Raw genomic sequence first — 72,089 nt, forward strand, 5'->3', positions numbered from 1 at the left:
TAAATGGAAAAAATAGTTCATAGTCTATGAACTATATAGAAATTCCAATGTAATACTGAAAAGTTCTTTGAATGATTTACATATGTTCTAAACATGTCATGGACAAAGAAGTATTATCCTGCAAAGGCTTAAACAAACTATCAAATACTTGTAAAAATGTCTATCAACTCTTTATAAACTGGTGAAAGAACCTGCTTAAGAGCAAGTAGTTCAAGTAACAAATAACAACATTGCCTACACCAACTGGTCAACTCCTTTCTCAGGTTTCAAGACATTTGGATTTTCCTGAAATATTTCAGACTATGATTTTTCAAATGCTCTTGTGTTTTCTGAAAGTTCTAGCAAAAGAGCAATCAGTATCTAGAAGCAGTGATGGATCACTGACAGTGATTTATCTTGTTAGAGATAATGAAAATTTTTCTTGAGTTTATAGTGCCATATGTACTCAGTCTGAAAAGAGTAAGTAATTGGCAACAAAGCACAGGACACTGCCAAAATTTTCTGTACTAAAATTGTCTTCACATTTTTCTCTTCTTGAGATACAGGAGCTAGTTATGTACCCAGAAGACAACTTTTCTATGGTTATCAAAACACATAGATCTTAAGACTAAGTGAAGATCTGCAGATTAAATACTAGTTTAGCATCATTTAATTAACTATTTTCATTAATATGTAAGTCTGAAGATTTGAAAGCAATAATCAGTATTCCCTTAATTTTTTCCTCATATTTCCAAATTTTCCAAACCTTTTAATAGGTTCATTTAAACACATCCAGCATATTTTCAATATCTCTGTTGGAAAATGCAGAGAAAGTTTCCTCATGCAATATACCACAATCTTTAATATAGAGGCAATTAAAAAAATCATAATTCTCTTTCTTGATCTTCTTTAACTCTCCAGTTCCACAAACAACTAAAAACCAGACCATCAGATCCAACATCTTGCTAGAACAAAGAAGTCAGAATCTATCATCATTATATTACAAAGGTTCCATACTATTGTTTCCTTATTGCAAGGGTTTCGCACCTCCTTGATGCTGCTCGTAGGCAGCTCCTCTAAGCGCTAACTCTTTCTTCTTCTCACAGCAGCCAACTGACTCCAGTTGCCCTTCAACCAACCAACCCACTCTTTTATAGCACTCTTCTTCTTCTTATCGGCTACAGCTGTGGCCTGGTAAAGTCAGGCCTGTTTCTAATCTCTAATAATTGGCTCAGCTGCAACTCCTTAGGGGTAAGATTACCTTCTATACTACCTTTATTTTCTTATATTCTATCCCCCTACAAGAATTTGAATCCAGACACAAGGATTATTTACTGACTGCTATTGTAGCAGACCTCTCTTATTTACAGTGAGACAACTCTGGTCTCCACTAGTGGATACACTGCAAGGTGATAATTCTTAACTTCTCTTAGGGTCTTGTGAGCTAACAGCAAAATAAGGATTCCAAGTGCACGTGGAACAAAGGAGAATTTCTACTTGGCACTCAGGTCCTCTGTGGTCTCAGAAATGGTTTTGTGCTGTGTTGATTTTGGCTTCTGAGGAACCATGGCGCTTACATCACACAGCAGAGGGTAGCATATAAACCTGAGGTTTGAGTTCGGGCCTTTTTAGCAGCAAAAGCTTTTGTTGAAATGTTTTATATAAGCACCTACAATTTTGTTTTAGCTGATAAATGGGAGACAAAAGAAAGTGACACAGAGTGTTTCCCTTCACAAAGAATTGAAAACAGAGAGTAAGTAGATTAAACAGCATGAAAAAATACTACTTACACTTAAATATCCTTTTATGGATGGCAGCCTATTACCAGGTCTAGAAAAATGTTCACATCGAGGTTCAAACTCTCAACAATGAAGCATATTACTGTAACATATTGGACCAGCTTGAGAACTATTAAAATTGCCAATGTTTGCACTTCAGATATATGTGTGATCCATTTTTGCAGGCATATCATAATCTGAGCTATCAGAAGGCACTGTTTTTCCTATAGTTATGCAGACTGGCTAGTTTTGGCCAAAGTTCCTTGGTACTGTGTTATTTGTGAGGATAGAAACAAGGAATTCTTTTACAGCAACCAGTGCTTGAACTGATGCATAAATCATCACAAAAAGATATGCTTTTTGACTGTGATGCTTGTGAGAGACTCCCACACACACTGCACAAGAGGAGTTTGGGCCTGGATGATAGGGATTTGGAGGTGGTGTGCTCATTTTATCTTCCACACTGGGGCAGACTTCAAGATAAGGAGTGGAAACTCCCAAAACAATTTGACATTTGAATAGGAAGGGAGATAAAATTGTATCTTTTTTCTTGGAAACTCATGGTCACCAAAACAATTTGTACCAGCACACAAGTGATTGGATTAAATACAATACACATTTTCAGCAAAACAGTGCTTAGTTCACAATGGGCCTGCTCTCCTTGAGTTACAGCTGATCACAAATGCTTTCCAAGCACAGTAAAACTGGGCTGTTCTAGTTGGGTAGCATTTCACATTTGCTGCACAGTGAAAGGTTATGGTGAAAGGCTGTTGAGAACTAAGCCTACATGGTATCACAGGTCTTGGCTCATTGTACAGAGGATTTGTTAGGAAAGCAGCTACATTGGTGCAAATCCTCTGTATTGGCAGAGCAAACAACCACACACACTACACAGTGTTGCAATCTATCTGGGTTTCAAGTGGGGATTAAATTCTGCAACCCAGGCTAGACAGGGGAACTATATAGCCACAAACCCTTACCTTGCAGGAGCACACCCAAATGGAGGGACTGAGCCACTTCTTCTCTACAGCAAATTCATCCATGAGCTCTGCAGTCACATGTGTAGAAAAAGGAGGGGAGGGGATGGGGTAGGAATATTTTACTCTGTTCTTGTACTGCCTCAGTTTTACATCTGAACATAAGGATGGATAAGCTTCAGACAGTTCAACACTCTACATTAGTTCATGATCTCTTTTTTCTGGATCAATTTTGTGTAGTTATGAAGTCATGCAAGCTTTCCTTGATGAATTTTGTGCTTTACCAAAGACTCGTTCAGTGTGGCTAAACATATTCACTACATTTAATAAAACTGTGAAAATAAATCAGTGGAAAGGCTTGTCTTCCACTCTCCTTCCATGGCATTGCTGTTCTTTCCAGCGTTCTTTGGAGTGTACTCTTCAAAGGCTTGTCCAAGGTGGTTATAAGCGTTTTAATTTTAAAAGAATGAACTGTATTAAGACATGATTTTGAGCAATGCTGGATAAACAGGAACTGTCCATCAAACCAGAGTTAATAAATGTTTATTTCTTTGAACCACTAGAACTCAGGAGCTCTGCTGTCACTTCACTCCTGATATTTATGAGCACAAAGCAATAGGATATTCAGGTTTTCCAAAATCAGGAATGGATTCCCTCTGCATAACTTTTATAATACAGATTTGACATTTCCACAACTTATTTCTCCTCAGGATAAAATATTTCACTATTACATCAGTCTGCCAATGAAATCTTTTTTCTCTCACAGTTTCCAAGTCAGCATCTTTACCCAGATAAACCTCTGCCAGTCTTACGTAGGTTTGTCTAGTATGAACACAATGTGATTCATGGTGGTGATTGCTTCAGTGTTTATAAGATTATTTTTATAACACTCTATAAGGATGAGATAAACCTCCACCAGAAGGTTCTAGTGTACCGCCTGACGTTTTATTTGACTCTTGTTCTGCTCACAGCTCTCACTGAACTATTTATAATGTTTTAGGTTTGGACTTGCCAAATCCTCATAGGTAAGAACTAAAACCTCGCACTCCTCTGATTTGTTGTATTGAAGCTGTAATAAGGCCTTCTAAGAAAGGCTCTGAAAGCCCTCAGGAGGGCTCCTGACAGTGATTCTGAAGTCTCTTAGGACAAAAAAGCAGACTTCAAAGCCAGTACAATCTTTGCCACACAGATGTGGAGAACAGGAGCTCCACCTGCCCCAATACCAAATAACAGGGAATAGGAATGGAAGCCAGACTGGGGACTGTGGGCAGAGCAGGAGAATACTCAGCAAGAGGATGCCACTGTCTGAAGTCTGTTCCAGACCAATGTGGCAGTAAAGGGATACAGTAACTACAGTCATATACAGTCATATACAGTAACTACAGTCATTACCCTAAGACAATAGAGGATAAAACATTTAAAAACATCCCAACAAATTGTAGCTTAATGAGCCATTGGCTTCCAAACCTGTCTGGAAAGCCTGGGACTTGCTCATCCCGATGTCCCATATGACTTCCTGTGTCACCACAGTTCACGTGGCAGAACTGAACACATGAACACTCCCTGCTCCCCCATGGCACAAAGGTCTGTGCTCCATTCACTGCCAGTGACTCCTACTGCTCCAAGGCACTGGCTGGAGACAGCTGAGGGGGCTTCCAGAAAGCTCACAATCTACCTCCATCCTATGTAGTGAGTGCTGAAGAGTATAAATGCACTTTCTATCACAAAACAGATTTTGTTTCATTTTTCTGAAGAAAAAAATTACCTCTCCAAAATCTTTTACCCTTTAAGAACTCGGACATATAATGAAAGCCATGAGTCACCTGAGCTACTCTAGTCAGACTAATGTAACTGCAGCTTGATAATGGTGTGGCAATGAAAAGACTCACAATCATAAACATTTTTGTCACCTCAGTATCTCCTGTGAATGAGGAGAAATCACAGTCTTGACATTATGACTGGTATCAGTCTGTCTTATGTCTGGGTTCAAGAGATATTGTCATAAAAGTTACACAACTGTCAGCCAACAATTATTCTTAACAGCAAATTTCACAAATTGTTTTTCTTCCATTCCTGGAAGCCTAGAACTTACATAGCTTCTCCTCATCTATTCCATGTGCACTTTGAAGGATAATGGCACTCCATCTCTGCTTATAGATGCAACACCTGTAATTTTGCACAAAAACAGGCACAATATTAAAAGCATAAATTAATTTTTCAGAAATCAATAAGCACTATAAATGAAAGTTGGTGGAAAGAGAGCAAGTGTTCTGTGAAGATCATTAGCTTTCCATACTACTGCCTAATTAATTTAAGGCTGAAAGGGAATTATCATACCTTGAAGGGCAGGTGATTTACTAAATACTTGCTTTTTTTCCTTGAATGAAACATACGGTCTTAGTATCCAAGGTATAATTTTAATGTCATGAAAATATCCTACACCCAGTAACTATAGATCAGTGATAAAACAGGAAATCCTGGCTTTGCTGGCATGAGAAAGTAAATAAATGAGACTATCCTCAGACTAGTGAAGTTTCCTCTCTGATACAGCTGAGAAGCTGCCTTGTGTTGGACTCAGTCTGGGATTAAACACGAGAGTTCAATTTCTAAAATTGTCAGTCAAGAACCTTCCAAACAACCTAAATCCATTTTGAAGTGCTGAAGGAAATACATGAAACAGAATCAAGCCATTCAGTTTCCACAAAACAGCTGATTTAAAGCAAACTATATAACCTGTTGTGTGGGTGGACTTTTATCTCATGTTGGTTTAGTTAGCAAAGCTAAAAATATTAGCCAATACAAGGTTGGAGGCTGTCCTCTGAACAGATGCAGATGATAACCCTTGTGAGCTCAGCTGTCTGCTCCAATTGCCTTGCAAATGATAGTATGTTTCCAGCACAAATTACAGGAATTTAGTTTGTTTGTACAGAGTGAAATTGCACAACTGTACAATTCTGCACACAAATACTGTGGAAGCACAGTGGAGGCTTCCTCACTGGGGCTCTAAATATGAGTTACCAGGACTCTGTATAAATTCTTCCTAAATAAAACAATCCTTCCAATTCTGGGGAGTAACTATGGCCTAGCAATCTTTCTTTGTCCTTGGTACCACATATGCAACAAAGGTCATTATCTTTCAGTCATTTATTCTAAACTTTACATTTAGCCAAGTTGCTAACAGTTTCTGTCCACTTAATGAGGGCTTCAGAATTCCAGTGCCATTTATTTTAAAGGCTCAGCTCCTGAAGTCCTATGATCATTCTCCCACATTTCTTTTACAAATGTAAAACACAGAGTATGCTAGTGTTTGATAGTAGACTAAAGCTCATTTATGTGCTGAAAGCAGTCTGTCCATGGCATCACAAAGCTCTACACAGGCTAATTCCCCCTGCTGCACAGTTCAGCATCCTGATACAGCATGCATGTGTATTTCACTATTCATACAGAATACAGCAGGTATATATCAAGCCTTCATGACTCCACAGGGAAGCACATGAAATGAAAATCATCAAAAGAAGCGAGAAGATTTGATGAACCCTGCTTCTCTTATGGTTTTTGTGATATGGGGGCCAGGTTCATTAGTTCTGCACAGAATGCCTGATCTCTGCCATTGAGATAGGAGAGCAGCTTGGCTGCAAGCCCAGCCGGCCTCTCTACCTGCATTACTGCCGGCTCCTGCTGTCCTTAGGCCCTGTGTCTCAGCCCTTCCCCTTTCAGAGGGACTGTGCTGTCAGAAGCTCCCCATGACCACCACTAAACATCACCGACGTGAAGCACGGGCACAAGGGCCGAGCACCTGGCCCCCACAGTCCTCCCAAATCCTCCTCAACAGCGCAGGATGACCCAGGGTGGAAAATTGAGTCCAAGACCCTGAGTAAGCAGAAAATTCCTTTAACACCAGGCTACTGGGCCGTTCGTCAAATTTACCTAAGCATTTCAGCAATACGTTCTACAACCGTTTTAAATGCCTGACGGAGCCAGATTATTTACGGTGTCCCGCTATTGTTCTTTTTAAAGATTTCTCTTAGCGTATTATTGATAGAGAGGTCAGACACCCTGAGGGCAGTGTAAGGGAAAGCATCCTGAGCGGAAAACAAGCTTAACGTTTTTTTTTTATCTACGATTCAGCACGAAAGTTCTGTGTGGGCAAACAGAAGCGAGCAGTGCGCTGTGATTTACTCGTCAGCAATGTTAAACACAGGAGCTTTCACAGTTCAGGGAGGCGCGCACACACCTTGACGCACATCTCACCGTGCGGATGCTCACACGGAGCAGGGGGGAGGCGGCTGGGGACCCCACCCTCTCGCGCACGGAGGTGATGCCATTGCGGCCGCTCCCCGCACGGGGCCCCGCAGGATTTCCTGCCTCCGCAGCCCCTCAATTCCTGGAAGCTCTCTCTCCCGAGGGCAGGAAGGGCGAGCGCCGCTGCCGCCGCCGGCAGCCCCAGAGCCCCGTGAGGGGCGCGGCGGCCCCTGGCCCCTCAGAGCAGAGCGGGGCGGCGCGCGCCCCTTCCCCCGCCGCCGCGCGCGCCGCTGTAACGGCCGCGGCAGCAGCGCTGCGTGCCGGGGCGCGCTCACGTGACAGCGCTGGTTGGCTGGGACGCGCGCGCCCGCTCCGCGCTGGGCACGGCACAGAACGGAACGGCACAGCACAAAACAGAACGGCACGGCACGGCAACGGCACGGCACAGCGCGGCACGGCACGGCACAGCACAGCAGGGCGGGACGGCACCGCACCCGAGACACCGCACCGCCCTCCGCACCCCGGCGAGCGTCACTTGTGTCCTGTCCCCAGGCGGTCCCGCTCCGCCCTCAGGTGAGTGAGGCGCTGCGGCCCCGGGGCGGGCGCGGGACGGGCAGACGCCGCCGCCGGTCGCTGTGGGTGACCCAGCGCGGCCGGGCGCCGTGGGAGCTGCGGCGGAGGAAGGAACGGCGGGCGGCTGGGGCACCGCGGGGCTGGGACCGGCGGGCCGGGGGCGCTCCCCGTTCCGGGCCGGCTCCTGACAGGAGCAGCCCCCAGCTCTTGCTCCAGGACGGACTCCGCACGTGCCCGCCTCGCCCTGATGTCCCGTTCCCTTCCGCGGTAAGGTCAGAAATGCTGACGGCTCGCTCGGGTGTCAGGCGGTCCTGCTGCATCGCTCCTGAGCCGTTCCATACCGTTAGACGTGTTCGCTGATCCCCTGTTTTCTCACGGTGCAGGCAGGGCGCTGGGTATTTATCACTACACCTGGCATGACTTTTACGTGTTCTTGCAGAGGGCTTCTTTACAAAATTCATCTTGGCTAACTCCTGTTTGTGAAAACTAAATGGGCAAAACTAAATTCTGTTTGTATTTCGCTTTCTGGGTATGGGTTTGGCACATTTGCTGTAGAAATGAAACTTTCTTCTCGTGTAGAATCTCCAGGCACTTTCTGCATGCACTTTGTTTGAACAGCAATTTGCTGAATTAACGTAGCATGCCCAAAGATAACTTGAGTTGACATACTAGCAGCGTACCATCTATCTCGTGAGCAAAAATGAAGTATTCCTACCCTTAGGTTCCTTTTTAATCTTAAATTATTAATGGTCCTCTGCATAACAAGAATGAAATTTGTAATTGGTACAGAGTGCAAGTGCATGTAGAGAGCTGGATACAAGAGGACCTGGTTATAAAGAAGGACATGCCTGCCTAAAAGAGCTAGCAGGAGAATGACATTCAAGAGCTCTTTCTCCTCCTTACAGTTGTTGAGAACCTCCGGGAAGAAGCAGAAGGCCATACCTAGCCCAGGTCTTCTGCAGCTCTTGGAAGAAAGGAATAATAAAAGGGAAAACTTTTACCCTATTTGGGGAGCATAGGAAAGCAAAGCTTTAGAGTTACTTGCACTTTCATTTAGCAGTTGTTTAACTGAGTTGTTGAGGGTGCTCTTAAGATAGGGCTAGTGGCAGGCGTAATATCCCATCTTCTTTTAGAACCTGATTGTCAACTTCACGCCAAATGTTGTCATTTGTACTTAGTTAAATGGAAATATTTGTGTCACACTTCATCATGTTGTTGTCTGTGTAATCAATACAGGAAAAAGTTCCTGTGTCTCTTAGAGATCTCAGAAAAAAACATACTTACCCAAACTGAAATAGAAAGGTCAAAACACTTGCATTTGCTGTGTATCCAACAACATTTAGGGTTTGAATGTATGTTGAGAGGAAATGTTGGTTTCGGTATCAATGGGAAGTAACATTTCTACTGTCTGTTCAACCATGTAATGTAGAGCAAGTGAGGTGTGTCAGAGTGAAGATTACAACAGTGAACTAAGGTTCTGCTCTTTCTTCTACTTAAATTTCTCCCAGTATTTGAACTTTTAAAGGCTGAAGTTTGAAGTGAGACCATATTAAGCAAGTCAGAAACATAAGGCTTAAAAGCACTTTTCTTCCATGTAATCCCTCACGGTTTGTTGAAGAGACTTGGGGCAGATGTACTGTGAATTTGTGGTGTTACAGAAACTGAAACCAATGCACAGAGATGATGGGCCAGTTAAAGGAAGCTGGGAAAAAAAACTTGAGAGGATAAAATTCTGCAATATTGTTAGTTTGGTAATAATAGTAACAATGATAGAAATCCCCAACAAGCCAAACAAAACAGGAGTGGGGCGAAGACTGGATCAGCTAAGGCTTCTGAACAACACAAAGGTGAAGCTGAGGTGGATTTGAGGGAAATAATGGGCTGAGATTTCTTGAGTTTTCTGTAGTGTCTGTGTGTAAGAGCAGTGTCTTGTCCATCACATAAGAGGCTTCTAAACCAGATTAGACATGAATGTTGGCCACAAGGAGTCATCCAGGGAGCCCAGTGTTCCACCTGGCCTCCCTTGTGATCCTTCTGGGCCTGGTTTGCCCTGCAAATGTTTCACTTGCCAACCTGCAGCAGGTGTTCCTGTTCCTCACCTGCCTATTTCAAAGAAATCCCCCACTTTGGAGAATTACACCATGCAAGTACATCCCTCAGTGAATTACTGTGTGCTCCAGCAGGTTTTAGTTTCCCTCAGCCCACAGTGACCTTGCTGCATGTCCTGCACACATGGTGTGCTCGTTGCTGTGGGTGAGCACTAGCCTGGGTACTGCCTGCCTGGGTGCAGAGAGATGGGAGAGAGAGGGAAGTGCGCTGCCACTGCCAGAGCTGATGCTTTCTCTGTAGGCACACAGGGTGAGGGTCACAGCAAGGCTGCTCTCTTCTGGGCTGTGAGCTCCTCCAGACTCTGGGAAGGAAGGTGCATGTAAGGTTCAGCTGCTCTGTTCCTCTGAGTGCAGATCATCATCACAGAGAGAGATCTGCCTCATCTACCATGATATGAGAGCTGTTTGTATTTTGGAGTTGTAATAGGGTAGAACAATGCTAATTAAGAACTCAGCTATCTTCAAAACCAGAAAGTGGAAGACTGAGGGGCAGGGGGATGAAGGCCATAAACTTTTATCTGTGAAGTGGAACTTCTAGGCTTATGCTTTAGTAATGATGAAAATCAGGTTTAGCTACATTTCTGTCTGCTTACATTCTTCAAACAACTGGTCTCACTTTACAGAATAACAATTTAAAAATATCTCAGAAAGCAGGAGAGTCTTAATGTTGCCTTTAATAGGACAATAATGTAAATGATTAATGATTGATGAAAAAGAATTGTGAATGAACTTGTGAAAGGGCTTTACATGTATGTTTGAGAGTAAGAAGGATCTTGATATATCCTTGGATGTCATGTCTGTAGATTTTAATGAGGGTGAAGCAGAGAAAGTCTGTTAGAAGCAAATGAGATCTCAGTACAGTAAAAACATAGAAAGCTGTGGGTTTATGATCAGATAAACCAGATGCCCTTTTTTTAGTTTGGTTTTTTTGAAAAGAAAGAAGCTGAAGTTCTGAAAGAAGCTGCAAGTAACTTCTAATTTGCCATCAATACTCAAGAAACAAACGGTTACAAATGGTACAGTTACAAATGGTACAGTATCACATAAGGTATCTATTTAAATAGTTTTAGAGCCCTGAGTATGCTAATGTCACTAATTGATAATTTGGGGAGCTGTTTAATTGTGGGTTAAGGCTGTTATTTGTAGGACTTATGAAGGGAGCTGTGTGGGCCTGCCTTGGAGGAAGTAAGGGTGAGCACAGCAGAAAAGATGGTGAGAAGATTCTCCACAGTAGTAGCTGCATGAAACATGGAAGTTCAGGAAGACTGATATGTCTTTGCCACTAAAATGCTTATTGATAAGTAGCAAAGGTAAGGGCAGGACTCTTAGAGGACATAAACATCATGCCTCTAGCTCTAGTGTGAATTCTTGTGGCTTGTCTATTCCACAAAGGTGGAATAAAGTGTTACTTCCTTTTCTGTTTGCTCTCTCTCTTGTGTTGTGCTGGGTATCTACAGAAGGTTGTAATTTCTGTGAGAAATTAACTTCAGTCCTAAATTCAGTTCTTAAGTGAACCTGATAAGAAGGGAGAAGTGCCCAGTGGGCCACTGCTCTGTTCATTTGAAGACTCTGCATTTCACTGCTGCTGTTCAAGCTGGCCTGAACCTCTGAAACCTACTTATGCCCCTGAGCTTTGCTTTTAGGGCAGCATCTGAGGTGAAATCAATGTAATTCCCACGTTTGGTTCTTGGAAAACCCCCACCTTGCTCCTGGATGGGAACCAAGCCACAATAAAGTAGGCATTTGCCAAACCCAATGAAGGACTTTTATAGTTTATTTCATTTGTTACCAAAAGAGGGAAGCAGAATTCCCAGTTCATGTGTCATCAGGCTCTCAGCTCATATTTTAGAGTCTTGTCACCTTGAAGGTAGCCAAAAAATCCCTCCTCAGAGTCTGCTGCCTAAGAGAGAGGAGCTGGTTAACTGGGATACAGCAGTGTTAGCTTCTGACACCTAAGGTGGTTTGGGTTTTTTTTAATCTAAATCCATAAGGAAATTATTCACAAAAAAGCTTCATTTGACAGAGCTATGTCAATCTCCAATTATACCCAAAAGCTCATCAAGCTGCCCATGATTTCTTCACTGCATTGGAACAAAGAGTGTTTTAGTGAAGATTCACAGTTTACCTGTTTGAAACTTCAGAAGACTGTTTTGTTGACCAATCAGATGTTGTTGTTGTTGTTGCATGTGTTGTAATTTTAGGTTGAAAATAGTAAAGTTTATTCTTTTTTTTTTCCTTCTTTCCTCCTTAGGACTGCCACATTAAGAGAAAGACATGAAGTATTTTTAATAAAATTCTGCTTTTGATCAAGCTGCTAAAAATGGATGTGAACATTTTCTCCTGTGAGGTAAGTATTGACAGAGAAATAAAAAAAAGCCTGACTTGTTTTACTTAGTGTTGCTTGTCACCACTGCTCTTCTGACCAGCAGCTTTTGGTCAAGTATTTTAGAGTTATAACATCTGTGTCTTGGCAAACTTTGTATCAAAAGTCTTAACTGAAAAGTCCTACATATAATAGTTTGATTTACAGGATTAGCCAGCATTGTTCTGATATTCCAGCAGATAAAAACAAATGTTGGTGTTGCAGGGTTGGTAATGAGCAGCTTCTGCACAGAATAGCTTTTGACCCAATGTCAGGCTTTTTTCCAAGCATCAAAGAAACGGAAGCTGCAAAGTCTGATTTTCAAGAGTGAATACTCACACAGACTAACTGCAGGTGCAGGAAATGAGTGAGATCCTGGGATGAAGGAAGAGTTTGCACCACAAACATGTAGGTACTTTTCCATGCATCCAGGCAGCTTTCTCAGTTCCTGCTCTAGGCGGCCTAGGGAAAAGTGGGGCTTTTGCCAGCCTGAGTTACAGGTGTATATTTATATTGCTTTTGTCAAGCATCACAGCCAGATCTTCACAATTCCTGCAGTAAGTATGTAAGTTAGTCAAACCAAATACATGTCCTTAATTTAGGATCATGGGAAAATTCAGATTGTAAGGAACCTTTTGAGATCAGAGAGTCAAACCCTCTACTCACAATTTAGAGTAGTCAATGAAATTAGGTCATTTTCATCCACTGGCTTTCTCAGTCTGTTATATGTTCAGAAGTATTGACAAAAGATGGATTTACAGCTTTCCATATGTATTAAATTTACATTAGAATAGTGCAAATAGGGACGTAAAATGCTACTAAAATTTGTCAGAAGGGAGAATGTTTTAATTAAGACAGGATTGCACAGGAATGGTCAATTTCTCTAAACAAAGGAAACAATAAATCTCTGATGTGTTAATTTCTTGCAATTGCAAATGAAATCTCCACAGGTCAGCTAACACTGACCTAATGTCATGCTGCCAGTATTTTCAAGATGGGTTCCCTGCAAGAATTACCCCTTCCCAGGCATCTCTGGGGAATTGATTTATTTACTTCCTCTTGTAAGCAAAATTGCTTTCTCATCATAAAAGGAAGGAAAGTGAACATTGCTTATCCTGTCTGAAACATGTTACTGAAACATTTCCTCTGAAGTATAAATATTTGTTCATGGGAAAACATAGTGACAATGTGAATAAAAATAAACATCTTGTCAGGAAGCTTAGGGAGCAATCTCCCTTCCTGGGCTCTAAAAGTAAACACAAACCAAGCATCTCTCCTCCCCCCATCATTATGTACTACCAAGCAGAACATTCTGTGAGCCCTAGGAGTAGCTACTTCCACTGTTTTGGCCAAGGAGGATTATACAATGAAGGGGTTAATCTTGTCAGGAGAAAGACATTTTAGCATTCAGAGCCTCATAGGAGGCTCAATGAAGTGAAGAGACACTTGGTTTACTTTGGATTTATGCTTATCTCAATGTGCTTTGAATTGATCCCTCAAAATTGGTAATTTAATAGCTTTAATAGTTACATTAGTAATTTAATGAGCCCCTTTCAGGACATCATCAAAGACAAACATATACTTAGTGAATAAAAATAGAAGTAATTTTATAGGTAATGCAGTTCCTGAAAGCCAATATACAGTATTACACATATGCACGTTGTGATTGTCATGGTTTAACCCCAGCCAGAAGCTGAGTACCATGTAGTTGCTTGCTTATGTACCCCCAGTGCATAAGAGGGGAAGAGAATCAGAAAAAAGATAAAACCTGTGGGCTAAGGACTGTTTAATAATTGAAATAAAATATGATAATCATTGGAATTAAAAGGGAGAGAAAAGAAAGAGAGAGAAATAAAACCCCAGAAAAACAAGTGGTGCACATGTGCTGGCTGAGGCCCAGCAGCAATTGGCAGCTCCCAGTTGATTCCCCCAATTTATATACTGGGCATGACCTTTTAGGGTATGGAATGTCCCTTTGGGCAGTTTGGGTCACCTGTCCTGCCCTGCCTCCCCTCAGCTTCTGGTGTACCTGCTCACTGGCAGAGCACTGAAATGTCTCACTTTGGAGTGAGCACTACCAAGCAACACCTACAACACCCGTGCGTCATCAGTGTTCTCATAGTGAGCCCAAAACACAGCTCTGTACCAGCAGCCAGGAGGAAAATTAACTCTAGTCCAGCTGAAACCAGGACAGTGATGCTATGAATTATTTAATATGCATTGACTGATCTCACCATCAAAAAGTACCTATTGAGGGAAATGGCACATCCAAGAATCCAAATTTCTCTTTTCACCTCTGCTCCCAGTGTCAAGCCTTGCTTCCCAGGCTGTTTTAAAATGAATTTCTGAGTAACATGTATAGCTCATTTAGGTAAATTACAGAAGAATATTCTCAGAAACTTGCTGTTTCCACACCAGTTCCTGTTGTTTCTCTGATTTGGTCTTACTTCTCAAAGCAAATATATCTGCAGGTCTGGAAAAAAGCTAACTTGTGGATGGGTATGTGCTTGAATCAGAAAATGCTGCCTCTCTGGAAGGTGTGTCTTTGTAGAGGTGTTATTTACTCCTTAATATCCCAGTCAAAGCTTATTTGCTTTTGGGCTTCTGTGTCACTTGAGGTATTATGAGACAAGTAGTAGTAAATTTAGCTGTCTGGGTAAAGAAGCTACTGCTCTCTCAGAGATTAGTGTCTTCACAGTCAGTGGAATAAAATAGCTACTGCCTCTACAGTGCAATCTGGCACTTGAATGTATCTGACAATTCAGAATGGTAAATACAAAGTTCTGGACTGCGCAAAGCCAGCTGAGGGGGGTGTGTGCAACAGTAACCTTCAGCAGAATTAAATTTATCGGAGGAAATTTTAAATTTTAAATCTGCTTGAACTAGTTCTTCTCAGACTTATGACTGCTTGTGACTAGAGATTAGAAACAAGGACTGCCTTGTGTGGGTGGTTCAGGTGTGAGAGGAAGGGCAGTGTTGCTGTTTGTTGCTTTTGATCTTTGTAATTAAATTTATGTTCTCTAGTACTATTTATCGTACTGTTGAAATCCACATTTCTGACTTTCTCATGGGATTTGCTGTGCTTTACATAAAGAAGAATGACAGGTTTTCACAACACCTGTGCAGAATCAGGAACAATTTGTTACAGTTAGGTGGAAAAGGAAGAAAGAAATGATGCAGTTCTGAAATGTCCATTAATTCAGGGAGCTTAAGCATCAAGGTACCCAACATAAGAAATCAAAGCTGGGATATAAAATCAGTGCTGTTACATCAGAATATTCTCTTACCAGCTGGAATTACCTCTCTCACACCTCTGGAAGCAAGGGCCTAGCACCCTCAAAATGAGGATTTGCAGTAACAAAAATATAGTATGGTAACTCTACCTGAGCTTTAGCTGCTTTTTGTTTTCAGCTGCTTTCTCAGTGGTAGAATTTGCTTCTGCATGGTCTCCTAGATGTGCTCAGCATGGGCAGGTGTCCCAGTATTTCTCCTGAGCAACAGGTACAGTTTACACTTGAGATGGATGGATATGTGTATGGGAGTAAATAAGATTAATACCTTTATAGTTCTTCTCTTCTACTGTTACCCAGGAAAAGAACTCTTGCCTGACTCAGAAAAGACTTTAAAAAAGTTTAAAAATAGAATGGTACATGTCTTGCTACTTTGTTGAAAGAGAAAAAAACCCCTTCTAGTAGAATTCATGATGCTTTGGCAATATGACTTTCAAGCAATGAGTGGATGAGAAATTTCAAGGCACTAGAATATTTTTGATTTTGTTAAAGCTCCCTGAATGCCTGAATAGCTTCAAAACCACTGCTATTGCTGGTTCTAGCTTGTTTTTAATTTTACAAAGGTATATTCTGTTCCTGACATATTTAAATGCTGCAGTTTTAAGTGTAAATTGGAAGGTGATGTCTTTTACTAAGCACTTTGCAAATTACACAGTATACACACACTCCTTTAAGTTCTCTGATTTGTGCCTAATCTGTAGTTCAGACGTGTAACAGTGATACTTTTCAGGCAGATCCTGGAAGTAGTCCTACACCCTCTGTGAAAACTGCAAATATATGCAAGAAGTATGTGATTTCATGGTTGATAGCTTTTGAATGGTAGCATTTAAAAGAACAAAATCCTTCTTGGAAACTATTCCTAATAAACATAATTAGGGAAGTCTCATCAAGCAGCCTGTGGTGAAACATGCAAACTGTCTTTATTGCCTGCTGCTTAGACTTGGAATCACTCGTGTGTGTTTTCTTGTATGGATCACTTGTGTGCATTCTTCTGCAATTACCATTATCCTTCAGCTACACTGTTTTGCTAGAATTTATAGGAAGTGTTTCAGGGAGTGAAAGATATCCATCAGAACCAACCCTGGTAATATTCTTTTTGCATATGGTTTATGATCCTAACTCATCGGGGAAAAAAAAAAAAAATGGAACTAGATTTGTTTAGACATATTGAAGTAAACCACTAAAATACATGAGTGGTGTTTGGAAAGTAGAAACCTTGTGTTGATATCATCCAGTTTCACCCACTGAATTTGTTGTGTTGTAAAAATACAGGCTTTGCAAGGCAGTCTTTGCTAGTGTGACTAAATCATGTCAGTAAACTGGTGTAAGGTGGTGGTGAGAGGCACAAGGTCTTACCTTCCTGGCAAAGCTTTCTCTTTCAAAAAATGAGTGGTTCCAAGGTATAAAATACAAAGAATATAACAAAATTTGTATTTTGGTCTTGAATTAATAAAATCCCACAGTATAGCTACTGTACAGAATCACACTGTTCAAAATAAATGAAGAATTGTACTGTAATCTTGGGGGGGAGACTGTAATCCAAATAAGCACACTCTTTTGAACAACCTAGTGAAAAAATAGTGAAGTTACAGGTGCATCATTAATTTCTGTTTTGTTTCAGATTCTTTAAGTTATCATCTTTCTAAGACAGGCATGTAGCAATTGATTCTGTGGACCTTTTCTTCTTGAATTACTCCCTGAATTGAAGCCCAGAGGAGTCCTTGGAAGCTTTTCCTCAACCCTTTCAGAAGGATTTATATCAGGCTCTTAAAACCGTAACTGGGTCTTACTTTCATGTCTAGCTCACTATGGGACAGAGGTACAGAGGAGTAAGTTGTAGCTAATAAGGCTGTTTCTCTAAGATCAGTGATGATGAGATTAAGCTGCCTTTGATTCTTCTACTTAATCCTGCTCTGTTGGTTTGACAGCCTATAAAGATCAGAGTATGGTTGGTGGCTGCCATTCTTGTATATAAGAAGTGATTCAGAGACCAGGAACACTACGCTTTGGCAACTGTGAAAAAGGCTGCAAAATCCACTTTGTTTCTCTTCCCCCACCCTACCCCATGTTTTCCAGTTCCTGTAACTAGAAATCTGTGTTCAAGACTTGTCCTCATCATCTCTTTATACCACCAACAGAAGGAATCCCAAGCAGGGGTGGCATATTGTTGCAGAGATCTATCTCTATTTGTGTATTGCTCCTATGGAATTTCTCAAATCTTTGACCAATATTTTAGCTTGTAAAATTTAGTCTACATTTTGTATCCTCCTGTGTATAAGTCTACTAGGCTTTTAGTAGGTGATTTATGCAATCCTCAAAAGGCAGAGAGAGCATTTATAATGCTTGGAATAAAAAGGGCTGATCCATTTATATACGGTTTTTAAAGCTCAATAGCTTAGATCAAGAGTGAGAAGCAAAGACTGTGTATGTCATTGAAAACCTTCTGTAGTTGTAGTATAAAGATGTTTCAAGTCTCTTGGAAACTCAGTTCTCAGAGACAAGTGAATTTTGACTGATCTATATAGAGGAGAGATGGAGACTGACAGCTAGCCACAAGGTCAGACAGACGGACAGAAAATCTTCCCCAGCTGACTGTTTGCTATGACTCTTATTTCATTCCACAAAGGAGTTCTTTCCATTCCATTAACATCTGATTAGATGGCAGAAACATTTTAAGAAGCTCTGAACAGTTATGCAGATGCCAGCACTATTACTTCCAGATTCATTCCCTTGCCAAACAGCAAAATGACACAGTCAAGAAGAAATCCTCCTCCTAGTCAGTTTTTTCTATTTAGGTTTGGGGTTTTTTTTTTTTGATGTGTTTTTATAAATTGATGAAATCTTTTGTATCCGTGTTGTAGTCCTGAGGAGCGAGAAGTGTGGAATATGGTGAATACAAGCTGTTGCAAAATTGCTCCCATTAGAAGAGATTACACATGTGATACAAAATCTGCCACAGAACCAATTCTTAAAACAGCCTCATCCTCTCTGGGTTGGGAGTGCGGTGAGCCATAACTCTGCCACTTCTTCCCTTGGGAGACTCTTATATAACTGCTCAGCTGTTTCTCTTGCTGTTCTTATTAAGCCAAAATTTTGTTTTGCTTAATTGTATCCTGGTACACCTAACTTTGCAGATTGGAACTGTTCAAGTGGATCTACTCCCTTTTAAGACCAGACCCCGCAGTCTGTAGAAAGAGAAGGATGGCAGCAAAGGCAGTTTATCAGAGTTTAAGGGGCCCTCAGAGAGACTGTGACAGCACAGGTGAACAGGCTGGGACATACCTGGCTCAGCTGAGTCCCTTTCCATCAGCAGGGACAGCCATGTCCAGGGCTGCCTGAAGCTGAGAGCAGCGAGGAGGGCGAGGGCAGGGCTTATTCCACTCTGCTGGGCACTTGTGAGGCGGCTGCTGAGAAACTCTGCTCAGCTTTGGGCTTCATCATTGCAAAGAGAGATTGACAACTGAAGACAGTGCAACCAAGGGGTGCTGATACTGTGGGGAAACTGAAACCATGAGATATCCACAGACACACTGAGCGAGCTGCTTATCTAGCCTGGAGAAGAGAAGGTTAAGAGAGCATCTAATTACTACCTCAGGTAGTCACAAAGGGTCATGGGGAAACCAGATCTTCTCCAAGCAACAAAAGGACAAAAGGCAGCAGTCACAAGTAGCAGCAAGGAGGGTGTAAAGAAAAAATTTTCTCACTGTTGTAAAAAAAGCCATTTGCATAGTGAGTGGCTAAACAATGGAACACGTGGATTGAAGATTGTGGACTGATTGTCCTTAACCAGATCAAGCTTTGAAGTTAGCTGTGCATTGAGGAGGAGGTTGAACTAGATGACCTCTGGAGGACTCCTCCCACCTAAATTGATATTCTGTTTTGGAGTGAGGCACAGAAAATTAGGGTCTTGTAATTAACAAGATTAAATATGGAAGCAGGGAAATGCGAAAGGCAATATCCTACACATAATTAGATTGAAAACTTAAGCATTGTGGAAATACAACCCTCTGAAAAAATGTAGATATTTAATTTTTATTCCAAATTATAAGTATTGGCATTTTCCTTCTGTAGATGGTTTCTTTCCTGTTTACCTGGCTGTTCAAAATACATGCCTATATTTAGTCTTCTATATCCCTTTTCTTGTGAAAAAGAATGGGGAAATATAATTCATAAGGCAAACCACTGGTGCTATATATCATTCACAGAATGCTCTAAAAAAATCTGGTGCACTGCGGGCTTCTTAAGCAATGATGGTCTTGCACTATATTTAGCATTCAATGAAGAGCTGAAAAAAACCCTAACAAATAAATGTATAGTGCTCTATGTTGGTGTCTGATGAAAACAGTGAAAGCATCATTGTGTGTGTTACATGTCTCCATCTCTGAGAATTAAAACAAATGTGGGAATGTAGAAAAAGGGATGCAACTGGCCTAATCAATTTGCATAGCTGGCTGAGAGCAGATGTTGATGTCACTAAATAGAGACACCTTACGTCAAATGCAAACCAAAGAGAAGAACAGACTGGGTACAATGTGCAATAGTTTTGAAAAGAAAGCTAATTAGGAATGCATGAGCATTTGGCAAGGGTACATTGCAGCCCTGAATGCAAACCTTTTAATACAAAAATTGTATTGACAGGAAATGAGTTGAAGTTTATTTCAATGTTTTTAGAGTATATTCTTACATAGTTTTATTCAAGCCATTTGTTCTCTTTATGAACTTTTTATGGATAAAATCTAATGAAATATATTCTAAACCATTACAAATGTAGTTAGAAATTATTTTGATCTACCCACATCATTGAAGTCTCTAAGCCTAATTGTGGGGGAAAAGTAGACTACAATGACAGGAGCTGGGTAATTCTGATGTTTTAATTCACATGCTGCCAGCTGGCTGAGACTACACATACCACATGCAATGGGTGGATGGTGAAGTCCATAACTGAAGTACCACGTTTCCTTATTTTGGTTGTACAACATTCACTCATGTTCTCCTTGTATAGTTGAAGGCAAATTTCATGGACTGAAGAGAGCACTTTCTGTCCCTGTGGGATTGCCATATGCTATGTGGAACCCATACAAGACAATTTAACTTACTTTGTTTAACTTAATTTTGCATTTTAATTATTTCCACTAACATTTTTTTAATCCTAACATGCTCCTAAAATCTTCTAATATGAAAGGCCCCTGCATTCAAGGGTAGGGGAGACAGAGAAACTCTAGGATGTCCTATACTATTTAGTTTTGGGTTTGGACAGTCCCAGATGGTCTCTGCAATGTCAGACGTGCCCTCTTTCAGTGAACAAGCTCAGTTGTGGAACTGTCCCTGCTGAGTGTTGTTGGTGTAGCTTGTCATAGGAAACTGCATTTGTGCTTGGGTGTTGCAACCTAAAGCAGAAGGGAAATAATCTCAATTGTCCTGAATTAAAAGCTTGAGTGGGTCCTCAGAGGGAGCAAAGAGCCAGGTCACCACATTTTTAATTTTTTTTTTAAAGCAGACTGTACCGAGATGTCTAATACAGGGAAGAGCCTCTTGCTTCCACATAGCCCTTGGGTCTGGGATGTAGACTTTCTAAGAATGCTGATATACAGAAATGTAAAATCTAAACCCCAGAGTTACCATGCTTAGGCTATCAATCCTCTGCAGATGCAGCAGACTTAGATTATGATGGGGTGGGGAGAAGTGTAGGCTCCCCTTCCAGAAGAGTTTGTCAAAGAAGCTAAAGCAAGTGCTTGTAGTCCCTTCTTCCTGCACTTCCTGTTATCCTTGACTGGTATTTTTTCAACCTGTCTCCTCCTGAGCCTTTCTCTGGTGTCTCAGAAGTGCAGAGGATGGAAGGGCCTGAGGGCACTGAGCTTCAGCATTTCTGAGCTGGTAGAAAGTTCCTTAGGACTTCTGCTGACACTGCATGTTGGAGTAGCCTCTGGAATTAAACTGACTCTCAGGATCCAGGAGTAGAAAGGTTATTTGTAAACTCAGTCACAGTCTGTGCACAACTGATGCTGTCACTGATGTTTTTCAATCATCTGAGAAATAGAGTCTCAAAACCAAAAGGTTAGTTTAGCCCCAGAGTAAAAAATAATACATTGGAGCATATGGGGATGTGGATTTACATTTGTGCTTTCAAATGCATTTTATAATTTAGCACAAACTAAGATAATTCTAAGTAGAATTCTCCATGGGAGTGAATGCATTTTTAAATTATTATTTTAGTCTTTTTTTTATCCAGTTATTCTCTCAGTTGTGAGGTAGTGTTTAAAGCACATAACTGAGCTGCAGTGACAGAGCTCGCTTGGCAGCCCATAAACATGTTTTGGAAAGCTGTATTGACTTGGCAAAAGCAGACTGTAGTTAAATGCTACCATGGTCCAATGCCATGTCCTTTAGGATTGCTTGCAAAGACAGAGCTTATTCCCTTCTCCCTTTCCCTCTAGCTGTTATTCCTCCCTGAAAACAAACAAATGAAAATGAAAAATCCAAGCTGGCTACCTGGAATACTTGAACATCCAAATGAGTAAAACTTTACCATTCATGTATTTTTAATGCTTATGCAAAGTCAGTGGGAATATTTGTGGTTTATTACTGTGCTTTCTTGTACCAAAGCCTAGAAACTGTCAGTTGCTCCACACCCTATTAGAGATGCATTCCAACCACTTCTCAATGTGTCTCTCAAGTTTGTGGTCAAAATGAAACTGTTTGTTTTAAAAGTTTGGGAAAATGTAAATATGCTTCCATACAGGATTATGTATCAGAGAACAGAGAATTTCTGATTGTCCTGGAGTTTTATTTTATACTTTATACTGGAAAAGCTGCAATCTGAATTATGTAAGAAGTTTTACATTCGTGGTAGGAAAGCACTGAATGGTAAAAATTGCTGTAGATGGTCATTAAAATGGAAATTATATAGTAGCATGTACCTATTTCCACAGCAGCAGAAGCCTTTATCACCCTTTGATGAAACAGGAAAAAAGAGAGAAACTTGAGACCTTTTCTTTATCCCCATCAAAAGCAATGCCCTCTTTCTCTTTCTCCCATTTTAACCACCTGACTAATCTTTGTCATTGCTGTATTTTGCTAAATTTACTATTGTGCACTAAAAATAACACTTTCTTCCTGTCCTCATCCCTTTTTTTTTTTTTTTTTTGTAGAAAAGCTCTGTAAAGAGCTGGGAATCAGATCTAAAGGTTTGTGGGTTTTTTATTGGCTTGTTTTGGAATTTTTTTTGAATTGCAGTCCAACACTTCTTGAGTCAGTATCATGGCAAGTCTGGTTGCTTTGTGTCAGTTTTCTCTGATGTGATGCTAACTTACCTGTTCTCACATTAACACTCACTGTTTGCAGCAGTGATAGTCTAGGTATTTTTAATAGAGACATGGGTTCTAGCTCTGATTCTTCTCCAGAAAGTGATAATTTAGACTGTAGAAAAAAGGTGCAAATAAGGAATTAAAAATTGACATACTGAAACAGTTTAGTAAAAGGAATACCTTTTGCCTAACACTGCTTCGCCCAGCCTCCTGAATTGAGTGGGACGAACATGAAGTTTGTTTTTTTCCTAAAAACTGTGTATCTGAGGTACAAGTGAATATATGGGGTTGTTGTTCTTGCACAGAATGAAAAGTTTAGCTCTCATTGGTGGAGAAGAAATATTCCCATAGAACTTGAAACTTAAAAAACAGAAGGCAATCATACTACACATTTTAAATCTGTTTACTTTTATTTTTACTTTTTGTTGCCTGCATGATCAACTTGATATTTCTTTGCTTGTAAGTAGATGTCTGAGTGAGAGTTCTTTTACTTTCTGATGCATTTGTTTTTGTCCATCCAAACTGTGCAAAGCTAGAAAAATAACACTTAATATTTGCCATGATTCCCGTTGTTCTCCTGCCCCTAATAGCCTCCTTTGATAGGAAGTTGCAAACTGTAATTTGTCCTGACTTAGATGTACTCAACTGAAAATTGTTGCAGTCTGACCTGGTTAATGTAAGTTTGGCTTCTGGGTATTTGAAAAATGTAAGTAATTGACTATAACCAAATGCATTTGGATACTGTTAACCTGTTACTGGTACAGATAACTATTTTTGTAAGTGGAGTTTTAAACAACATTTTAATGTTTATCTACAAATTACTGTCTTAATGCTAGAGACTGTGCAATGTGTGAGACCAGCTTGCTGTAAGAGAATATTTTTTGAATAGTGACTGCTTTTTGAATAGTCACAGCTATGTCAAAAATTGTCCTTAGCTGTGCAATTGTGCCCATGCCTCTTACTGGTTAGTGACAGTTTTGTTGATGTCAAGTGGTAAACACAGAGCCAGAGACTGCTGTTTTAGCAGGGAGCCAGGTGTGGATTGTAACACACAGGGCCTGGAGCTGCTTTCACTGGTTTGAAAACACCGGGTCTGGATTGTCACTGTAAGAGAAAGGGAGGTTGTGGTTTAATTGTGATGTGTGTATTTTACATGAAAGCTTCAAAAACTAGTGAGACTAGAGAGAAGTGATTTCAAAAGCTACCAGCAGCACCTAAAGTAAGAAATCACATACCCAACTTAGGGCATCATCAGGAGGCTTTCGGGACCTTTGCACTGTGACTGTATTAACAGTATTTACAGTGTATACGTATAAAGACGGATGCCTGTGGGGGGTGTTGCTTTGATTTCAAGTTGTTTCGTGTCCGAGCTTTTACCGTGAGAGGCCATGGCAGAAAGCCTGCGCTGTGGGGCAGGGGCGGGATGCGCCCGGTGATCCGCGCTGCGGGCCGTGGGTCGCTCCGCCGGGCGGGATGCGGGGGCGGCTCCATCCTCCGCCCCTTTACGCGCGGCCGCGGTTTCATGAATGAAATCCAATCGCCGCGCTAAAAATAGACTGGGGGCTGGCACGTCACGGCTGCCGCCGCCCCAGGCAGCGCCGCAGGGCCGGGCCGGGCCGGGCGGGGACCCCGGCGCGGGGCCGGGCGGGCGGAGCAGCACCGGCGGCGATGCCGCCTCCCTGCCGAGCCGCGGCGGCTCCGGGCGCTGCCCCGCCGCCGTGAGGAGCAGCGGGAAGGGGGCGCGGCGGCGGCCGCCACCCCCGCGGGGCCGGGCCAGCCCCGCCGCACGCAGCCCGGCCGCCGGGCATCCCGCCCTCCCGGGTAGGTGCCGCGTCGCCCGGGCGCGATCGTGCTCCGAGCTGCCGGTGTGCGGGGCAGGGGCCGCCAGCGGGTCCGCAGGGGGCGGGTGGCGGCGCCCCGCGCGTCCCGTTTGCCCGCAGGTGCTCTCCCGGCTCGTCGGGAGAGAGCAGGAGGTGGTGGCATCCTCCGCTCCTCCGAGGACAGAGAGGGCTGAGTCCTTGCTGGAGCAGATCTGCCTGGCTTCCTTTTGCAGCGAGGCCACGAGGGGCAAGGCAAAAATAGACGGGTATGATGTGCACGGGAAGCACAAACCTCCTGGCGCTTGGTACCTCTGAGAGTGTCACTTAGTGAAAACCCGAAGGATTTCTTTTTCCCCTCTTTTTTCCCCTTCCCGTTCTTTCCGCTTGCTTTGTCTGTGGAGTCTGCTCTGAGTTGCTGTGACCATAGCAGGAGGTTGTTGGGGGGTCTTGTAGCACAGATTATCAGGTGTCTATGTCGGGACCTATTTGTGAGCAATAGAAAAGGGTTGTAAAGACAAACAGTAGTAGACTTTTAATCTGTGTAGTCAACCTTTAGTAGGTATTGTGGCGTCTGACATTCTAGAGCAAAGAGAAATCAGTCACTGCACCGAGGCAGACTAGGTGGAGGAGTTGCTGTCTATTGGTCAAGACACTACTCTGAAGGCAACAATATACTTGTTTAAAAAATGAAAATAATAAAAGAAAGCCCTTGAGGTTCTGCATATGGTCACAGCAAGAGCAAGGAAGTGATGCCAGAATAGTCTCAATGACTTTGTTCATCCTCAGTTTGTGTACTATTTCAGGACACACAGCTGACTTGAAGCCAAATGTTCAGCTTGAGCTGTAATAGCTTGAGCTCTACTGGAAGCTGAGGTGGAAATTAGCTTTTCCAGTGTGCTTAAGGGGAGTCCTTTAGCTGCTGGTCTTTCTCGGCAAAAATAATGCATGTGGGGAGAAACCCACCATTGATAGACTCATGCTGAAGAGTTGTCATGACTGCTCAGTGTAAGCAACATTTCAGTACAGGCTGTATTTCAGAATCAGGAGTCACACCTCATGGAAACAGAATGGCTTCATTTGTTTTCAGTATTTTTCTGAGGTCCTCTTCCATTAGGTTATGCTTTTCTTTCTGTCTATGTTGCATTTGCACACCTGATTCTATGTCTCAGATATACAGTGCATCTACACACTATTAAAGAAAAAAAAAGGGATTTCAGTATTTCTACTACGGGTTCTTTATCTGAGTGACATAATACTTAATGAGCATAAGATCTGGGACAGGCTCAGATCCACAGAAGTATTTTTATCCAAGAAGAAATAAACATCAATTTTAGCTCTGGGAAGCTTTCTAAAACTCCTGCCCGTTTAAAACTCCAAGCTTCATAAATACTGTAAAGCATTAGGTTGAGAGGAAGAGCTGATCACTTGACCAGTAAATCCTGATGTTTGATTCTTTGTTAATACATTTTATTTGCTGGAAAAATACTTAAGTCCTTTATCCAGATGTTACTCTGTGCTGAAGAGGACGAAAGGACAGAAGAAGGAGAAGCAAAGGAGCAACAGGTGTTTGACATGCTCCTCCCGTGCTCCCTTCCTTCCTACCAGAAAAGTATACAAACATTGTAGAGCAAAGTATGTGCTTGGGAAGGGGAAAAGGAAATGCTCAGGTGTCCTTGCTGCATGCAGCAGACTTGCAGAGCAGCTAAGAGACTGGGTGATTGTATCCTTGGATCACTGATTGGGTTTCCATAAAAGAGCTCAAGACTTTCTGCTGAAGGAGTGAGTGATGCATGAGCTGTAACTGGTCACCTGCAGTGTGTGTGGTCATAGCTGGGGCTCTTTGGCCTTACAGACAGGTCATGAAATAAAAATATGGATTCCCTTTGCCTCCCATCCAGCACTATTATACTTTCTGTTTTCCTCTCCTTTCTGTCTCACATGAAATACAATAAAGCAATTTCTTCTTTTTAAATTATTTTTTTTCTTTGCTCTGTGTGGCACTACACACAAGTAAGCCCTCCATCTGTGTGTCTCCTGCACTACTCCGTTAATGTTGCTGGATTTGCATTTGAGACATAAGTGCAGAACTTGACCCATGATCTGAAAATAGCATTTACCTGAAGTCTGCCATCCTGAAGTGTTTGCTGTTCCAGTGGGTGTTTAGGTCCTTGGGTAGGTTTTTCCTGCTGTCATTATGAGGTCTCACTCTCCTTTGGTAGTTTCCTAGTGGTAATAGTGTCTGGGAATGAATAAAAGCACATATAATGTCTTTCTAAGATCACTGATTAACAAAGAAGAGAATGCATAAGAAATGTCACATAAAGTTCAAGAAGCAAGAGCCTGATTCTATCTTTTGGAAAGAGAACAAGTACAGAAAGTGAATTCAACAGCTCTCTGTGCTAGAAGGTCACTAGTGTCTGGAATATTCTGTGTTTGTAGCTCTAGTGAAGCTCGACAAACATTTTCCCCACAGAAATGAACAAAAGTTGTGAGAATGCCTTATTTGGTGGTGATTGTTGTTATTCTTTCAGTACTGTTGGGAGCACTGCCTAGGAAGAGCATACAGTGTCAACACCTCTTTCATGTGTGTGTACAGTCACTAACAACCTCTGCAAAACTATCAGTAGTTTAATACTGCACAAGCATCTTAATTACATAAGAGTAAAATCAGGCATTTAATGGAGTTTATCATGAAAGCTGGTTGAGTCAGACTTTTCCAGGGACCCATCTTCCTTTAAGCTTTGAGTTTTATATGTTATCCCTGATACTCTTGGGCAGGACAGTCATTAAGGATTCAGCTGCAGCTTTACCCCAGTTATGTTAATCCAAATACCAAAGAAGGAATCAGAGCACCTGATGCTCTAGCTACACTGATGCATCATGTGATGCAGTAGCAGGGGATCTGTGAATGAAAAAATTGGTGCTGAGGACCCAATGTCCACACTGCACACAGCTCAGGGACAAAGGGCAGTACTTCAGACTACCTTTAATCTGGTCCCATGGACTGAATGCTTATCACTGGTAGGTGGCACACCTTCCCTGTCAAAATTCAATTTATGCACTCTGGCTGCACCTAATGTGAACCAAACCATGGAATATTTGATTCAAAAATGTATTCTTGAGCTGAATTAACATGCTGTTAGCAGTGCACCCTTATTCAGCTCTTGCAGCATAATTTTCTGTTGCAGAAGGAGGACTGATCTGAGGCCTTTGTGCATTTTATGGGTGGCTGCTTTAAAAAGTGCTAGCTGTTTGGTGATGGTTATCACCATCAATGGGTATTGTCCATTCTTCAGGTACTTGGTTCTCAGCCACTTTTATTCACGTCAGCCACAGTTAATTTCAGTTTGTGATGATATGACAGATTATGACCCACAGCAATGCCAGATCTTGGTCACTGCCTAGTCCCTTGTGTCTGCTGTGATTATCTCTGGTGAGTGGAATGAACAGTCAGTGGTAGCCAGGTATATCTGGAATCCTCACAAGATGCATAGGCAAAGCTGAAGGGCCAGCCTTAAACCAGTCATGTGCCAGCTCTAGGGATGTTTCCCCCTTTCAAGGAGTAGGCCCACTATGGGCACTGTTTTCCACATCTCTGTGCACACCAAGAAAGAAGAAGCAAAAGGAGGCACAAGGGACTGCCTTGTGTAGTGGCTTGTTCTTGGAGTAGATTCTGGAAAATTGGTGAAGAGAGGAGTGGCAGTGCTGCAGGCTCTGCCACCATGTAAAAACCACTCATCCCAGATTCCCACACATGAGGTTTCCAAGTGGTTAAATGTCCTTCACCTGCCATGTGGGTTAATTTCTAGGGCGATGATCTCGTCTCAGAGGATATCCCAAGGTATGTCACAGGTCAAAATAATATGTAAGCTGCTCAGTGTAATCAGCTTGTTGATTTCTGCCCTTCAGGTCTTCCTGAAGAACTTGTCAGATACTTGATGTAGCTCAAGTCTAATACTGAACTCTCATTTGGGTCTCTATTTGGTCTGATAGACTGAGTGTGTATAACACAAAAACAAGTCCTTGTGAGGTGCAATTTTTTTTTAAATTTTTTTTTTGAGGAGGCTCAGAAGAACCTGTTATTGTACATAAAATTGAATGTTTTCATTCTCAGCTATTGAGCTGTCTGCCCTCAGCAGAGGGCAGTCTGTTTTACACATTGATTTGTGGGAAGAATTTGTGTTTTACTAGTATCTCTGATTTTTGGGCTTCTGAGGAAATGCTCATTCTTACTGATCAGAAGTTTTTGTGTCATTACAGAGGTAGGTTGGACTTGACAAAGGATCCTAATAATTAACAGAAATAAACAAATCTGGAGTCATGCAGGCAGAGAAAGAGCAGAGTGCCAGGCATCTGATGCAGCAAACCAGGAATTATTATTCTCTGTCTCTACAATTTCTGTGAGGGTTGTGGTGATCATTTTATTGAGAAGTTTTCTAGCAAACTTAGAGACATCTGTTCTGTCTTCAACTTTATATCACCATTAAGGGCTGCTCCTTTCATTTCTGTGTGAAGCCATGGTCAATTTTTCCCTCCCTTTAAAACTTGAGGGACAGAGTGGGGATTATGGCAGCTGAATGGAAGCTTCTGACAACTTCTGTATTTACAAAGTAAGAGGTAGCATCCAGAAATGAATCTGATGCTTATTGATCAAAAGCTGACATGAAAGAAGCTGGTTCAGGCAAGCCAAATGGAGTCTCTGTTGATGACAGTCTCAGTGTTGAACTTCTCCAGCTGTATCAAATTTTAGCAGCATTCTGAGGGATTTATTTCTTTGTTGATACTGGCCCTAAACTATCCCAGGACAGAAGAAAAAGGGTAGAACCAGGTTCTGTCAGTGTGGAAGATAAAGGTGTTTCTGTTGACCTGCACTCTTGTGGGCAGCAACAGCCAGGGTTATCTCATTTATCACCTTGTGCAGTGAAACATTTCCATCAGCTGCCCTTCTCTTCCTACCCATGGGAGAGCCCAGGGTCTCACATTTGCAATCAGGTCAGCTTTAGAATATAAGGGTTTTTCTCCTTCCCCAGTCATTGGTATATCTGTTGTTTTCTTCTGCTGATGGACCAGGTAGGGCAAGTAGGTGATAAATTCCAGAGTTAATATTGAATTCCTTCCTTCTGAGGTAGTCTCTTCAGTCTTTCCATGTAAACTGCCAGAACTTTAAATAATGGCAAAAGGGTAATGCTGCTTCATCCTGGACAGGAATCCAGCCTGATATGCATCATGCTCACCTTTGTCCCCTGGTGACCTAGTGATCTGATCCCACCTTGAGTCTTACTACCCTTTGTGACCAGCTAGTTCTTTGATGCTGACCAGAAATAGTTTTCCTTTTGAAACTAGTCTCCCCTACAGGCCTCATAGGATTTAATAAAATATTAATATTAATGTACCCCTTGTAAAAAATGTTTTGTGATGCTCTTTCAGCTCCTGGTATTTTATCTAGTACCTGATCCCATGATGTGATTAACTTCACAAATATACTTGGTGGAGCCCTAAATTCATTGATTAAATTGAGCCAAACCACAAAACAGCCTTTTGGCCCTTAACCTTTCCCCAAATCAGAGCTGTCTGTGAATTCTACGCTCTTACACAGGTGAACACTGAGTTCCCCCTGCTTTGTCCCCTGGCACATCTGTGTTAATCCACCAAAGATTCTGAAACACCACATGGTGGGTTATATATTGAGAATGAACATCTCACATGCTTCTTCTGGCTCATGTGCTTGTTGGTCCCTGCCAGCGTGCTGGTGCCTTGGGATTCTGCACTGCAAGGTAGTGATTTCAGTGCCTGAAGGACTTGGCATTTTGTATCTCCTTTTCCAGTTTCCATGGTTGCAAGCAGTAATTTTGCAACTTGGGGATGGAGGCAGAAGTGTTGCACAGTCTTGTAAATTTTTTTATATTCTTTCTGACATGTTATTGCCTAATGGCTCTCTGAAAGAGTCACTCCAAAGCTATACTAAAAAATACATCTCCAGAATAGATTGAAATATAGAGGAGCTACAAATGCACTTCTTATATTTTCAGGGAAGTGTGTTTTTTGGGGATAATTGTTGATGATCTTCTTGCCTTACTGGTAGCCTGAGTTTTTCAGATAATTCCAATGCCCGCCATTCATATTAAGTCATGTTAGACTTTGGTGTCTCTTTCCATTAGATTTCTTTAGTAAAATTGTGACATTTTAATTGTGGTTGGCACCCCTTTGTTTGAAGGAGTTCCTGGTTTGCATCTTTGGTCAAATTACTTGACACAGGTTGAAATTACTAATTTTTTTTTTCCGTGGAATAGCTTGAAGAAAAACTCCACTGAGCAGGCAAGGTTCTTACATGCTGTCATTCTGAGCTGTCATCTGAAGAGTTTGGTCTTAGCACAAGAGCTAAGTAAAATGCTTGCTTTCAGGGGTCCTATAAGTACACAGCTAAGAAGTGAATGGCTGCAGGATTACCCCATCATCACTGATTAATGTAGACACTCTTTGTGATTTGTTTGTGCTGAAGAGAAAAGGGTTGGATAATTAGCTACTGTTCTTTGAAAAAAAAAATCTTGGTTCTGTTTTGTATATGCTAAGTGAGGATTTTAGACATCAGGACATTTCAAAGTGGGCATAGAGATCTACAGGGGTGGATTCCTGATCCTCCACAGGCAACTCAGTATTGGGTTTGGATCTTCATCCACCTTGTTTCTAGCACAGAAAAATGCAATCATAGCTTTATATATTAAGCTGCATTCTTAAAACAAGTTCATGGTTATGATCTGAACAAGTTCATGGTTATCTATTGTATATTAATACACCTACACAGAGAGTTAGAGGGATTGTGTGTGTCTGTTGTGTTTAATCTGTGTACCAGTGGACTCGATAATCAGGTGATGTGCTTCATCTACAGATATTTTGGAAAATTTCATCAGAAAGGGAGTGTTTCATTATTGAGGCTGAGCAACTCGCGTGCTATTGCAACCACAACTGTTTTATGGTGATTATAATAACAACTCATCTAGCAATGAGGAAAAACTAAATGAAAAACCAAGCACCCCACAGCAACTGGAGGTGAGGCAACAGAAGAAGAAATTGGCAACCATAACCATCTGCAAGTTGTGGTTCAAAACAGTAGCCTTATATTTCTTTGGAAATAAATCAGCTTTATTTGGAATATTTCTTAACTGCTAATCAAGTGAATGAATTAAATGGCTTTATGTTAGATCTTGAGTCTGCTCACATCTCCTGCTTTTTTGGCTGCCTCTGACTTCTCTTCATCTGCAAACAATCACAGGTGACAATGTAAAAATAGAACATCCTAAGAGATTTTTGAGATCCTGTGTTATTCTTACGGGTATCTTTTTCCATTTCCATCCATCTGCTCATCTTTCTTTAGAACTGGTTTAAGCAGCTGAATTTTATGCTCCTTTCTTTTGGAAACGGTGATTTCTGATCAGACCTTTTCTCTGGTAGGTTCCTTGCTGCCCTCATTTGATGGCTTTTCTGTCTTTCTCTGGCTTTTTTGTCAGTGCCCTTTCTGGGACTGGTCACACTTCCAGTAACTTTCCTCATAGTTTTACCCTGCTTTGTTTCGCTGGTAAACTAAGCTGTTTCTGGTTGTAGGTTGGTTTTAGCAAGTTTTTTCGTTGATCTTAGAATGTTATGCCTTTATCTAAATCTTTATATATGCTGCTTTGTTCTTGTCTAACCAGTTCAGTTTCAGTTCCAGTTGGTCTTCCTAGATATTACCAGACTTTCAGAGCTCAAATCTAGTTGTCTTTTTTTTTAAATTTTAGTTTTGTAAATACATGTTCTACATTTTTAATCAGTGTGATTATATAATAGGTTTAGCACCAGCTTAACCTAGAGGCTGCCTTAAAAAAACTAACTGTGGCTGTATTCTTTAGATCTTGCATGTATTCCTGGCTTTAATCATTCCAGTAGCCAGAAGGCATCTGGCTACATTTGTAAGCATTTAATCAACTTGTTTTGCTAATTGTTTATACTGGAATTTGTTGTTAGCATCTGGTTTTACTTGAGGTGTCTAAATATCTGTCCGGGCTTCTGTCTGTCAGTCTCTTCAGGAGCTATTTCTGCTTTAATCCCTTCCTGAAAACTCGTGAACAATATTAAAGTGATCTGGATTTTTAACTCATAGTTACATTATAGATACTGGAGGATATTTAAGAACTTTCCTTAACACAGCCACAGAGCTCTACTTTTGTTTTTATTGCCAGTTTATTTTAATCTCTGTCCTGTGCAGTATTGAATCATGCTAAAAATATCTTCATTAGATTGCCATTGATCTACAGCAGGGCATTCAGGCATGCTGTGTCTGAGTCCTGTGATAACTTTGCTTTAATTAAGTTATGAAGTATATTGGAAAATTAAAACCCTAGTAATTTTTAAATTTTTTTCACGCGTTCCTTTTCTAGGATTCGCAGACAGTTGCAGTGATTTATCTAGTTACTTTTATTTAGATTTGCCTGTTAATTTTAAGCTGGCTTTGTTATCCTCTTGGAAATTTTGTAAGATTCTAGACCTTGTACTTAATACATATTTTGTGACTGACTGAAGCACATTTTATGCAGAACTACCATTTAAGAACTTTGGAAGAATTTTTAAATCAAATTGTTGTATAATACGACAGCTAATCTGTGTAACAGCTTTTTAATGGAATATTGGGTCAGAAGAAAAATTGATTTGGCATCTCTTCTTGGTAGTTTAAAACCAACCAGACACACTGGCTAGCCATGCTCCTTCATTTTGCTTTCTAGCCTTGTAAACATTTCCACATTCCATCTGTGATGTCTAGTCCATGCATGAATAAAATATGAAGTAATTTAATACCCCCACATAATATGTCAAGGGGGTTGCTGTTTATTCTCAGACTTGAAACTTTTTAAGATCACGTGCCGAAAGCTCTTGGGGTTTTGCTACTCATTTGGGGCCCTGCCTGTGAGGCTGTGGTGTATGAACATGCCATGTTCTCTGTAGTGTGGAGGAAAAAAAGGCATTTTTTTGTACTTTTATTTGTATTGTGACTGAGGAGGAACAAGGATGCTGAGGAGGAGCAAGGGATTAGCTCTTCCTGTGTTTGGAATCACAGAGAGGGTACAGAGCCCGTGGCCATGCCAGGACCAGCCTCATGGGAGCTTCCATCCAGCAGGCAGCTGGGGCTGGATCACAGAATGGAGCTGTAAGCCTCTGGAGTGCTCTACCTCCAGATCAGTAACCTCTCAGGATGCAGGTTACAAGCCAGGTGAAGGGATGAAGGCTGTCTCTAACAGCTTTGTTTCCTCACCAGCCCAAACCCCGGTGCTGGAGTCACAAGGCGCTGAGGGCTCGCGTGTGCCCAACGCTCTGTGTGTGTTTGTGTGTGTTCAAAGAGTGTTCTCTGCTCTGCATCTGCATTTTGCAGAGCTCTGCTTGTGCAACCATGCACTTGGGCCAGGGTGCCAAGTGTCTGGGCCCACGTTTCAGTCTCGGGTTGGAGAACTTCAAAATGTATTCTCATTTTGAGAGTCTGTGCTGCAGCATTTCCAGAAGCATTCAGTGTCTGTGGAAACATCAGTGTGACACGGTAGTGGCAAAAATCACTCTTGCACCTTGTCTGCGTTGTCTCTAACTCCTCCCTCCACACATGAATAAAGATTACAAATGTGCCTTAGTCATTATAGTTATTAGCATACAATAGTCAAATTTTATCTAAATGGGTCACCTTGAGTTTTAACAAAGACTTTTGTTTCTTGGTGTACATCAGTTTAAATAATGAAAAAGAATACAGTTAAAATCAGTGTTTGACTAGTAGTTACTAAACATGATTTTTGCTTAAATAAGAACATAGTGCTTCTGACAGTGAAAAATGGGCACCTAAATAGCTTGAACCTGTTATTTTTAACAGCCTGACAGCTAATATATAGTCTATATCTAAGTGTGAATGAGATGTGAATATTAAAAAAGGTATTAAAACAAGTCTTTCTTTATCTGTAGTGCTTTCTTCTCAGAAAAGAGGAGACCATCACTCCAGATGATGACCTGTGTTTTGTCAATTAAATTGCTGTAGGTTCCTTGCTGAAATAATTATTAGGCAAGCCTTCCTGAAAAGGTTTGTGACTTGCATTTTCCCTGTACTCCCTCCTTGATTACAATTCCCTGGCAGAGTCCAGATTGCTCAGCAGGCTGCTAGACATTAGAAAATCAAATTCAGATATATCAAACTATGATCTCACATATGAAAATGACAGACTGTAGTAAACATGCATGAGTTGGTTTTAGTCTTTCAAATATCCATTTCTTACAGCTTGCCTTTGTATCCAGGCATTTGTTCAATATACTGCCATAGAATATTTAAGGAAATAGTTTCAATATTAACTTTCCATGGGGACAGTATCTTAAAAAAACTTCTTCTCTTCACTTTCCATTTCACATCAAAAAGAATTTCTAGGTATAGATAAGTATATTTGCAAGTTCCTGATTGGCTCTTTAGTTTCATTTCAGTCCATGATCTGTACAAACTTCTCCTTGGACCATGAAGAGTGTGTGATACTTGCAGGGTGTAGTGGGAATTGTGGTTTTGTAGCAAACAGTCTCTGGAGTTGTCCTACAAGTGAGTTTTATTGTGTGCTAAAGGCATCTGTGTGACTTGCTGTTAGCAGTATTGTCCGGACAGCCCTAAATCAAATCCTGAATGGGCAGGACTGTGGAAGGCAGGTTCATACTGGTATCCTTCAGGTTAAACCCACTGATGTCCAGGCTTTTTTTCCTCCTGGCATAAAAAGTATTAGCAAGAGGTAAGTTTATACTAGCTGTCCTTGTTTCACCAAGATCTATCTTCTGCAAACAGGCTTGTGTTTACAGAAACCAAAGTGAAAATAGCATGTGAGCAGCATAAAGCCACTGCGGTCCAAATAGTTGTATATTTGCATAACTGAGCAGTATTTAAAGGACTGGCTGGCCTACTTTGGGACTGTTCACTACACACTTTTCTTTAAGAGTTTGTTGTCTCCAGGCATCTCTCAAGAAGAGGAAGTAAAAGGCTCTGATTCTAAACTGCACTGTTTTCACACAGAAGTAGAAAACTATTTTAACTGTGTTGTTCCAGTTTTTGATAAATGGACATTGACATGGACTACGAAAGACCCAACGTTGAAACTATCAAGTGTGTGGTGGTTGGAGATAATGCAGTGGGAAAGACTCGTCTGATCTGTGCCAGAGCCTGCAACACAACCTTGACTCAGTATCAGCTGCTGGCAACGCACGTCCCGACCGTCTGGGCCATTGATCAGTACCGTGTCTGCCAGGAGGTAAGGGCTGCAGGTGTGCAAGGTGTGCAGCACATGCTGGGAGGTGCTGCTATTGTTTCTTGGCAAGCCTCACCCTGCCAGGATGCAGCAATGAGCCCACAAGTGTTTTATGAGTGACCTCTACTGCAGCCATGCTCTGATACACCTCTCGTTCTAAAGTAATTTCTTTACCAAACTTATTTTTAGGGATGTAAGTATTCTGCCTGATTTATAAGATACATCTTTTGGTAAAAACTGCATGAGACAGACCCTTGAGCTAGTATGTTTTGGACCTTTTGATGGGGTGAATTACAAAGTAATTGTCTGATAGAGGCAAAGAGAATGTTCTTTGTGTTCTCTTCTAGGTCCTTGAACGCTCAAGAGATGTTGTGGATGAAGTGAGTGTTTCTCTCAGGCTGTGGGATACTTTTGGGGACCACCACAAAGACAGGCGCTTTGCTTATGGAAGGTAAATTGATCCAAGTAAAATTTTAGGAAATACTTGCATTCAAATTTTGGGGTAGAAATAAATTGCAAATCTAAATTTTGAAAAGCAAGGACTTAGCAATCACGGGTATTCATGTTCCTGCCCACTGCAAAGAGGATTATCTGCTGGAAGGATTAAAAAGATATAAATATTTAAAAAGCAGCATAGTTTTACTACGCTACATTTCCTTGAACAGCCTGCTAAGCTCTGTCAACAACTGTTGTCCTATTTTGAATTTTAAAGTACATTCTCCGAAATAAGATTGTAGCTTCAGAAAATTGAACATGAGCATTCTCTGCCTGTATAAGCAGTGTTTGATATAATTACCTAACAAGCAACAGACAAGGAGAGATGTTGGGAAATATCACTCTCACTCAATGAAATACTTATTTTATTAAAACCTGTGATGTTGAATGGGCAGCTAACCTCTTGAGAGCAGAGCTAGATTCATGAAAGATGAGGCTCCTCTGTATTTCCTTAAGTAAAGCTGAGGTTTTTCTTCTATGAATATAAAATGTCTGTTAGTGAATCAGTTAACCCTGGAAATTCTAAAAAATACATGTATAATAAATATATATATATAAATGAATGTGATCTAGATTTTTCCAGCATGTGTTATATATGTGTGTGTATATACATATGTTTGTAAAAGTTCAGCATAGTTTCAGCAAGTACTGAAGCCAGTGATAGTCTTTCTGGTTTGTTTAATTAGATCTGACCTTGTGGCAGTACAGACAGCAGAACAGCTGTATTAGGCAAATACTGAGCTGAAGGTGGGTTTTGGATATATATTTTCATAACTCACATTTGAGAGATCTCAGTCCTCACATATTTTTTCACCTTGTTCAACTTTTTCATAACCTTCTCATATCTGCTTCAGTCACTGCAGTTGATCAGACCTTCACAGACAGACACATTTTTTTTCCAGCTGGGAATGAATGCCCTTTGTAGAGTGTCAGCCCCAGCTTTCTATTGCATGTGGCCAAAATGTACTGTCTTGCTGTTTTTCTTCTCTCTGTGCTGCCTGATGACACAAGTGACTTTGAAGGAGGATGGTCTTTTCTATTCTCTACCCCTTAGAAACGCTGGAGAGGGTTCTGCTGGTTGAATCCACCCATTAAATTTTCAGGTTTCAGAACTCTGTATGTTTGTACAACACTCCTTTGTGTACAGCACTGTTAGTTGAGTTTTCAGAGTCATGAATTACCTGGAATTTTCTGTTGGGAAACAACAACACATCTGGGCTGCACAACCTGTACCATTTGTAAATAAGCTTTGTGAGAGAAGTTATAGACTTTAAGGTAATATTTACCTTAATATTTAGTGCTACTGGAAGATGTCCATAGATACTGTTTTACCTTTTGGCAGCATGTGGAGCCTGCATTGATAAATTTGGATGTAACTTCCATGTTTCCACTCACTGTTCTGCTTTGATGTGGCCTCCCGATATTCTGCAACAGATACTGTGTCGCTGAGAAGATTACTGGAGATTAGGAGAGCAGAATCAGGCATGTTCTGAACCCTGATCCCACATTTACTGACAGGATGGGAGAGGGAGGAAACAACATACTTAGATTCTAATCCTGCAAACGCCAAGGAGGACGTGAATAACTTGAGATCTCGAGGATTAAGCATATGAGCAGAGTGATTCATTTGTGAGGTTTGCAGAACTGAACTTGTGTAGAATGAGGTTTGCTGTACCTAATTAGCTTTAAAAGGCTGTTCTGGAAGCCTGCTCTCCTGTTAGTGGTTTTTCTGCAAGTCTATTAATGAAGAAAGTAACTGGAAGCTCTACAGGAATACTTTATAAATAGAATTTCAGTTTTAAAATGTTGTGATTTTAAGCACTTAGGTACTTGGTTGTTTTAAGAATGTTAATGTTGCAGTCAAAGCAGACTGTTTAGTATTTCATCTGGGCTGGCATTTTAAAACTAGTTTTTCAATGCTGAATGTTCATATTTCTAGAAATTTATTTTAAATCATCTCTGTACATTGAGCTGCAGTCTAGTCAGCTGTGTCAAATCTTGCAATACAGTGAAAGGCCAATTTCATGGCAAACTGTTCAAGGTTACACCTGCAAGTGCCCCATGTTTTGATTGTCTGAAGGATCATATAATAATATAAGCCTTTGGTTCTCTTAAAAAAATTCTGTGCATCTGCACCTTATGCAGGGGAAGGCTTACTCCAGCAAACATTCAGCCAAGACCTCTGATTGTCCTAAACCTGGTGTAACAGGAACCAGCAAGTCATTAACTCGCCTGCTGCTCCTTGGAAAAGTTTGCTCCATACAGTTCTAGAAAATGTTACATAAATAGATTATGCTATAGATGACTGGGTGAACAGTTAATCGGGCTTGTAGCACAGATAAATCCTTCTTAACTTTATTTTTCACAGATAGAAACATGAAAGGAGGGGAAAAGGAATCTGTTTTCCACTATTTTTGTGTGACAGGACTAGAGAAACATTTGAATGCCGCCGGGGATGGAATAGTTAATGTTCCTCTGCCATCCCTTAATGGGGGTATGGAGAGTGAGATCAGCTTGCATTCTGCTCTGTGGTGTTTAGTTTAATAATCACACTCCTCTGTGAGCTTTGGGAAACAGTTCCTGACAGCTTAGGGGAGTGAGGGGGATGTGGCTGCAGAGACTTGTGGAAATATTTGCTGCAGTTTACAGAATGACATTTTTCACCCCCTTAGACTAAAGTGTGTGCTTTAGTTTTGGAAATATCCTGTTCAGTTCAGCTTAAGCAGTATGTGATGCCAAATAGCCATTTATTAATAATCTCCCATAGGGTTTCATTTGGTGCACAATCATCCCAAAATGCTGTAAAATGATAATGCCTTGGTTATGATTTAGTGTCTTGATTTCCAGCTCCCAGCCACCTATTTGTTTAATAACAATCTACCCTTGGTGCCATTGTATTCTCTAAGCCTGCAGATGAGGTGTGAACTTCATTTAAAGCCCAAGTTGTTATTCTGTAGCAGTTTCTCTGGGAGGCAAGTGTAAAGACAAAACATCTTAATTTACATTTCAACTTGTCAGGATTCACTATCTCCCATCCTCCTGTCCAATCTGGTTTTGAATGAGAGTGTCAACATATCATCATGTTCAAGCTAATCCTAGAAGCTGGCTTGTAGTTCTTTTTCTCCCTTTTTGCATCCTTTTCTTTTTTTTTTTTTTTTTTTTGTTTTCCTTCCCCAGGTGAACATGTTTGGCTAATTTGATAAATAGCCTCTGTATCCTGGGGTTTTTTAACATGCAGCTCTAGTATGTGTAAACATAAGCACAAACCTGCAAAGAGTTAATTCAATCAAATATTTATTCTCGATACCATGAACGGGGGTTGTTAGCTAATTCAGCCAGGATGACTTATTTACTTGCAACTTAAATATGAGCTGTAGACCAAACAAAATCTGTTCATGCAGCATGGACAGAAAACAGCTTTTTCCTCATGATTTACAAATGTGAATGAGTCTTGCTGTTAGACTGCTGACAGAGTCTCTTAAAATAGGTTTAGAGTATTTCCTCTGTGAATGGATTTTGTAAGTCTTGTGGGCATTGTATACATGCAGAGGAACACATGCATTCAACTTTCTGTGTGATTACAATTCCCTTTACCAGTTACTCCAATGTAATTGAATCCCTAAAAATATACCTTTGGAATGCTGCTGAAAGGAGTCCATGAGAACAGGGCTTTATCACTGATATCTGAAGACTTCCACCAACTTCCTTCTGATTTTTTTTCCTCGAGGGACAATGATGATGCTGTTTCTGTAAGAACAAAATCAAGGTAGCTTTGATGTAAAATGGTACTTGCATTCATCAAATTCAGTGAGATTAGGGTGAGGTTTGTGCCTTCACAGAGTTACTTGGTCTGCCTTTAGTTAGATCAGTGCCCTCTGTCATGGAGCAGCTGGTGCCTGAACTGAGGCTGGGCCAGCAGCTCCCCTCCTTTCTTCAGAGAAGGTCTGAGGTTTCAGAAGTGCCTTGTGAATGAAAGCTCACACATTCCCTGTGCCTCTCAAGCCATTACTGGCCTGGGTTGGAAGTGATCCTCAGAGATGTGTCTCTAGAGCAGAGGAACTGAACAGACACAGGACAGTCTCTTGCTTCACTAGAAGAGGCTCAGCTGATGGGGAATCCAGTTATTTCAGGTGTCTCTCAGCTCTGCTGCTTCCTCTTGTTACATTTGCTACCACAAAAAAGCAATAGGCAGTATCTTCAAGTCATCTTCAGCTACCCAAATTTGTGAGCCTCCCCTTCTACTTTACAGTGGTTTATAACCTGTTCAGGTTCTTCATCATATGATCATGAGGAACTGTGAAAAACCATTTTTATAACATATACATATATTTGTTAGGATGTTTTTCTCTTTTGAGTTTGACTTAGGCCCAAGAAAGACTGCAATAAGCAGAGAGGGTCACACAGACAGCTTTCTCCAGTAACTTTATTTTGATAGGCTGTGTGTATGCACTGGTTTTTTTTCTTCTTTTTTTACCTACATGAACATTTGAGGCTTTTTCATTCAGCTGATGGGGAAGTAAATGCTTTATATACTTGGGCCACTGAAATTAATGCAGTCCTACGTCTGTCCTCTGCATCCCACCATGGTTCCATACTGTGAGTAGAAAGAGGTTGCTATGGAATTTCTGTTAGGAATCCTTCCTTCTTTAGAAAGGTGTGTGCCAAATGGGGCTGTTAGTGAGCCTGAGGCTCAACTTGATGTATACATAATTTATCTACAATAGAAGGACACTTCCAATGCTTTAATCCTTCCTTAAGGAGTAAAAAAGTATGTGGCAGTTGTTATTTGTGGTATTACATCATTTCACATTTTGCCTTGCTTTCCTAAGTCAGGGGCTGGGTGGAAAGGGGCATTTGGGCTCTACACTAAAAGGCTGCAAGGCAACATCAAAATCTTTTGGAAATGATAAGTGTGGGAAGCTACTTTCTGTCAAAATTTTGATCTTAGTGAATTATTTCTTTGTGAATAGGTATTAGGTGGACTTCTTGTGCTGTTTTCCACTCCCAGGATCTCAGGATGTCAGTCTGGGTTTCCTGGTTTTCCATGGCAGGAAGGCCTGTTCCAACCCAAAATGTTCAATGATTCTATAAAGCACTTCTTGGTGTTCAGGTTTATAAAAATGTTTCTTGAATTATTCCTGAATTTTACTGGGAAATGGCTGTGAAATTCTGTTTTTTTAATAAGTGCAGCTTGTATTTGTGAATATGTTGCTGCAGAGAGAAAGGACAAATCAGGTTTACTTCTTTTTTCTTCTTTCTCATTCTCTAGGTAACCAACACAAAAAGTAACTGCACAAAAATGGCAGTAGAATAGGCACTTTAAAAAATCATACCCTTTTACATTCCCTGAGAATATTAAAATAACATTGGTAAATTTTTAATGTTTAGGAAATATTCATGCATATTTTAACCTGACAGGGTCTGCTTTTTTATGAACAAATGTCGAACCAAACTTTATACTGCGGTGTTAGCAAGTTGTAAATGTGCCTTTGACATTAATAGGAATCGTAGGTACTTTAATTAAAGTTTCCAAAGGACACCTTTCCTGAAATGCTCACAGTTCTATGTAGCTGGTTAATCTTCCTCATCCATTTCTGTCTCCAGTTGGTACTGAGTGCAAATTGTGCTTATGACTTGAATGAAAACCTAATTTATCATGATGGAGTGGCTGTATTTTGTGAGCTAGCAGAGCCAGCTGTGGTGCTGGTTCAGCGTGTGAACTTTGCCACTACCCAGTGCTTTCCCATCCGTCCTGTTCCTGGCACAGAACCATTAATTTCTCTCTGTCCAGTGCAGAACTCTCAGGAATCTTTGTTTTATGGGGAAAGGATAAATAATAGGATAAATACAGGATAAATAATAGGATAAATATAAGATAAATAATTTGCAAATCTCATTTTTTACCTCTTTACTCTGTTATTCTTTCCATGTGGAAGGCAGCAAGGTGACAATGTCCTGTTAGTGCAGTGCAGTGGGTTTTGGAAGAACCCAGCTTTGCTCATCTCCGTTTTACGGTTGCCCAGCAAAGGTCAGAGGCAAGGAGCTGCTCAAGGTGGCAAAAACATGATACTCCCTTGGCAAGGGCTGTAAGACATGCAGGGCTGTGCTGGGTCAGGCTGCCCTGCCCCGGGACACCCCTGGCTCTTTCCAGAGCACAGACTGTGCCCAGCCCTGGGCACCTGGGGAACTGGTGTGTCCTGCCTGTGGATGCCTGCTGGAGCTGTTTTCTTTTGGTTTTCTGGGAGATGTGATGTGTGTCTTGTGGCTTGTAAAGTCAGGAGGGTTGGGTCCTCGTGACTGCAGTTGCTGGGCTTAGGTATTAATTTCTGAAGGATGCTGACAGGCTGTCTCTGTAAGATGCTTAGCTGTAGTTAGGAGCAGCCAGGCAGCCAGTGCTTGCCAGTCCAGCAGTTGTGATGGCCTTGAATTGAACAACAATTGACCCTATTAGAATACATGTAACACAGAGTTTTTTGTACCTTAATTGTACATTGGCTTCTCTTTCTGGGATCTGAGCAAATGTCTGCTGGGGTTTAGGTTTTACTCCTACCTGACCTTGAATAGACTAAGTTTGAGTTTAAAGTGTGTTTGCCTCAGCTGTGCAGCAGACCATTGTGTTGGCTGCTTAGCCCTTCACTATTTACTAGAGAACTTTCCAGTTTGAAAAGGCCTTGTTCCTGGATATGACAGATGTGTTGCAGTTTATATAAGACAGAAATTTGGAGCAGGAACATTTCTCTTGCATTAAATTGATGCTCACAGCAGTCTCCATATTGTGTGCAGCTATCTTTAGAAATAGCTGGATATATCTATGCCCTCAGTGAAATGTAGAAAGCAGCACTACTGAGGAGGTATTTCATTATTTAAAAGGTGAATGTTAAGATTCACTGCTGCTGATGCTCTGTACATGACACAAACTGCAGATACAACACATTGGTGCTAAATTAAAGAATAATAGAACTGAGATAGAGATGGTATTGCTGAGCTTATCCTGCTGACAATTCTGTAGCAAAAAGTTGCCTCCTCAAAATGTCCCTTCTCCTCAGTTTTTCTCAAGAGTTTAAATTCAACTTTTTTTTCTTCTTTTCTTTTCTATTTTTTTCCCATAAGAGACCCAAGAGATTGAGAACTGCTTGTTTATAAATAATAAAATTGCCCCTAGTTAGGTATGCCCTGAGACAAGTATTCAATCATTTCTCTGCCTTTGGGTGCCAGCTCTGACAAGAGTTAGGCTGTGGTTCAGTGGTTGAGCTGTCAACCTTAATCCTCATGCTTATAATTTATATAGCAAGTTCATTTAGTGAAGTACTTTCTGTTTTCTTAGAAACCTTTAATAGCCTGCAAATATTGCCATGCTTAATCTAATTTAAGCCACTGTCCTATTCTACAGTTTACTGACCTTATTTTCGCTGTAATGTTTATTTTTGCTGATATTGTAGAAGTGGTCATTCTGCAGTAGTTTGCCCTTCTAACAGGTTATTTATTAAAGACATTGGAGAATTGCTGTGCAAAGCACATTGAAAGGCAGCCACCTCAGTACTTGAAACAGTGCAGTAAAGGTATTTCTCCATGCCAAGTTCACAAGTGATCTGTCTGCCTGCGTGGCTGTTCTGAAGTTTTGCACAGCTCCTCTCTAATTCCCAAGCACCAATGATCTTTGAACTGCAATTTAGGTGTCCAGTCAGCAGAATTGTTTCTGGAGCAGTGGCAGCCTGTGAGTAACTGCTGTGTAAAAGTAGAGAATGGAAAGCCCTACCTCTCTTCTTAGTGCTCCGCTCCCATGTGCTGAGATCACTTCAGCATGGAGGGGCAGTGCTTCCTGGGTATGTGGCTTTGTGCTCCCCTGCTTTTGTGGTGAAAGGTGTAGCTTCTCTCACACCTCTGCACGAACAACATCTATTCTGACATCTCAGTGTCAGCACATTTGTCAAAGAGCAGAGCAGAGTAATGGAACTAGGTGAAACTCCAGCAAAAATAATTTATGGGGTTTTAATCAGGTATTTTCTTCTTACCTTTCTAGGTCTGATGTTGTTGTTCTATGCTTTTCAATTGCTAATCCTAATTCCCTGAATCATGTGAAAACAATGTGGTATCAAGAAATCAAGCACTTCTGTCCTCGCACACCTGTCATCCTGGTGGGCTGCCAGCTGGATCTCCGCTATGCCGATCTCGAGGCTGTTAACAGAGCCAGACGGCCTCTGGCAAGGTAAAGTTTAAACAAAAATAAGAATTTTTTTTAAAAAATCACCTTGGTAGTCAGGTACAACACTTGCAAAAGAGAAACTGGAGAGCCTAGTTTCCTTTTTTTTGGCAATGAGAATATACGTGCTTTTTTCTTTTTTTAATTCTGTTGTCTGTGTTGGTTAGTTCTTTAACACACACAGTTATTAAGTTTCCCACAAAAGTTTTGCACATTGGATATCTAAATGTGTTTGGGTGGCAGAACACTACAGTAAGATAGAGATGGTTATGATTATTGAATGTTTTCTTATGTATTTTTCTCCATGAACATATGTATCATGTCCTACCCTCTCACTATTGTCAGGTACTGTTTTAAACTGTCAGATTCTACTAGAATTTTCTTAATTCTCTTTTTTTTTTTTTTTTTTTTTTGTAAATGTAATCCTAGATCATAGCGGAAAATTAAATGGTTGCAAATTAAACTTCTAAAAGTTCTGAGATCAAAAGCGAGTTTGGGGGTTGTTCTAGAGAAGCTTTGTTTCTCCCAGATACAAAATACAACCATTCACATATTTGGCAATAACAGTCCCACAATAACTGGCTTGCTTCTAATTTATTCCTTTTATGGGAATTTCAATGAGACCAGATTCACGGAAATAATATCCATGATTGTGTAATTAATGACTGTATTGTAACAAATTTCCGTAAAGAGATTGAATTAATATTTTGCGGGCTCTTAGAAAACTTTGCATTGCGTTGCAGTCAAACTCTTGACGTAGCAATATGATTTTTATAGGTCTATTTGTTCATTAAACATTTCTTTGTTGTGAGGGTGGGGTGGGCTTTTTGGTTGACTCTTTAAAAGGAAATTGTGTTTTTTCAAAACTCCTCTTCTGCCCTAATCCTGCTCCCTGATTTCACCATTAGTAAGTTTGAGTCAGAGCTCTGTGTGTCTGGCACAGACTCCTGCCACCTGAACTGGTTATTTATTAGCTGGCACTCAGCAAGCTGTTGTCTGGGGCGTGTTCCATCTGTGCCAGCTCTTGTCTGCCCAATATGGTGGGCTCACAGAACACACTCTTGGGTCGTGTCTTCTGGGGAGATGATTTTTTTTGCTGGGAAAATGGATCCTAGCCCAGACTTTTTACTGGTTTGTTTACCCTGTATCATGTACTAGAGCTGCTCTGGAAATTCATGAGTTCCCACATAATACTCCTGCAGCCAAAACAAGCCTATCTCTTGCAGTGTGTGTTGTTACTCTTGTGTTGTAGGCTACTATGATTTTCTTTTAAAAGTATGAATTTAAGGAATATTTCCATTTCATATTTAGCTGTATTTCTGGCATTTTTTATGTCATCAGAATTTCCATTTGTGTTTAAATGATGGTTGTGACAGAATATCTGAGTAGTAAGAGGTGGTAGGAGGATTTTAAATAATGAAAGCTCTCAAGTATCCTATCAATTTTTACTGTAAATTTCACTTTAAGTAAGAGGCTCCATTTTGCCTAAATGATTTCTACATATATTTAGTAACATTACAGACACCACCAAACTTAAATTAAGTTAAAAACATGTGTTATTCTAAAACTCTGTAGAGTCATGATTGTAGATTTCCAAAGGGCTTGTGCACTTAGTTTTATATTTTGTTTCTTTTGAATAATGGTTATCTCAGATTTAGTGCTGAATTAAAAAAATATTTGGTAAAATTCCATGCTTTCTAGCGTAACTTTGTGTGACAAGGTTCATTTTTTGTTTACCCTAGGCCAATAAAAAGGGGAGACATTTTGCCACCAGAGAGAGGCAGAGAGGTTGCCAAGGAACTTGGGATACCCTACTATGAAACCAGTGTATTTGACCAGTTTGGAATTAAAGATGTGTTTGACAATGCAATTAGAGCTGCCCTGATCTCCAGAAGACACCTTCAATTCTGGAAATCTCATTTGAAGAAGGTCCAAAAACCTTTGCTTCAGGCTCCATTCCTACCTCCAAAAGCCCCTCCTCCAGTTATCAAAATTCCTGAGTGTCCCACGCCAAGCATGAATGAAGCTGGATATTTATTGGACAGCCCGCTGTGTGCAGATGTCATGTTTGTTCTTCAGGAGCAGGACTGCATTTTTGCTCACAAGATTTACCTAGCTACCTCCTCTTCAAAGTTTTATGACCTTTTCTTAATGGAATGTGAGGAAAGTCCATACTTGGATGAAACACAGTGTAATAAAGAAAATACAAATAAGGATGTTCTGACAAGTCACCTTGAGACAAACAGTGACAGTGACGAGGCATCTTTGAAGTCTCTTGATGTTAAAATTCCCCCACCAGAAAGCAGTGAGTCTTTAAACATGCTAGAACCTGAATCTGGTGAAACAAACTCTGCAGCAAGATCTCTGTCCTGCTGGGGTAAGGGGTTTGTTAGTGTGCACAAGGAAATGCAAGTGAATCCTGTCTCAAAGAGGACGTGTCCTGTAACTGTGGTAAAAATGGATTCCTCTGTGCAGGCTGCACCTTTTAAAACTGTTTTGCAGTTTTTATACACAGGCCAACTGGATGAAAACGAAAAAGACCTCACCAGACTGGCTCAGATTGCTGAAATCCTGGAAGTCTTTGACTTGCGAATGATGGTGGAGAATATTATGAATAAAGAAGCCTTCATGAATCAAGAGATTACTAAAGCATTTCATGTCAGAAAAGCTAATAGGATAAAAGAGTGCCTTTGCAAAGGGACATTTTCTGGTGAGTAAATACATGCTTAAGCAGGAAGAGAACTATTTTTTTTTCTCATCCATGTTACTGTCACTTCATAGACTTCAAACAGTGTGACAGCTTACATTGTTCTGAGAGGAGGGATGACCCCAAATTGTGTTGTTACCCAGGCCAACTGTTCCAACCTGGGATTCTGTAGTTTCATTTCTCAAAATCTCCTCACAGCTTTTAAATAAGCAACCCAATTCTCAGAAATGTTGAACATTCAATATCCCCCTTTACAATTAAAGCTTTTTATTAACTATTTAAAATGCAAGAGTTATTTTTGAGGTGGAGGTCATGGGAAATGAAGGAAGTCCTTGGTTAACAGCATGCAAATGAAACACATTCTTGAGAACAGGTTGCACCCTAAGCACAGACTTGCAGCACTGCTGTGCCTTTGTTCCCATGGCAGATGTGACATTTAAATTGGACGATGGAAGCATCAAGGCCCACAAGCCACTGCTGATCTGCAGCTGTGAGTGGATGTCTGCTATGTTTGGAGGATCATTTATTGAAAGCTCCAACAGTGAGGTATTTGTCTATTTTCATCTCTTTTGTTTACAATGTCTGATGGATTTAGGATGATGGAAGCATCATTTATTTGAAAGGTTGTAACAAGCCCTAGAATCAGGGATTTATTCTTCATTGCAAACCTGGGATGCTTTTCTTCTTAAGGCATTAAATAAGGCTGCCCAGGAAGACAACATACTTTCTCCAATGCACAAATCATCCTTCAGCACTGGGGTGTGTGTTTAAACCCAAAGTCCTGTAAAATATTAAATATGGGGAAGGAAATTAAGTATGAATTTGTGAATTTCTTTAAAATAATTTTTTTAGATTTTGTGAATATATATTTATAAAATCAAAATCACTACAAAGAATACTTGGGGTAGGGACATTGATAAAGAAATTTAAGATAAAAAAGGGTTAAAGACATATGAGTGTTAAACTAGAAAATGAAGCTGTTTTCACAGTAGAAACTCAGCTAACTTTAGGAGACATTCTACTAACTTTAGTAGAAACTCAGCCTAGATTCTGCAATGAATCATCTTGTCCTCTGGAGTAAAGCAGGTATGCTATACAGTTTAAAAGATCTCAATGCTTTGAATAAGATTTTGCAGAAGCCCTGTATTTTTATGTGCCTTCCTGGTCTGTTTTTCAAATTCCAGACGTGTTGCTAATATTTTTTCTTGTGCCATACCCAGTTGTTTTTGTTTGTTTTTCTTGTTGCTTTCCATACAGTTATGCTCATATGAAGTGTTCAAGTTTTTTGTGTTTAATATCCTGATAGATATTTTTCTACTTAGATTTTTCTGGCTGCTTCTAATACAGCTATAAACATAATTCCTTTCCCAGAGGCACACTCAACAAGTGGTTCAATAAAAATACATCATTTGATTCTAGTATGCAGCATTTGGCAATGAAGAATATGCAGTTATTTTCTACCAGCCTATTTTTAATTATTAGCTTCACAGTCTTAGCTCATCATTCCAATTTAAAATATTTACCTTCCATTTTGTAGAGTTTAAAGCATTCAGTAATGCTTTTGGAAGTTCTAAAATATAGGTAGATATGAATTGAATGGTTTACAAATAATAAAAACCACCTATTTCTACATACTACCTTTTCTGCATTTGGGGCAAATTTTATAAACTCATTCATTAAATTTACAGTTCTCTGCATTAACAAAAATACATCAATAATGAATGAGTTTCACAGCTAGCTGCTCTCACTTGGAGAACTGAGCTGTTTCCCAGAGTGGCTGATATGCATGAACGGTTTATGCTTTAGCATGAGAAATTAGACAGTTTTTATCCTAGTCCTGGCAGTTTCATTCTATGCTGGTTACACTCACTACATGTGTGGGGCAGAAAGGGCTTACTGGTTTTTTTTTCCTCATTTCTTCAGTTCTCAGTCGCTTCTCAACCTTGTTTACCTGGAAAATTTGGTTATTTACCAAAAGACTGAGAAGGATGGTTTTACTGTTATCCTTTGTTTTCTGTTATTCTCAGAATGCACAGAAAATCCCTTGCCAGGAGCAGATAGATTGCATTCCTCAAGGAGTCCACCAAGGGAGGTTTGGCATGGGAAGTGCTCAGTGACTGTGATGTGTAGCTGTCAATTTGCAGCCTAGAGAGCATTGAACAGATTCACTGTTTGATGTGGATCCAGTTCCAGCTTGGATATATATAACCTGGCAAAGGATCTGACTCTGGAGCAATGCTTACCTGTTGGCAGTCTTGAACTTGAATGGGAAATTTCTGCTTTGAAAAATGTTTTCACTGCATTTCTGAAATGCCTTGAAGAGAAACAAGCAAAGTGAGAGAAGTGAAATATAGCTGCTATATGAAAATCCCTTAATAATTACAAATTCTCTTCATAAATATCTTTTCCAGGTAGCTCTGCCCAACATAAACAAGACCTCCATGCAAGCAGTTTTAGATTACTTGTATACCAAGCAACTGTCCTCCAGTCAGGAACTGGACACCCTTGAGTTAATTGCATTGGCAAATAGGTTTTGCCTTCCTCACCTGATTGCTCTAGCAGGTAACAATATTTTGGCCTTGTCCAATGCAGTATCTTCTGCAACAGCTGAAATTTGCTTTAATGGTTTTTGGAACATCACATTTTCTCAAGTGTCAGAGAATTTTTTTTTTTTTTTTCTGAGAGGGGTATTGTAATGCAAATTGATATTTTCACACAGAGAAATGTATTTGCCTCTCTCTTGCCTTTTTTAGTTCTGTGCTAATCCAGCTCAGAACACTGAAGTTTTCTGTGCTTTAAAAACAGAAAGAGTAAACCTTCTCTTTAGCATTGAGGATAATGTCTGTGGATTGTAATATCCATTCTGTTGTTGTTAATTTACCTAAAACCAGGAAGGATTCTGGGTTTTCCATTAAGTAATGAATGAAGTGCTCCACTTTATATTTCTGTTCAAAGAGAGTAACTGAGCCAATTCAAAACTTACCTAGATGATCATGTTTTTAGAAATGTTGTCTAGGTCCCTTTTCACTAGATGAGAATTGGATATTTTGGTATATCCATGGGGATTCAATCCTCTTTTCAGGAAGAAAACCTTTTCATTGCCATATTTAAAGAAAAATTACAGGTTAAAATACCACTAAAGTTTTAAAAATAAATCCATACACAATGCCAACTTCTGGGATTGTTTGGGTAGTGTTGTGTTTAATTTGTTTCTCTCTATGTCAGTAATTTGGAGACATGACCAAGACCAAAGCCAGAGAGAGCTGAAACAAAGCTACACCTACCTACAGGACTACATTTAGGCAAAATTTAATCACATACCAAACCCTGGCTCTCCTTCAGCTGTGCATCAGGACTGTGTCTGTTTCCTTTACTGATTCTGACAGACCAGATCTTTATTGCCAGATTTTATTTGCACATTTTAGCTGAAGTTTTGGGTATTTTTTAAGGTAACTGCAGTCTAAAAATACATACAGTATTAAGAATATTTCATTGCATTTAATTTTTGGTGAAATAATTTTGAGTCCAAAGGCTACTGCCAACAACTGAACCCAGCAGAATCAAACCAACTGCCAATGTTTGCCAAAAAACACTCAGACTTTTAAGATTCTAGGAAGGGGTTAAGGAGAAACTTGAAATGAGGTGATTGTTGAGGGAGGCTGGTCAGCCTTCATGAATCCCTAGGAACAGCCAATCTGAAAACCTGAAGAGGGGCTGAAGTGACCTTTTCTCTACCAGTGCTTTGTGAATACTCATTAATAAATAATTCAGTGGCAAGTGCAATTTTGATTAAAAACTTTGTATGACTGAAAGGAGACAGCTGATCCATATTTCTAATTTAAATTGAATATTGTATCCACGCCAAAGAAAGACCAGTGGCTGCTGAACTTTGTGCTTCCATAAGTGGTTATGAACCACATCTTCAGCCACAACTCTGAAGGTCAGAATTTGACTTCCCCCACATCTCAGCTTGCTAAGGATACCTGTGTGAACATGGCCCCTGCATAATGCTGGTTACCACCAGGAGGAGGGAGAACCTGCTGCCTGGGTTCTTTGTGACCATGGTATGACCTTGCAATGTGCTTGCCCTGTGAGTGATGAGTTTTCTCTCCTAACAGAGCAGCATGCAGTGCAGGAGCTGACAAAGGCCTCCATGAGCGGCGTTGCAATAGATGGAGAAGTCCTCTCCTATTTGGAACTGGCACAGGTCAGTGTACGCAGCCTTCTGAAGAGATTCTGGACTTGCTTTTAGCTCCCTACTGGTTCTGAGCATTGCTTCTAAGTGGCTCAAAGCCTGCACTTCTGAGAGTGACTGACAATAAAACTTAGTTCTATCTTCTATTTTAAAGGAGGTTTTTTTCATTAATTCAAAGGTAAAATATCCCTTTAAGTAACCTCAGAGGAGTTGTCTTTCAAATATATGTTTTAGTTTGTCTTGATTGTGGAACTTCCAAGCTCCATGTTCTCATGACCATGGTGCACTAACTGACATGAAAAGCAATGTAATGAAGCTGTTCAGCTTTGTAATGGTGATTGATTCTTGTGTTCCTTTCAATTCAGTTCTTGGAGATATATTTAGACCTGTACTGCAAAGACAACATTTCTTGAATCCTTAAACTGGCTACTTAAAGTCAATCACCTGATAATTCAGAGTATGTGCAAATCTTCTTTATGTTCAAGTGCATTTCAATATTTCTTGAGTCCCATAAATAATTAAAAGAGAGAGCTCTTAGCTCACAGCTAAACTGCACAACTGTTTCCCAAAATGCAGCAGACTCTCAGCTACAGTGGAACAAGCTAAAATATTGTTTAAATTTTATTATTCTTGCTTTCACACTAACAATGAGTCAGCTGCAGCTTGGCTTGAAGTAGCACTAAAACACTGCACAAAAGTAGCACTAAAACACTGGCCACCATGCAAGATTCCCTGCAACTCTTTTTGAGACCCTCTCTGCAATACCTGTAATCCTGTTGCAAAACCAGAACTGCTCCCCTCCCAGGAGAAAGCACTCGCTTCACTTCATTTTTATCTTAAGAAGGGCAATCCTTCTTTAATTTCCTTCTCCTGGTTGGAGCCAGAAGCAATATCTCTAAGTACTGTTAGAATATCCTCTGTGGCCAGCACCTAGCTCATGTTTGTACTCACAGATCAGAGCTGGCAGTCAGAATCATCACCTGGGAGAGTATGGCCAGGTACCATCTGCTGGGACCATTTCAGCTTTAGCTGTTTATAGGGGCTGCAAAATGAATGATAACCCCAGGAAATGGAATAAGCTCTTTGTTTTTCTTCACAGTTTCACAATGCTAACCAGCTGGCAGCTTGGTGCTTGCACTACATCTGCACCAATTACAACAGCGTTTGCTCCAAGTTCCGCAAGGAAATCAAAGCTAAATCTTCAGGTATGGGCAACTTCCCTTACAGTTTTCATCAGGTTTCCCCTTCTTTCTCCCCACCCAGTTGATTAAACATGAAGACAAAGATGAAGTCATGTAGCTAAGCCATGAGACCGAACCTCTGTGCTATCTTGAACAGCATTCATAAGTTCTTATCTGCAAAGAAAGGTCACAATCATTAGCCTGATTGCCGGGCAAGCATCATGTTCTTTACCTAATTCAGTGATGCTAAAAGGAACAGAGCTCAGTTCGGGCTCTGCAATGAAAAATACACTCTGTAAAGGCCTTGCTTTTTTAATAGTTTTGGTGAACTAATGCCTCTTGTGTGTAACTGCTTTCAAAGTCTTTTCACACATAAGGCATTTGAGGAAACTGGGTGAATCCTTGATAAGCAAGCCAGCATAGAGAATGTATCAATGATTACCTGCATAGCTTTTTGCAAGACATTTCTGGCATTTGTGTATCTTACTGGCATCTTTGGGGATTTCTTTCATTGGTTTTTTTCCATCAGATAATCAGGAATATTTTGAGAGGCATCGGTGGCCACCTGTGTGGTATTTAAAGGAAGAAGATCACTACCAGCGAGTTAAAAAGGAGAGAGAAAAGGAAGATGTTGCACTGAACAAACATCATTCAAAGCGGAAGTGGTGCTTCTGGAATTCCTCTGCTGTAGTTGCCTGAACAAAGCAAATAAGTGGAAATCCATAGCCAGAAGTTACTCTTATTGTTAGAAATAAGATAAAGTTCAGGTTTTCAGGAAACTGTGTTCCACTTGTGCATTTATTACTTCTAGGGTCAAAAGCACAAGCTCACTGAAAATGAGCCTGGAACAGCTCCTTGAAGTCATATGTATATTTTTGACTGGTAAGCAGATAAATGTCAACCATTATTACATTACTTTTTATACAAAAAAACCAAATCCAGCATTAATGTTTCAATCTCCAGGTGGGAAATATTTTTATACTGTCTGGTGTATTTTGTTCAGATAAAATTCTGGATACTGTTTTGTTTTACAGACCACAAAATAACCATGTAGCAGCTTTGTAATTAGATTTTAACTATTTTTACTATGCGAGTACAGTGAAATAGACAGTCTTCAGTCATAAGAGACTGCTTTTAGAGTATCTCATAAAAAGTCATCTTAGGAAAAAATCTAGCTGTCTACTATAGGTTGTCTTTTTCAAACTAAGTACTGTGCACTGGTAATATAATTAGATGGTTATTTCCCCTTTCTAAAGCAAAGGGTTAGAATAAGATCCAATAACTGCAAGATATAGAGTGCTTGATCTTTGCTCAGCTGAATAATAGACAGTATAATTACCTGTTCAACTGCAGGCAAATGTATTTCTAATATTTGCCATGTAAGTGCAAATAATTATGACTATGTGGGCCATGTGAAATCTAGTGATTCTAAGTATTCAGAGGTTTTATATGTCTAGATCAAAGAGGATATTTCTAAAATCATTTAGAAGGGCTTATTAATTTATGTCCTTATACAAGTATGGATCTGAATGCAAAAAGCAGTTACACTGCTTGCATTTGAATTACTGCATGGCAGTTACCTTGTTCTGCAGGATCTTCACCATGCAGCCATTCCTCATGCTGAATTCCTTTTTGCTTCAGTGCAAGCAAATGAAAGGGCTGCACAAACAAGTAGATCTAGTTATCTAGTGTTCCAGCATTTTGTAAGTGAAGAAGGGTCTTCACACGCAAGATTACTTCAGTTTGATCCAAATTATTTTATAGCTTTCCCAGGTAGAACTGAGAGTTTTAGGTTATTTTTAAATAGGTGATATATTTCCTGTGGAAGTAGATGTTCCCAGAATGCTGGGGGCAGACTGATGGCAGAAAGGCAGGAGTTCTGCACAAGTGGTGCAGGACAAGCAAAAGCTTCCAGTGTTTCCAAATAGCCTGTGGGTTTATGACTTTTTATCAACCATTACTCTAAAGCTGCAGTGTTACGCTAGATTATATAAGGATGAGAGCATTTTTTAAAAGACCAAAACTAAAATACATAGACTGTAGAACGTACACATGCAATCCTGTGCAGTGTCTCAGGCACCACTCTGTAACCAAGGTAGTATTGTGTATTAGGTTTGTTAATACTGTTCTGTGCTGGCAGCTCAGCACACCAGTGTGAAAAGCTGTTTGTTTGTTTGTGGTTTTTTCTTTGTATCCAAAGGCAAGGCAGTACAGTCACCCCCCAGCACTGTAAGTCAGGAAAGGCTTTGGCCTGAAAGCCATAAACACCTCGACATATTTGCATTCTGCAAGGACTCATTGCCAGGCTGAGGCTGCCACAGCTGGGTGGTGGGAGCCACCAGCATGGAGGAGAGGCTGCTCTACAAACCTGTATGAGGAGAGCAAGGGAGAGATTCCTACCCCTCTGAGATCCATCACCACGTGGTGATAAAGAAGGGCTATAAACGATGGTTGCAAATATGTCTCCTTAATTCTGGGTCAGTGGCAAAGTGGACAAGAACATGGAATGAGAGAAGGTATGTCAAGACAGAAAAATAGCTGTTGTCATAAAATGTTAACCAGTCACATTTTAAGTAAGTATTGCTACTAGGTTTTACACAACCAAAGCTACTGTATGATTGTAATCTTGCCAAACTGTAATGGATATATAAATGAACCTGAGGTATATGCAATAATATCCAGTTATTCTAGTTATCAGCTACTATAACCAAGTGGCTGGTTCATTTGGTTAATGCTGTCTATGGCCTTTAATCTTGGTGGTTATTTTGTGTTTTTTATTTTGGAAAAAAAAATAAATAAAACTGTTTAGTTACAAATTGTCTCCTAGCTCTTTGAAGAAACTTCCTTAATTTTGCCTTGCATCCTTCCCTTTTTAATGCTGCTTGTAAGCATTCAGTTGTGCTGTCATTCATTGAATTTTACTGAAATTTTGCATATTTGCATAGCACATTAGGATTTGTGGTTGGGAATGTCACAAGGAAATCCTACAGTTTACATATGATATTGGAAGGTTGGTGCTTGTCACTTACTGTTAAACTGCACAGCAAAAGAAAAACAAACCTCTTGCCACTTTTCCCCATGGTGTCTAATATTTAATTAGCATGATATTACCCAAGGGACATGAAACTAATTGGTCATGACAGACACAGGGAGGAAAAATGTAGGTAAACAGCAGGATGTCTGTAAGGTTTTCGGTATGCTCTAAAATATGTACAAACACTGTTTTCCCCACTTTCTCACTGCCTTAGTTGTCAACCATCTTACAGAATTCCTCATTACCTATTAGCAAACCCTCAGCTTCCTGCATACAGCTTATTTAATTGATAGATGTGTAAAGCTGGTACTTTTCTAGACAATTTTTGCAAAGAATAGACAATATCATGCAAAAAATGCCATGTTAAGAGCTTTGAAAAAAAATCACAAAGCAATGCCAATGACATTGAAAGTAAGTACATTCAGCACAGTGTTTGCTTTTCAAGTGCTAATTTATGAAAATGTTACATATCTAATTTACTTTTGGAAGCAAAATTTTATTTCTTTGAACTTACCATTAGTAAAAGGTAATGGGCTCAAAAGAAAGAGTGGTGATGTCAGGTGTAAAAATGTTTCTCTTGTTTATGATAAAAGCAGTAGCATGGGAGGAAGGAGCAAATCAGAAGCATTGCTCTCCAGGGTATTCTGCTTGAAATATTAAGGCCAATATTAAGAAGTCTTTGTTTCTGGGGAGTCTCATTCATCTTACCTCTTAGAAACAATGTTTTCCTATTTGTTCTTTAAGACAGAATTTCTGACAGCAAGTTTTTCTGCACCACAACAGAAAAGTTTCTATGGCTTCCTACCTGCAAGTAGCCCACCAAAGCCAGAAATAGCCAGGTGTTGTGTAAGATGGGAGTGGCCAGACTTCAGCCACAACTCCCTGATTTCATTCACTGAAGATCTTCACAGTCCTTTAGTCAGATCAGGCCTCAAAGTGAGCAAAGGTAAGCTAGACAACACTGAAAATATGTTAACATTTGTTATGTTAAGAAGGGTTGCCTAGTAGAAGAGAGTAATCTGGAAATCCTTCTGAGCACTGAAAGCAGGGTTCTAACAGAGGGAGTAAGGAAAAGCAGCACAGTGATTTATTGCCCTAATTCTTCAGCAGCTTGCCTACAGATAGCCCTCAAGAACAGCTTATGCCTAGAAGTGTTTGATTTGTAAAATTGGGGGATTTCTTTCTTCCATGTTCAAATAACAAGCACTGATAGAGCAACTGAAGGCATTTGGAAATCCTTCTCTCAGGGTCAGGTCTCTCATCCTCTGGACAAAGAGGTTTAGATAAAGATCTAATGTACTAAATAGGATTAATTTTGGTACGCAAACTCCAGGATGGTGACATATTTCAATTCTTACAGACTTTAATCCTAGAGTCTGGTGAAGAGATTTGCTTTGTCAGATGAAACTACAGTTTTGTCCCTATTCTGTCCCTTTTTTTTAATCACAGTATTGCTACTCTTGTCACTGGATAGGCCAGCATTTATTTACTCTGGGTTGGATAACAAAGTACGTACTATGCAGTGAGATGTCTTTAAGGGGGATGCTTGCCACTCCTGAATCCCCTTAGATTTTTGGTCTATTAAAATGATCTAACAGCATTTGCATGAGTTTACTTCTCCTGCAGGCAAGATTCCCATTGAAATGGATGAGATACTACACACAGACACTTGGGGCTTTGAGGTGCTGCCTAATGAATTTCCATGTTATCGCTTGCCTGTGTTCCAAATCTCCCAAAGAAGTTAGCTCTGTGTACTGCATGCTGGATAAGACAGTGTGTTACCAGTGATAATCCCCATCCTGAAGGCTCTACAAAAGAATAATTCATTGTCAGTTAACTTATGCCTTTGCCTTTAGCTAAGAGAACACAACCCATGTCATGGATTCACTTTGCACTAGCAGCCAGAGTAGTGAGACTATTGTATATTTATATATGCAAACTAAATCCCTCACTGCTGCTTACATAAAAACCTTGATTTCTGGTATAAATATGAAAAGCTTTTGGATCAGGGCTGTAGGAGGCTAAGATGGAAATTTGAACATTAGAAGATTCAAGAATGCTTATGCTAATGTATCCCAGCTCTAGAGAAAATCAAACTGAAAAGGTAAAGCTGTAAAATTCAGGGCGAGCCTAGCATGGGACAACAGACTTGTGATGGCTCCTTTATAATTGTTCAGCCTCACCAGCTGTTTTGTAAGCAGGCCACATATCTACAAGATCTCACTAGGATGTTCTGCAGGAACAAACATTCCCAAGAGGGAATGTCCTGCATCCCACCCCCGCAGCATGGGGGGAACAGGTTACAGTGAAAACATTACAGTACATTGCTAGCTCATCTCAAGTCCTTTCCTGTACACTGGTACTTCACAGTCTGTCCTTTGGCCTGCAGAGATGTCCAGTACCACCTCCTGGACATCATATATCTGTTTTGTATATGTTGTGGCTGTGTATGTTTTTGTGCCATCTTGAAGGATATTCCAGAGCACCAAGGACCTTACCCCAACACAGGAAGTCTCTCCAGCCAGTTTCCTTCCAAGTGGCAGCAGATACTGGAACCAAGCTCTGTGGCAGCCAGGTATTGGCCTGTTTAGGGATTTCAAGATAAAAGTAATATAAATTAACAAATTTGCAAAACCACTCAAAGACTGAGTGACTGAACAGAGGCATGAGCTGTGTGCCTGCATGGACAGGAGTATTTCAGGTACCATCTGAAGATACTAAACTGGGAGGGGGATATGCCCTGGAGATAGCAGCTCTGATTTTCAGCTTTTAAGAAAAGGAGCCTTCACCATTAGACAGAATTAGCAAGCTGGGTGCCATCCCTCTGCATTGCACAGGTCTGAGGCCATGGAGGGCTGCCTCACCCCACCCTTACACTTATCTGAAGTTTTAGATAAGCAGCCAGGTGATGACACTTCACAGTGAAGATTTTCATAAGAAATTTTCTTGCCTTTGACATTAAAAAAAGAAAAGATCCCTTAGTCCCCACTGGGATTAATATTTTTTTTTTAATTTATGGCTCTATAATAAGGATTACATGGCATTCCAGGTATTAGTACTGAGTATTCAAGTTATCCTCACAGGCTATAAAAAACCCCCAACAATTAGCAGTTTATGAGTATATGATTAAATTTGCATCTTAGTCATTAAATATAAGCTGGTCATTCTGACTACATGATCAGATGTGATTGCCTCCACCACTCAGTATTTTAAATATTAGTTATGCACTACATATTACAAAGAAAGTTCTTCACATATTTCTCTTGGGTCCTTAATTACAGCTACTTGTAAAATTTTGTGGATCCCTGTGCTCTTTGTATCACATTTACATTTTTCAGTTATAGAGTGCGGAGGGCGAGTTTCTAAATAATTGACAGATCTTATCATGTGTTGAAAATCAGATGATGGTGCCTTTTTTCACAAGCACTCTAAAGACAGGGGGTTCTGAGGAGTCCCTGGGGGCTCTCTGGGGTGGGAAGATCTCTGAATCCTTTCTGCTCTTGCAGGAACAGGACAGCTCTCATGCACAGGAAGAGCTGCATCAGCTTGCAGGGGATGTGATGAAGTGTCAGCAGTCCTGCAGTCTGTAAGCCATCCCACAGCACTCTGAAACAGCCCCAGCCAGGAGTGAGCACTCACACATTTGCTGCTCATCTCCCAAGAACTCCCTCAGGCTGTTCTCTTGAGGCAGGTCCTCCCCAGCTTTGCTCCCCCTTCCTTTTGGCTGGCCAAGGACAGCAAGGTCTGAGCATGCAGAGGTGGTTTTTGGCCTGCTGAGCACAGTGGAGCTCTGGCAGGTGCTGCAGCTCCCACAGCTGCACAGCCCTGCCCTGCTCAGCTCTCCGGGGTAGGAAAGGTAACAAGCTGTAGACTGATGTCTGCCCTTAATGGGGTTTTTTATCTGCTGTGGGGTCTGTTTGTTTGCTGTAGTCACAACAAGGTTTGTTTTCTGGAAGCTGTTAAGAAGATAGGAGGAATAAGAAATAAAAAATTACTGTATCCAAAGATTATTGGGTGATTACCTCAAGATAATTGGGTAATTAGGTTAAAGACTTGCTTTCCTTTCTGCTTAGGCCTCCAGTATATGTCTGAGGAGGTGACTGAAGGACAGAGCAGGCATTGCTGGGCAGAATTTTCCTGTTAATAGAACAGATTGCTCCTCTGTAGTTGAACAGAGGGGCAAGGAGGCTGGGGCCTGGGAGTTTGTTAGAATCCATGAAATTATTCACCTTCAATTTTTCTTGCTACTTAATTGGCAAGGCACTACAGTAGGTGCTGTAGGGCTCCAGGAAGTGTTCTGTGCCCTGCACTGAGTGGGGGTATGGGGAGCACTTGTGCACATCTGTAAAAGGCAGACACTTGCTGCAGCTGTAGGGGTAGGATTTAATGGCCTTGCTGCTCTTTTCTGGATCCATGGCTTTGTTTTGACATTGCACACCTGCCCAGCCCGTTAACATAGAGACTTGGGCCACAGAGTGTCATCCTAGAACCACATTCTCCCCTTTGACTTCAAAAGGTTGTTTCCTTCAATCTGGTACCCAGACACTGAACAGAAATCCAGAAATCTTACCCACTGCACTTGCAGCCCTTCTAAGCTGTTTTTCAGTCCCTGTCAAACTTCCCATGCAGAACTCGCCACGTGACACTGGGGGTGTGAAGAGCTTTGAGTTCCCAGGCAACCTGGAAAGGTTCATGGATGAGAAGTTTACTGGGAGTTAATAAATGCATAGAAAAACATGCCTGACTGAGCAATTTCCAGAGATGAACAAATAGCTGGGGGTCTGCAGAAGAGCTGTTGCTAACTGGTCATGCTGTTCTTTGTTTCTCTGGACGTCAGGCTTTGGCCACTGTCAGACTCAGTGTAAGGGACAGACAAATCCTTGGTCTGACCCAGTAGTGCTCATATCTTTGCTCCAGAAGGTCTGGGATGAAGAATTCAGTGCAAGAGGGAGGCTTTTCCCACCTAACCATGTGCTCCTTTGCAAGGAGCCTACCTAAGAAGCCTATCCAGCAGGGTTCTTTCCATGCCCTTTGGCTGATCACCTTCCACTATTGAAAGTTCTCGTGATCCTCTAATGCTATTGTTGTAAATGCCAGTAGTAAATCCAGGTGACGGCAGCAGGTTAGCACACAGCACTCCAGTGTGCTTTCACTGCACCACCTGCACTGAAGGGAATTACTGCACATCCACTAAGCCACACCTTGGCAGGCTGGTCAGCATCCACGAGCACCCATAACCACTCTAGCACACTTTGCGCCTCCTGGAGGTTTATCCAAAATTTGTACCAGACTGCTCTCTGGATTTGTATCTCTATTGTTCAGCAGATTTGAAACAGAAATGGTTTTGCCAGGGTCATGCAAATGATCAAGACCTGCCCCTGGCCTTTAGGTGCACAACTGATCATAATCAATGCTCAATGGACTGTCGGGTGTAAGCTACAGGCCCAATGCTCTCTCTGTGACTGCTTCATCAGCTGTTTTCTTTCAGGGACACAGAAGCATAAGACAAATCTCTTTAAATTCCCTTTTTGCCTCAATTGCAATACCTAGTGAGTAAAACCCATCCACCACATTTTCCCCTTGTCCCTTCAGCACTCAGCTACACCATCATCCTCCGATTTAGCATCAGCTGAGGGAAGCACTAACCAAGTCAAAACCATTTGACATGGGCACTTGGCATTTCCTGGGCATCTTCATTCCTTGACAAGGCTTTAGCTGGGCACAGGGAGGGCAGAGTGGCACAATCTCTGTATTAGTTCTGAGGTCTCTGTGCACTGGCATGCTGTAGGAAGCCAGCAGGCTCCTGAAGAAGGGTTAGCCCTTCCAGCCAGCCAAGAAAGCAGGCATCTGTAGTGCATGGAGGGCTGTCTGCATCCTGAGGTGGAAACCAGAGAACCCCAGACATGGAAGGTAGAAAGGCTCTCAGGGAGTAACTAAGCATTCCATTAGCATGAAAGTGGGATGGCATCAAATGAAACTAGCACAAGGCAGATTCACAACCAAGAGCTCCTCTTCACACCAGTGTTAGCTGAGCTGCAAAATTTCTTGCCAGAGAACACGGGCTGGAAGCTTACACAGCTCCCAAAAGAAACCTTTAGGGAAGAAACCTATCAAATACAGATCATCTACTTCAGAACTTATGCCCAAGGCATTGGAAATTGGGAATATAATACCAAATATAATTTTGTGCTTACCTTTTTTTTTATATTTCCTGGAGCATCTGCTGTTGGCCACTGTCAGAAGTAGGAACCAGGGCAGAGCAGACCTTTGGTCTTCTGCCTGAGATTGTGATTAAGGACTCGCCTGCCTCGCTACAAAGACCCAAACCTGCTGTTCCCCTCCCTGTGCTGCAGCAGAATCACTTGTGGTTGTACAGGTTGGGCTTCCACTGGGTGTCAGTTCAGGAGCTCATCACTTGCCTCGTGGCAAGTACAAGTTCAGCCCATGAAAGGAGAGGAGAGAAAGCAAAGGGATTTATCCTTCAATCCCTTCCATCTATTCCTGGAATGTTGTAGTGTTCCTGCACTGTTGTGTGCCAAAGAGGAGGTCAGAAGAGGTCAGATCCATGAAGTGACTGTGGGGTGAAAGACTGCAAAGCAGACACCCCTTTGGGCACAGGAGCCACACCAGCTCCTGGGAGAGACATGTTCTAGTCCTGCCCAATATTCCTAATGATGAAATCTGCCCTCAGGCTTCAGTGACTGCTGGGTTTTGTTCTGGATGATGCTAAATCATATGGGGATGCACAGCACAAATAGTGTCTGCCAGGGATTTTAAATAATCTTGAATCATTTTGCCCTAACCAAGCACCCTAAGTGATGCTGTGGATTCAGCTCTTGTGATCCCCAGGGTCATCTACACTGCCCTGCTCTCTAGGAATCCCTTCTGCCTGTCGGGAATTAATCAGTTTCCAATTCTAGAGCTGCACAGTAGCATATTAACAAAAGAAATCCCTGCTGTGAGCAGTGATAGTAGGGAAAGAGGGAGATACGTCTTGCCTTAAGTAGGGCCCTGAGCCTGTTGCTGACTGCAGAGAGCCAAGGTAAATATGTGTCCAGCATCACTTCTGCCTGCCCTCAGCCTTGCTGCTCCCTCACTTGGCTGATTTTCACAGACAAAGCACCATCACTTAGTGTGATACACATTCCTTCTATTGCACTGGGAATAATCCTTCATTGCTATAAGCCTTTTCAATTTTCTTAAGGCCTTTTACTACTTTGCCAGCATAGCATAATTTATTTTGTCGAGTGGTTTACACATTGAAGTGTGTGAAGTTGTATTTATATGTCTCTGATGAGTTCTTTCCTGGCTAGCAGATCAGTGCTGTGGGTTTTTTTTTACTGTAGCTTTCTGCTTTCACAGTGCAATTTTTCACCTAAAAATGAGACTCCAGACCTGCTGACTTCTGCCACTTCACACCAGTTCAATTCTCAACTCCAGCAGACACAGTAGAGCCTGGCACCTTCCCTGTAGTGGGAGCTTCTTACTTTTGTCCAGAGTAGCTGGGGACCCTTTAAACAAGCAAACTGCAACTGTCCCTCTGAGGTGCTGTCCTTGGGTTTTCTGGCTTTGTGCCCTTAGTTTAAGTTACATATGTTTTTCCATGTATTTCTTATATATAGTTTTAAAAGTTTAGGCTGTGTCTACTCTTGCCTTTAAAACTGAAGTGGTTCTTTCTTCTCCATACATTCTCCTCTCTCTTGGAACTCAAGCTTTTTGTAAACTGTAAGGTGTGGGCAACAAGTGTGATTAAATCTAGCTGTGGGTGTGCTCACATCAGAGCTAAAGTTACACTTTTTTTTGTGCAAGTGCCATCAGTGACTGAGAGCTTGTGCAGCACCTCAGGTAGGACAGAACAAGGCACAGTCAGCCATCAGACACTGCCCAGCCTCACTATTTTTTGTGAAAGGATGAAGAGGCAACACACTCCTCCCAGATATGCTGATAAACAGATTTCAGTCACAGCACATCACTTGATCTGCCATAAATGTCTTTTGGGAAGTGCCCAGGTTCAGCTTAGAGCCATGTTGGGGCTTAGGACCAGGATTTTTTAATAGAGACCCAAACCTTAGAGAGAACACCTATATTTGTCAATTGAGTATATATGGCGCCTATTGTTGTTAAACTAATCTGGTTAACAAAACCCACAGCTTTTCCTAAAGACAGATTCAGAGGATTTAAAGTTCAGGGAGGATAGCACCTTCTCTCCTTGCCCTGCCTCACTGGCATCCTGTTGGGCAGACTAGGCCCTTGGTAGTACTGTGACACTTATTGCCTTTTGGACTGGTAGGAAGAAAAGGGAAAAGAATATTTAGAGGAGGCTGAAGTGTTCATGGTAGGGAACAGAAGAAACCAGGCCTTGTTAGTAGATGTAGAATGACCTCCATGAGTGGATTCACCTGCATTCACCTCAGCTGAGAAGGGTCTTTGCAAGCCTCATGCACACACTCAGCTCCAGGTGCTTCCCGTTATCCATCACCCTCTGACCTCCAGCTGCAGGGAAGCACTGGAACAACTCATTAGGCAGGGCCACAGGTGAGTCCCTAGGACAACCTTCCCACACTTCCCTCTGGATGAGTGCCACCTGCACAGATGGCTTCCTCTTGGCTCTGCTTTCTGCTGAATTGTAGGTACTGGAGCCTGCCTCAGATCAAATCTGCTTGTGCAGTGCTAGCTAGAAGAGAGCTGTGTGGCTGGTTGTGAAAGAGCATCATATTCCCTCAGAAATAGGAGGCTCCCTTCCTGTTTTGGGATCTTTTACCTGCTTGTTGTAAGGGTTTTGAGGATTGCCAGGAGAAGAGAAAAACATGTCAAACACAAAATGCATTACATCATCTCAAGAAGGTAAGTTAAAATCTGAATGGGCTGTTGGGAGCCTAACTCAAGCAATAGCAGTAGCTGATCATTAACTTTTCCTTAGTAGAGCAGGCAGTGCTATAAAAGCATATTACTAAGATTACTTAATATAGCACCACAACACTACTTCTAAGTAGGTGGATTACCTTCCTGAATAGGGAAAAGTACTCTGTGGAAGTTAATTGGAAGTGCATCACCTGCACAGAGCCCCACACCTACTTGTAGCTTTGTGCTCATTGTATAAAGCTGCAACAACAATTCCCTCTTGTAGTTTGGAGCAAAGCATTTGCCCTGCTATTAGTGACCAGCTGGGACTTGTGGTCAAGATATCCCACATGGCAGCTCATCCCTACAGTTATTAGATGTTTTACTACTTATTCCTTAATTAAACACCTCTTGCTTTAGCACAATAGTATAGTGTAGCCCCAGGGAGCAGTGACTGAAGTCCAAAGATGATGGGAATTTACAACTATTTTCTTACTGGAGGCATCCAGCAGTGTCATGAACTAGCACAAGCCAACCCCAGTGAAACCAGCAGAAGAAGGCTCATAGCCAGCTGAGGTCCTGGATGGCAGAACTAGACAGATGAAGCTGTAAGGAGCCCCTAGTTCAGTCTAGAAGCAAACATACAGGTTAAACAAACACGGACCTAAATTGCTAAGAGCAGGCAACCACTGAAGTGCCATGGGATGGGCAGTTATATGCAAAGGGTTTCTATAGGTTTTGGAATATAAAAATCTCTTTTTCCAGTTTACACCTCATATATAATAGAAGAAAAAGATCCATTTAAGCCCAAGAAGTAGGAAACATTTACCTTCCCCTTCCTTTAGCTCTAAGCACTCTTCTTTTGCCTTCCACCAACAAATTCTGAGTGAGCACCTTCAATTTTTATAGCCCTCCTGTTCCCCAGAAGCCTTTGCAGCCCCTCCCCTCCTCTTCTTCCTCCCCTGGGCTTTATTTCAGTGGGCTTTAACCTACAAATTTCAGCACAGGTTTTAATTGTTATAGCCATCTCTTCCTGCTGAAATTGTGTTCTACTAAGTGCCTTCTTGCTTTTGTTTTGGAAGGAAAAGAGTTTTAATGAAAAATATTCTTACATCACAGTGTAAACCTACTCATGCACTTTGACATGTTCTTCTGTTGTGGAGTCATCTGCCACAGCCCTGTCTAAAATTTGGAGCTTGGATCTCAAAGAGGGCATCTCCTCAGAGCATCTTGAGGAAGAAAGGTAAGAGAATTCTGCTGATCATGAGAGAAAGAGATAGTGGTGTTTAATCCTTTTGTGTGTGCTGTTTCTTCACTTTCAGTCTGTAGCTGAAATTTTCCTGAAATTGTTCACATATAACCTTTCTTCCTTGGTTCCCTCAGGCAGTAAGGCCCGAGGAAGGATTTCAGTGTTTCAGTGTTGTTGTCCTTTGCACAAGAGAAGGCCAACACTCCTCTGTGTCTGCTCCCTGACCTCCCACAGAGGGGAGAGGTTCACCCCTTCTTTGGAGCAGCCTTCCTTTGATGCTGTACCTGCCCATGTCATACACACTGCATTTGGTGACAGCCTGGGGGTTTGCAGGGAATAGGGGCATGTGACTAAATGTATGAAGAAATTCCTGGGGATACTCACGCGCTTTGGATGTGTCCATCCAAGGTCTCTGGAGCTCTCAGATGTTATTAGCATGTTTTTCTCAGTGCATTAGTGTGTTTTCTTCAGCATGATGAAGCTCTTGGGGATGTTCTGCCAATCTCTTCAGGTAAACACTCCTAGTGCTGTAATTTTACCTGCAATAGCGGAGATGCCTCCTGCCAGGAAAGTGATGGGTGTTCTATAGAAGAGATGTTCCCTTCACCTGTTACTGTTCCTTGGGCTAGTGACCTCCTGACCTCACTGTGGTTGTTGGACATGGGACAGGCCCAGCTGGGCCCTGGGATGAACCTGCTCTCATCAACAGAGAGTTCTGGGGAACCAGTCCCTGCACACAGATGGGGACAGCTGAGCCAAGCCTCACACCCTCCCCTCTGGGCCCTTGCAGGAGGCTGGTGTGGGGATGTGGAATTTTTTGAGGTGCTTTGCACAAGGCAGTGGTTGTGTTCTTCCAGCAGATGCAGGCTGACAAGCCACAGTCAAGTACAGCTAGTCCCTATAACAGTGGGGCTGTTTATCTTGCAGTCCCTCTGAGAGGCTTAGAGACTTTAATATCACAGAATATGCTGAGTTGGAAGGGATGCACAAGGGTCATCAAGTCCAGCTGCTGGACCTGCACAGCACCAACCCCAAAGAACCACACAATGTGCCCAAGAATATTATCCAAATGCTTCTTGAGCTCTGTCAGGCTTGGTGCTGCAACCACTTCTCTGAAACAAGAAGCCTTTTAAATGAGAGCAGACACTGATAATCCCACATAGCCACAGGACATTAAACCTCCAGTATTGATGTCTCACTTTGACTCATTTATCTGGTCAGAAAGTCTTATGGGGCCAATTGAGATCACATAGCTCATCGTTTTATAGCCAGAAATTATTAAAATAATAACAATAAAGTAATAATAATAAACCTTCGCTTACTTTAATGACAAATCTTTATGACTGACAATTCCTCCAGCTTGCATATAGCTCCCATAGCCTGAAACTCTTCTGTGTGAGTCCCATACTCTTGTTCACAATCCCAAGGGTAAAATCTGAAAAGCTGACTTGGACTCTTCAATAGGTGAAAGTCTTTCTGAGCCCTTATAAGAGAATTCACTGAACAGAAAAATCTTTCCTTTGGAAGCCAGTTTATTAAAATGGCAAAGTCAAGCACTGTCAAAATCATAGTAAATGCTTTGAGCCTGTCACTTTGAAATTGTAGGGCCAGATGGTGAGAAACTTTTCTGCTGGTCAGAGGACTTACTGAATGCTTAGTTACTTAGACCAGACTGGTTTTTGGGTGTTTTTTTAAAGTATGTTTTCTGTAAGACCTAAATTTGGATTACCTCTCATTTGTCATAGGCTAACAGCACGTATCACCTGGTATAGGCCAGCTGCTTGAGGTAATGTCATGTCCCAGAATAACCTTTCCATTTTGGCCATGCCTTTGGTAAATCAAGGAAGCCTGTGAGCCTATTCTTTGTGCGTGCTCCTCCTCAGTCTTAGCAAGCCACAATTGTAATGCAGTGGCATGTTAGTTTTGCTTTGCTTTGTTTGGTTGTTTTTTCCCCCAGGAGGCCTGAAGTAACAGAATACTTTCAGTACAGGGCTTAAGATCCAGACAGCAGGACAATCCCTGTCCTAACACAAGGAATGACTGCAGAATAACTAGTGCTGGTTGTGGACTGGCTACTGAAGTGAAAACTACCTGGGGTGTGCCTTTAACATGCTCTGAGGCTGTTCAAAATTTTGGGGGTTTGGTTTTGTTTATCTGGTTGCTACTGAAGAAGCTTTCCTTCCTCTGGTATTTTAAAGGCATGTGTTGTGACCTGTCACTTGCTAGATTTGTTTGATGTGAAATTTGAGTCTGGCCATGGAAAAACACACTGCAGGAATGTGTTTATTTTGTTCTCTGTTGGAGGTAACACTAGTTTCCAGTTTTCTTGAAGTTTCAGCCGAGTGTTGTGTTGTAAATGTAATAATCACATTCAGGAGGAAAACTGGCATGTGAGATCTGCAAATGGAAGGCTCAGAACCTGCAACTTCGCTTTAACTTCTCCAGACAAACAGCCATATTCCCACAAAACTCACTGCAGAAATGGTGCTGGAAGCAGCCAAGTTCAAATTCCCAGCCATGTCCATCCTTCCTAGACACAAAGGCAATCTGCTGACCCTGTTGGCTTCATCAGCTGGGAGATACTCTCCATATTTCAAAATACCAAATGGATTTTAAGGCCATTTACTTCTATCCTAAGAAATTGAGAAATCAAATCAAACAAGCAATAGAACCAAAGCAAAACCATTTTTAATGCTGCTTTAATGCATAGAGATTGTCAAACACAATCATTTGCTTTGCAAATGCTCCCTGTTTAAAGTGACTGTTCCATGTATGCCGAGTACTCCCAGTTCATATGACAATATAAAGGTGTTGGGAGCTAATTAAAACAGTTGATACTTGTTCAAAGCTTGAAGAAGGGAAAACCTGGACAAGCACTGCTTTTTGTTATCCATAAACTTGTCTATTTCTAAGTCAGGGTTATTCTTAACTAAGAAAACATTACATGAAAAAATTATTTTACATAGATGAATAAAATGCTATGTATAAGTTTTCCATTGCAGCAAACCATAATGTTAGATCTATTTTTTTTCTTACTGACATGAGGGCAAATTAAACTCTACCTTATTTCTCTAGTTCTTTTTCTTCAAGGGAACTGGTTTAGTTTTAATTGTACATGGCAGTAGCCACCTGATGACTCTAGTTAGGATACATTTAATAATTTTTAAAGGAAAAAAAAATAATACATTAATAATTAAAAATTAATAATACATTTAATAATTTTTAAGGGAAAAGAGCATCTTCCATAGATTTCTTTCCTGTAGCCTTTCAGGAAGAAGTTGAGTGCTGTCACAAGCTCCTTCAGCACAGGGTGATTCAAGCACTGCAGTGCTTGTTGGTGCCTCTCCTGCAGCCCCCAGTGTGTGTGCTGCACTGCAAGGCATGCTGAACCTCCTGAACATGAGCTTCAGCATTCCTGGTGCACAGGGGCACAGCCTGGCTTACAGCCTGGGGTGCTGGAGATGTGCAGGAAGAGTTAAATCACAGTCAGTCCCTGGCTGGGCTTTCCAGGAGTTGAACAATGATGTATGGGGACTCTCAGAGTTAAGTCAATGACAGATTCTGCTAAAGACTTTCTTTTTCTTTGTGCTCAATCTCTGTCTGTAAAATTAATGTTACTTGTGGAAATGGGTATGCTGTGTATGGTTTTTACTTCTCTTTGAAAATGCTGCAGTATAAAGCAGCTGCTTTAGTATTTTTCCCTACTTACAAGAACAAGTACCCTGACAGGTCCACATGGCATAACAGAGGGAAACCTGCTGTGTATTTACATTTATTTATGATCTTTTACTATGTGTAAAAATGCCATTTTACCTAGACCATATTATAAGCACTTGAATGAGAACTGGGAAATTATAAGTGTGTTGTTTCATTCCCAAGAATAACTATCAAAGTACAGCTCCTACACATTAGCACTTGCATTTCTGCCTCAAGCAGCTCAGTGAACAGAATTATTAGTATAAACTTATGGTGGTTATTTAGCTGTACATCACTCTGTGCATTGAGAGGAGAGAAGAAAATCCTAATGCTTCATGTATCAGCACTGGGGTGAATTTTAGCAGGCATGTGACTGTATAATCCCATGGCTCTAAGAGCAGATCAAGTCATCTAGGAAGTATTTGACATAGTTCTGCTTTTAGCTTTTGCATTTAGGAGAACACATATCAACAAGTAAAAATAAGACCTTATATCTGAAGTCAGTGTTGAGGACCAGCTTCTCAACTGCTATAAATGTGACTTTATTATTATTATTACTATTATTTACCAGCAGATAATCTAGTCAAGTTTATGAAAGGTACTTAAAAAATGAATGCCTGCAGAAGAAAACCACGGGCACAATTTTGCACACATGTATCAAATCCAAAATGGAAAATCTGGAGATGAAGCATGCAGACCTCAAAAAAATCACTGCAAAACTGGCTACTGTGGACAATTGATAGCGATTTGAGAGACTGATTATGAGCCTGTTGTAGTTTAACTATATTGACTGGCACTCCTGTGGTAGTTGCTTTATTAAGCATTGTCATTTTGATCATTAATTTCAGCATGAAATGGTTTTTACAGAGGCTTTTGTGCATTAGCCTAAGTGATTCTTCACTAAAGAGAGAAATCAGTATGTCAGTATGTACTGGACATCTTTGAAGTTTGCAAAATTTAACTGCCCAGATGTTTCATGAAAGGCTTTCAATTCAGATATTATTTTCAGCCTGGCTGCCTACCAGAAAATAAATACCCTTCAATTTTTCATGGAGCCAGGAGAGTCTGAGGGAGTTTTCCTGCTCTTCCCTGCCCCCTGCCTGGCTGCCGGTACCGAGGTGCCAGAGTGACACCGCGTGGCCAAAGGAGAGGCAACACAAACTTCAGGAATAATAAGAAAATGTAACTTCTATCCCAAATACACATCAGAGCTTTGCATGTCTTGTTGCAGCTCTTCAGAAATAATCTCAGATACAGTTTCATTGTTTTTATTTTCATACATGTATATATTAAGCCCCAAATACTAAGAAAGAAAATAAAATTTGTTTAATTACTGATTTAGGGAAAAGTACCAGATTCATATCATGTGATTTTAAATTTTAAAAAATTACACTTTCCTGAAGTCTTTTATATATTATTATAGTATTCATGATAATTTCTCTGACAACTTTTAGAAATACTTTTTTCCTTATAGAAGCACGAAGTAATTTAAGCTTTCTTATCCATCTTTTTATTGTTTTATATGTTTTTCACTGTTTGAGTTCCTCTTTTTATCCTTTAGCCTGTCACCAAAGGATGCTGAGTAGCTTCCCAGGAATTCAGTAGTTCCAGTACACCTCAGAAAGAGATTCTGACCTGAGTGAGTTAATTAATAGAAGTTGTAATTCCTCATCCTCAGATGATAGTATTATTAAAATACAAAATGATCAAGAAAAATCTAAGAGAAGAGAGCCCCCCTTCCTTTCTTGCAGCCAGTGAGTTAATGGGTATTTCATAAACATATCTGGATTGTGGGGAGAAAAATTGATAGGTCTCAGGCACATTTGTAATACAAAATGTTATATACTCAGAGCATATCAAACACAATTTGCTCAAATCAAACACAGTCCAGCAAACAGCTGTGAAATATTTACATTCCTGTCCACAGCTTACATGGCAAAGGGCTGAAATTAAGCACAGAAAGTCAAGGACTGGCTCACTCTGCATGAGTGCTGAGATCACACAAGAAAGGCTGAGATCCTGTGTGGAGCCACCAAAGATGTCCCACCAGGAGGGACACCAAGAGTCCCAGTCCTTTCCCTGCCTAGTTTAACCAGTTAAATCCTTCCTGATCCCCACAGGGGTCTGAGGTGTGCCAGGCCCAGCAGGGAGCTGCTCATGGCACATCCACTGAGAGAACCTGCAGGGGAAAGGACTGAGCTCTCCTGTCATCCCCCCGTGCCACCAATTGGGAGCATCTTAGAGCCCTGCTCTTGTATGAAGGAGTCAAGATGGGACCCCTCAGGTGTTAGATCACCCTCCTCGTTGTCTTCAGTCCCCACTGGAAGCAAGACATGCAGAGCCAGCCTTTGGCTGGGCTGTGATGTTCTTCCTCTAACCACTGTCAAGGGGAATGGCCTTAAAAAAGTCCATCTGTGATGCCTCTTCAGGCAATAGATAAGAGAGGAGAAAAATGGCACTGAAGGGTAACTGGAAATGGCAACAAGGACTGTTGATGATACAGGCACAAAATCTTTCCTTTTTTACACAAAAAACCCACCCCCTTCTGAAAGACCAACAATTGGCAGGAAAAGTGATATTTAATGTGTCTTGTGCAAAGAAAAGCAGAAGATGGAGAGCAAATGTAAAGGGGAAGGTCTTTTAGCACCACTGGGTTAGAAGGGCCCATGGGCCTTGCTCAGCAAGTCCAAGCTGTCATGGGGAAAACATGTTCCTCAGGCCCAAGGGTCCATGCTGGAAATTACCCAGATCCCTGGGTTTGGCTCTCAGTCAAACACTT

At 41.0% G+C, this 72,089-nt stretch overlaps 1 protein-coding gene across 2 annotated transcripts; it reads left to right on the forward strand.

Moving 5' to 3' along the window:
• The first annotated feature begins 7,245 nt into the window (after nt 1-7,245).
• RHOBTB1 (Rho related BTB domain containing 1) lies at nt 7,246-55,753 on the forward strand. 2 transcript variants are annotated; one of them, XM_030951263.1, is made up of 11 exons: nt 7,246-7,549; nt 11,909-12,004; nt 35,514-35,715; nt 36,060-36,163; nt 44,228-44,413; nt 46,150-47,117; nt 47,542-47,660; nt 49,526-49,676; nt 51,233-51,321; nt 52,409-52,514; nt 53,020-55,752. In XM_030951263.1, the coding sequence occupies exons 3-11, from the start codon at nt 35,524-35,526 to the stop codon at nt 53,187-53,189; spliced, it is 2,085 nt and encodes a 694-aa protein (XP_030807123.1). In that variant the 5' UTR covers nt 7,246-7,549; nt 11,909-12,004; nt 35,514-35,523; the 3' UTR covers nt 53,190-55,752. The 2 variants fall into 2 exon arrangements, with proteins under 2 accessions (XP_030807123.1, XP_030807124.1); XM_030951264.1 differs by lacking the exons at nt 7,246-7,549; nt 11,909-12,004 and adding an exon at nt 24,390-24,434 and having other exon boundaries at nt 53,020-55,753.
• The last annotated feature ends 16,336 nt before the right edge of the window (nt 55,754-72,089 follow it).

The sequence above is a fragment of the Camarhynchus parvulus genome, chromosome 6 (assembly GCF_901933205.1).
Source record: "Camarhynchus parvulus chromosome 6, STF_HiC, whole genome shotgun sequence".
In the NCBI taxonomy this organism is placed as follows: domain Eukaryota; kingdom Metazoa; phylum Chordata; class Aves; order Passeriformes; family Thraupidae; genus Camarhynchus; species Camarhynchus parvulus.

Coding starts and splice junctions, on each gene's coding strand:
- RHOBTB1 (XM_030951263.1), top strand. CDS start 35,524: ATGGACATTGACATGGACTACGAAAGACCCAACGTTGAAACTATCAAG. Junction 36,164..44,227: donor AGGCGCTTTGCTTATGGAAG/GTAAATTGATCC, acceptor TTACCTTTCTAG/GTCTGATGTTGTTGTTCTAT. Junction 52,515..53,019: donor AATCAAAGCTAAATCTTCAG/GTATGGGCAACT, acceptor TTTTTCCATCAG/ATAATCAGGAATATTTTGAG.